The following is a 71,294-nucleotide window of genomic DNA, read 5'->3' as shown; positions in this document are numbered from 1 at the left end:
TCCTCCTGTGATTTTAAAAAACATTTCAAGGAAGGATGTCACAGACATTTTTCATAAAATCCTCTCTTTTAGGATTTGTCCTTTCTGGGAAGCTGGGGCCCCAGAAGAAAAATGCAAACAATAATTATCTGCTGATGTGGAATGTAACAGGAGCATCTGTGATTGGTCTTCTGTGAGTGTTTGGATTTGCTGACCACTCACGGGAGAGTTGGTCCTTGCTTTCTGCTGGACACAGAACTTTGTTATTCATTCTTTTCTTTCTATTCTTAGCTTAGCAAGCCTCTGCAACTTTTCTCTTTATTCCTTTTAGTATAGTTATAATGTATTATATATCATATATCAATAAATCCAGCCTTCTGATCATGAACCAAGATTCTCGTCCACTTCTCTTACCCTGAAGACCTTCATCAGGTCGCTGTAATAGAAGGACAACAAAATATTTTCTTTACACTCCGGGCCCACAAAGGCGATTTACCTCATCAGTTCTCCCCTAAGTCACTCAGAGGAAGCTGCAGCCCAGTTTCAAAGAGTTCCTCCAGAGAGAACCACAACCTCCTTAGAGGAGGGAACCATGCTGTTGCCAAAGGCACTTGGGGTCAGAGAACAGTGCCTAAACTCACTGTGCCAAAAGAATTTCACAGTCTGGTGAGTCTGGTTAAGAAAAGTGTTAGAGAGATTCCTCTGCCCCAATTAAGGTGATAATGAGACCAAACCCAAAATGAATTTTATTGAACAGTAAATGGGATAGAAAAGGGGGGACAGGAAGGGAATGACAGGAAAAAGAGCCCTCCCCTGGGGCAGGGTAAGTGTGACATTGTCCCCGGTGTTTTTGTGGCTTTCCCAGGGTGAGGGTTTTACAGCTGAGCCAGTTTGGGTAAGGGGGGTGGTGTTCACCCCCTGAGCAGGGATTACCCCACTGTTTCAGGTTGCAATGCAAGATGTAACCAAATGCATGTTTTCAATCCCCACCTTCAGCAACTGCTATAAACAGGTGGGGCAGTGTTCTTTATCTCTTCCATGACTCACCCCTGATAACGCCCTCCAGGGGAGATATCTTCTGTGAATGGGCCATTGAGTGTCACTGCAGGACTGATAAAATTCCATCATCCCATTGTGGGATGCTCTGCCCAGGGGGAGGATCCAAGCATTCCTACCTGGATATAAGCTGACACTTTGCTACACCAGGAGCAGCTTGCCTACTGGATTCCCAGAGGACAAGAGCTCCCTAACCACCACTGGACCTCCCCAGGAAGACCAGACCCTTCTATAGGATCACTGCTTTGACAGAATCACCTTCATCACTCCAACAGGACTGCAGCCACCATTTACTGGGACTGCTGCCACCACCCTGACCAACAGGGTGTCAGGTTATATCCTGACTCTGTCAGTTTAAGGCAGTGTTTCTGTATCATTGCCTTGATCTTAGTTTTCTTTTAAATTGTAATTCTGGTTTAGACCCTCCCTAGGTTTGCCTTCAAACCAGTACAAAAGACAATGTGCGCACCCTTTGTTTTCTTCCCAGAACAGGATTTCCCATTCCCAAACCTTGGTTGGATGGAGAAGGAGGCTGTGAGGAAGAGGAAGGAGCCCCGGGACACCCAGATAGGTGAGGAGGAAGTCAGTTCCTATTTCCCCCTCTCTCCTGCTCCATCTCCCAGCCCAGCACAGCCCCCGGCTGCAGGACAACCCTGCTGCCAACGCCATCCTGCCGGGGATGCACTGGAGGAATCTCCTTCCCCTTCCCTCTGGCACGGAGCCAAATCCCATCCTGTCCTTGTCCTTCCTTCCCCAGGGAAGGAACTGAGGATGGAGACCAGGGAGGAAAAATCTGCATGGCAGAACCTCGTGAAAGAGGCTGTTTTGAGTGATTCTAACACACAAGAATCCAACAGGGAAGAAAAACCTCAGACATCCCCCATGAGGAGGGGCTGCAAACCCAGCCCAGGGTGCTCTGAAGAAGAAAGAGCCACCCTGAGCCAGGAAGGTGGACAGAGCTTCAGCCAGAGTTCAGAGCTGGTGGTCCATGAGCAGCTTCATGATGGGGAGAAGCCCCACAAGTGCTTGCAGTGTGGGAAGAGCTTCAGGCAGAGCAACCACCTGATCAGCCACCAGATGATCCACACTGGGGAATGGGCCTATGAGTGTGGGGAATGTGGGAAGGGCTTCAGCTACAGATCCAACCTTGTGACCCACCTATGAATCCACACTGGGGAGAGGCCCTACCAGTGCACCACATGTGGGAAGAGGTTTCAGACCAGCTCACATCTCCTCCGCCACCAGCGGATTCACACAGATGAGAGGCCCTTCCACTGCCCTGAGTGTGGGAAGGGCTTCAAGCACAACTTCACCCTCATCATCCACCGGCGCATCCACACAGGGGAGAGGCCCTATGAGTGTCCCCAGTGTGGGAAGAGCTTCATCACCAGCTCTAACTTGCCAGACACCAATGGAGCCACCAGTAAGGGAAGCCCTGCAAATGCCACAAATGCAGGAACAGCTTTATGTACCACTTCAGCTTCATCCCCCATGGGAGATCCCACATTGGGAAGATCCCTGGTGATCCATGTTCCCCATGATCCATGCCGGGAAGACACCTGTCCCGTTTCCTGCCCCTACCAGTATCATGATGTGGCATTGAAAAACATGAGGGTCTTGCCATGGCTGTGTCATTACATTCACTCGCACCTCAGAGAATTTCCAGGTTCATAAAAGGACACTCTCTCTCTCTCTCCCTGAGAAGAAGGGTGTCCTTTCCAAACAGGGGAAATTGTGGCCAGGAAGACCCAGTTAGCTGTGTTTTAGTTTTCCCAGTAAACTGTTTCATTTATCCCTTCTATTATCAATATTGTTTCAGTTCTGTTTGTCCCTTATCTTGTTCCTGTTCCTAATAAATTGTTCTTATCCCAGACCAGACCTTTGCCTTCTGTGCTTTCCATGGGAGGCGGGAGGGCAGTGAGGGCAGCACGGTTTTGAGGGGAACAGGATATTGCGGAATCCCATTCCTGCACCCCTGTCCATGGAAACCGAGCATCCCAGCTGGTCCCAGCTCTGGTGGCCATGGCAACAGCCTTGGGAGCGGGTCCCTGGCTGGGTCTGTGGGAACCTCTTCCCTCTGGTGCCCAGGGACAGGAGTGGAGGGAACGGCTGCAGCTGAGTCGGGGCAGGCTCAGGTTGGATGTCAGGAAAAGGTTTTTGCCCAGAGGCTGCTGGAGCCCTGCCCAGGCTCCCCAGGGAAGGGTCCCAGCTCCAGGGCTCTCTGAGCTCCAGCAGCGTTTGGACAGCGCTGCCAGGCCCAGGCTGGCATTGTTGGGGTGTCCTGTGCAGGGCCAGCAGTTGGACTGGAGGATCCTGATGGGTCCCTCCCAGCTCAGCCAATTCTGTGGTTCTGGGATCCCATGAGCCTGGGGATGGGGCTGCCAATGGTTGCCCTGGCAACGGGCTGTGGCTGCAGGCCTGAGCTGGTGTCTGTAGAAGTCCATCCGAAAATCCTTCATTTTTTGCCTCACAATTGTCATGAGAACTACCGAAGGGTTAAAACTGCTGAGCCAGTTGGGAAAGAAAGTCTCCTGCTTATCTAGTGTGCTCACAAGTGATGTTTGCAGAACACGCCATGCTGTACTCGAGGGGGGCATGCTGCCCTTTTCTGGACAATTGAACTGGACTTTCTTCCAAACTCCTGATCTGGCTGGACTGAGCTCTGGGGTGGCTCCCCCCTGCTCCATGAGAAGACCCCTCTTGCCTGTCTTCAACCACCGTGACGGACCAACAGAGATGCGAATCCCCTCATCAAGGAACCAAGAACCCCTCTGGCACCCTATTGGCACCCCCATGGCACCCCCATGGCAACCTCCTTCCAGAGACTGGGACTGTACCCCCTCCCAACTCAGGGAGGGGGAAAAACCTAACGTACCTGTGAGCATTCGGCCACGAAAACAATGGACTTCTCCCCTCCTTAGAAACCTGATTTCAGCTACCCTTCCCCCAAGCAAGAACAGTATATATATTGGGGTTCGGTCCGACTGTGCTTTGAGTACTCCCCAAGACATGTACGAGTGAGTTTCGGCGGCGGGACCCTGAAGACCTCACGTTTTGGTAGCTATACCCCATTCCCTGACCTTCTTTCCTTCCTTTTTTCCTTGTCTTACCCTTCTCTTCCCTGGATCCCTTAACCAAACGCATATTTAGCTGTGGTAATAATAAAATTGCACCTTGTTGATTTGTTACTGCAAAACCCCTGTGCCTTTTGTTGGTTATTTTTGCACCCAAAAATCATTCATCACCTGTTCATTTCGGGCGGACCTTCACAGGTGTCCATGGCAACCACCCCTGGCATGGGGTCTCCATGGAGCTGCCAAGGGACTGAGCATAGCAACAGGGGGCTGGTGATTGTTGCCATGGAAACTGACCATAGCAACAGGGGGCTGGTGATGGTTGCCATGGAAACTGAGCATAGCAACAGGGGGCTGGTGATGGTTGCCATGGAAACTGTCAGGTGCGGGAAGACTTGGACACTCAATATGAGATCAGGAAGCTCCGTTTCTTTAGCAAAAGCTTTAAACTTTTATACACACAAGTAATAAGCTTCATGAATATTCTGCAAGCCAAGCAACCCATTGGTTAAGCTATACCACCAACTCTTCCTCATTTCTTCAGACCTACATTCCCTTTTCCCATGTCTCTCTGTCTACTTGTTATCATACTCAGCCAGGCCCAAGGACATGCTATCTTGCAGGTGCAAAAGCTCAAACTAGCTGTGTTCGGTACTTTCCCAGCCCCTGGGCGGCTAACAAGCGAATGTCTGTGTGACCCCTGTCATGTAGCCATTTCTGCACACACAGTCATCTGAGATGTCACCCTGTGATGTGATACAGCCATCTCTGTGATGTCACAGAAGACACTGTGATGTCATAAAGTCACCATTTGATGTCACTGTCTTTTCTGTGATGTCACAGTCTGTTCTGTGAGGTCACAGCCTGCTCTGTGATGTTACACAGCCACCTGATTATTTCACAAACCAATCTCTGATGCCACAGATTCATGCTTTATTATGGCAGAGTCTGCTCTATGGCCTCACATCCTACTCTGTGATGTCACAGCCAGCTCTGTGATGTCGCAACTCCCTCAGTGATATTACAAAACACTCAAGAACTCAGTTTCATCAAAATGCTGAAGTTTATTGCACTTTGAAGAGATCCCGCTCAGGGCCACAACTGAGAAATTGTCCCCAGGTTCCAGGGAATGCAGAACACTGGAGTCAGTGATGACAGCTGGGGACAACCAAGGCAAAGGTGTCTCTGTGCTGAGCACACCAGATGTGTGTCAGGAATGCAAAGGACCAAGGCCTGAGCCCCAACCCCTGGCCAGGCAGATCCTGTCCCTCCCTCCTTGCTCAGGGCTCTTCCCGGGATGGGCACTGGCATGTGGGGATGTGCAATGCCAGGGGCAGGAGCATGGGGCGGCCCCTGCCAGGCTGCTGAGCAGGGACAAGGAGGCAATGAAGCCCCAGCCCTGCAAGGGTCACTTGTCCCCTTGTGGCCTCAGGCCCACGCCCAGCAGCCATGGCCAAAGTGCTGCCCAAGGTGGCTCTGGCAGGGCTGTCTTGCAGCTGCTGCCCATCCCTGTGCCCTGTGCAGCCCAGGCTGTGCTACGGTGTCCCTGCCCTGTGCCTCTGTCCCTGCAGGCTGTCGGCATCCCCCGGCTGCCCCACCTGGCTGGGCCCTTCCTTTGCTGACAGCTCTGCCTCCTGCCTGCCTCTGCCTGCCCACACAAAGCCTTGGGCTGCTCCAGGCTCCTGCTGGGGACGTGCTGCACCACAGCCCTGCCCTGCCAGGGAAATTCCTTTCTCCTAGTGCCAGTCTGGGCCTCCCAAGCTGCACTTGGCATTAATTCTTTCTCTCTCTCGCTGTTTTCCACTATGTCAAAAGAATCCACCATCACTGAAATCGCTCTTTAAACACTCTCCTGGCTCTGCTCCACTGTCCTCAGTCTCCACCCCACTGAGCACAGAGCTCCTTTGTCCCTATACAGTGCTCATGTGCCCAAGGCCTCCAAACCCCTCCTTGGGACACCTCTGGGCCCTCTCCAAGGTGTTTCCAAATAATAACATTCAGCTCACAGTCTAAGAAAAGCACCAGAGGACAGGGCCAGCCTGACCTGTCTGTCCTGGCTCCTTTTGTCTGGGACCAATCCTTGGATATACAGAATTTGGGAGGCCAAATTCAAATTTTGGCCATGGTCCGTGGACAAGAAGGCTGGTTCTTTCCACAGGATAGAAGGAGCAGAGCCCCAGTGTTTCCAGGACAGATGAGAGGGGACCATCAGAGGCCAAGGCCAGCCAGAGCTGGCAGGTTTTATTTTGTGAGATACCCTTGCAAATAGGAATTTTTTAGGGAGAGTACCAATTTTGGCAATAGGCATCTGAAAAGGGGGACAGTTCTTTTCCATAGCAAGGAAAGCATGGAGCCCCAGTGCTCCAGGAGCTGATGAGAGACAGCCCTTGACATCCCAAGATCAGCCACAGCTGTCAGGTGGCCCCTGGGAGGCCAAGCAAGCCAGAGCTGTTCCATGTTCCCTGGGTTCCATGGTGCCCCACAGTGTCCCAATGGTCCCTTGCTTACAGGTGGCCCTGAGGTGTCATAATGCCCCCTTGGTGACATGAGACCCTGAAGGGTCACAATGGTCTCCAAGGTTCCATCAGGCCCCACAGAGCCATAATGGCCTCTGGGTCCATGAAGCCCCGCTGTGTCACCAAGGCCCCTTGGTTCCATGGGCTCCAGTGGTGCCACAATGATCCCCTTGGTTCCATGGGCTCCAGTGGTGCCACAATAATCCCCTTGGTTCCATGGGCTCCAGTGGTGCCACAATGATCTCCTTGGTTCCATGGGCTCCAGTGGTGCCACAATGATCCCCTTGGTTCCATGGGCTCCAGTGATGCCACAATGATCCCCTTGGTTCCATGGGCTCCAGTGGTGCCACAATGATCCCCTTGGTTCCATGGGCTCCAGTGATGCCACAATGATCCCCTTGGTTCCATGGGCTCCAGTGGTGCCACAATGATCCCCTTGGTTCCATGGGCTCCAGTGGTGCCACAATGATCCCCTTGGTTCCATGAGGTCCCCACAGTGTCCCAGGGATCTCCATGGGAAGGAAAGAACCCAGCCCCAGTGTTGCAGGGGCAACCACCAGAGGCCAAGGCCAGCCAGACTTGACAGTACAGGCAGATTTTGCTGGGAGCAACCCTTGGATATTAAGAATTTTAGAGGTGGAATCTCAATTTCAGCCATTTCTGCATGGATAAGAAGGATGGTTCTTTTCCATAGGAAGGAAAGCACCCAGCCCCAGTGTTTAGACAGCAGGGGAGAGGCACCCCCAGGAGCCCAAGGGCAGCCAGACCTCTCTGTCCTGGCAGCTTTCACTTGGGAGCAATCCTTGGATGTACTGAGCTTTGGAGGTGAAATCCCAATTTTGGCCATGGTCAAGATGGGTGGTTTTTTCCAAAGGAAAGTAAAGCACAAAGTCCAAGTGTTTTGGAAGCAGATGAGACGTGGCCACCCTCAGGCCAAGCCAGCCAGACCTGTCTCTCCTGGCACCTTTTGTTTAGGAGCTGTCCTTGGACATTGGGCATTTTGGAGGTGGAATCTCAGTTTTGGCTGTGGGTGCCTGGACAGGAAGAAGAGTTCTTTTCATTAGGAAGGAAAGCACAGAGCCCCAGTGTTTCAGAGGCAGATGAGGGCCAGTCCTCAGGAAGTCAAGGCCAGCCAGACTTGTCAGTCCTGGCAGCTTTTGTCTGGGAGCTATCCTTGGATATAAGGAATTCCAGAGGCAGTTGCCCAATTTTGGCCATGAGTGCCTGGTCGAGATGGATGGTTTTTTCCTATAGGAAAGAAAAGCAGATGGTCCAAGGGTTTCAAAGGCAGATGAGAGGTGGCCCCAGGTAGCCAAGGCAGCCAGATCGGTCTCTCCTGGCAGATTTCATCTGGGAACAATCTGTGCATGTAAGGGAATTTGGAGAAGGAATCCCAGTTTTGGCCATGGGCCCCTGGAGGAGGATCAGGACAGTTCTCTCCCATAGGAAGGAGAGCCCAGAGCCCCAGTGCTTCAGGGGCAGGTGAGGAGCAGCCCTCGACATGCCCTCGACATGCCAAGGGCAGCCAGGCCTGTCCAGCAGCCCCCGGGAGGCCAAACTAGCCACATCTGCTCCCTGTCCCATTGGTTCCATGGGGCCCCACAGTGTCCCAAGTGTCTCCTTGATTCCAGGAGTCCCTGCAGTGTCACAGTGTTCTCTTTTCTTCTGCAGCGTCACAATGGCCTCTTGGCTTCCCTGAGCCCTTCAATGTCCCCATGGCCCCTCAGCTCCCTGTGGCCCCGCTGTGTCACAACGGCTCCTTGGTTCCATGGGCCCCACAGCTTCATCCTTGGCCCTTAGTTCCATAGGGGGCCTGAGTTTCACAATGGTCCCCCTGATTCTGTGAGGCACCAGAGTGTCACAATGGTCTCTTTGCTCCCATGAGGTTCCATAGTGCCACCATGGTGTCCTTGGATCTGCATTGTCACAATGGCTCTTGGTTCCATGAGTTTCTGTTCTGTCAGCAATGGTTTCTTTGCTCCAGAGGGGCCTTGATGTGTCACAAGGGTTCCATGGTTGCGGTTTGTGTCTCATCCACACTGAAACCCCAGCAGTTGGTAGCCATGTGCATTTCTTTCTATAGAGCTTCTGTCCTCCTGTCTTTCTGTCTTCTCCTTCTAATGCTCTTGATATGGAACATTTTTTGGTACCTCAACAACTGAAGTGGTTAAACGTTTCCAGGTGCAATGGGCTGAGTTAAGGAAGTTACTGCTATGGTGTTTTATGTTGAATTAGATGTTTTATTAAATCTTTTTCCAAAGTTTCTTGATTTTCTGTACTTTACCAGTAAAATTTTGTGTCATTTTGACCTCTTGAGAAAATATGGTTGGTGTTTCTCCTGTGCACCAAACTCCAGTAAAGGAACCTTTGGTTATTGTGAGAAACGACTGCTGACTTTGAAAATTTTAAAAGGTTTATTCAACCTTAACAAAAATGACAAGAAAAGGACTAAGTAAGGAAGAACAGGCCTGGGAGCTTCCCTCGTGGCTGCCTACCACGTGCCTGGCTCATCCTCAAGATGGACGCTCCACCTTTTATACCCCGAGGATTGCATCAGCCAACCCTGGCCCCTCCCACAGTCTGTCAGTCAACTCTTCTTTGCTGTTTATTGGTGGAGTCTGCTTTCTTGCAGCTTGATTGGAGGGTCAGGTTGTGTCATGCCACGCCCCCTCCCCGAGAAACAAGTTTTTGTACTCGCCTTCTTTCCACTTGTCCTGGATGGCTCAGGCTGGCTGATGGTAACAATAGGGGGAAAGGGGACTGTGGGGAGAACAGAGGGCATCTAAACAACAGACTGCAATAACGTAATCACACATCAGTAAAGCTTCTCTTAATATTGACACAATATTCATCCATTAATTGCGAGAGCCAATCATCTCATTAGCCATCTGTAAGACAAAGGGACTAAAATCACCGTTAGAAGGCTTGGTTCAACCTAAAATTACCCAAAGATGCCTAAAATCCAACCATACAGGCCTAAAATCATCCAAAGTTATCTAAAATCCACCTTAAAACTGCCCAGTTCCTCCTAAAACCACTCAAACAGGCCCAAACCCCACCCAAATGGGTTTATATCATCCAAAGGGATCTAAAATCCACCCTCAACCCTCCAGATTTGGCATAAAATCAGCCAAAGGGGCATAAGATCCACCCCAAAAGACTTGAAATCACTGTAAGGGATCTGAAACCCACCCTAAACCTGCCCAGATTGGCCTAAAATCACCCAATTGGACCTAAATTCTCCGGGACCAAGACCAAACACAGCAGCAGAACCGGCACCAGCAGCAAGACTGAGACCAACACTGGAACTGGGATTGGTAGCACTACAGGATTGGCACCGGGACTAGGACCAAGACCCAGACCAGAACCAGCACCAGAACTGGAACTGGGACAAAGCCTGACACTGGGACCAGCAACAGGAGCGCTTTGGAACTGGGACTGGCACTGGCAGCACTCCAGGACTGGGCTCAGGAACGAGACTGGAACCTGGCACTTGCACCGGGACTGCTCTGGGACCGGGACCAGGACCGAGACCAGGAGCCCACCAGGACTGAGATGGAGACTGTCACCGGAACCAGCACTGAGACCGGCAGCGCTCTGGGGCCGGGACCGAGACTGAGATTGGCACTGGGAGCACTCCGAGACCAAGACCGGCACCAGTAGCAGCACTGGGTCCAGAACTGCTCTGAAACCGAGACAGAGACGGGGACCGGCACCGCTCTGCAATTGAGATTGACACGAGAACCAGAATCAGCACTGGGAGTGCTCCAGGACTGAGACGGAGACCGAAGCTGGCACCGGGACCAGGATCAGCGCCAGGATGACTCTGAGATTGGCAAAAGGATTGGAAATGGGATTAGAAATGGGATTGGAATTGGGATCCCTCCTGAAACTCTGCATTTGTTCCAAGGAGCTTTGGCTGCACCCCCAGGCAGGGCGGGACCCCCTTGGTTTACATCGATCTGGTGCAGCATCCTAGTCCATATGGTCCAGTTTGTATGATCCCAGTCTCTGCTCCTAATCCCTATGGTCCCAGCCTGTGAAATCCTGGTCCACGTGATCCCAGTTTGTATGGTCCTGCACAGCACACACTCCAAGGACCTGGAATTCCATTTCCCAGCCAGGAAAAGATATTCCTGCCCTTGAAGGCAAAGCTCTTAAGAAGGGGCAAAAAGCCAAGTGGAGCAAGATCCTACAGTGACATTTCACTGCCAGCCTTCAGAACTTCACCCATGGCTGTTGTAGCTCCTGCACTGGGAATTAAATTAGGGCAGGGTCTTTGGTGGCAGCTGTCCTGGCTCAAGGGAGGCACTGAGAGAGAAAAAGAGCAGGCAAAGAGAGGCAGGAGAGAAAGGAGGACACAAACACAATCAGCTTAGAAGGTGGCACTCTGCCAATAGAACTGCAACTGACTGAAAATGAAAGGGACAGAAATCAGTAACTCTGAAAGTTTTATTTGCTATCAAATACATCCCAACCAGCCAGCCCCACATAATCCCCATCCCACCGCTCCAAATTGGGATCCCACTTCTCCCAATCTCCTTCCCACCCCATCTCACCATGCTATCGGTGGAATCAAGTGAGTTTGGCATGGGATTGAGTTTATTTTAAGGTGGGAACAAGCTATTTTGATGTGGGATTGAACCCATATGAATTAAAATTCAGTTGTTTAACACTACTATAAAAGTGTGTAAGCTGGATCAATAAATCGGAGTTTGATTTATTGATCCAGCTTACACACTTTTATTGTAGTGTTAATGAAGTTCATACATATTGCAAAACCCAAGCTCATTATTGGCTACAGATTACACACCAACCCCTCCTTTTGTTGTCAATATCTGTGGTTCCTTGTTGAGACTAACATTTGTTTTTCTCATCCTGTTGTTGACTTGTTATTGACTGTTCTCAAGGCCTCCATGTTTTCCATCATGTTTTTTCTCATCACTTTACTCAAGGACACGGTGTTTATTGTTTAAGGAAAAAGCCTGAGAACTTGCTGCTTATAGCTGCCTTTTACTTTTTAACCAGCTGTATATTTTCATGGCCCCTCTATAAGCCATGTCTGAACAAAATTCTGCAACAGTTGTTTTCAGTGGGATTCAGTTGTTTTGAGGTAACCCTCTTGGCTTTTGGAGCGCAAAGAGATGGAAAACACTGCCCAAAATCCCCCCACAGAACCCACAAATCCTCCAGAATATTGTCCCTAAACAATCAATTCTCCCTTAAAAACCTCTGAAATTGTGGAACTTTAGACATCTTTGATCAATTTATTTCATTTAACCCTGTTTTGGCTGTTTTTAAGGGATGAAGATGAAGCAAAAGAAAATTGAGGCCAAACCAAAAGGAGAGAAGCAGCCAGGTGTGTTCCCAGCATGGATCACAAGGAATGTAAGTGACCAGGGATGTGCCCAAAGTGCCTCCTCCAGTGCGGGATGGAGCAGAAGCAGCGCACGAAGCTCTTCCCGCATTCAGGGCACTTGCAGGGCTTCACTTAGTGGTGCCTCCGTTGGTGTTGGGGCAAGTGAGAGCTCTGTGAGAAGCTCTTCCCACACTGGGGACACCCGTAGGGCCTCTCCCCAGTGTGGATGCGCCGGTGCCTGATGAGGTGGGAGTTGCGCTGGAATCCCTTCCTGCACTCGGGGCAGCGGAAGGGCCTCTCCCCTGTGTGACTCTGATAGTGTCAGAGGAGATGGGAGCTGGTCTGAAACCCCTTCCCACACTTGGAATACTCGTAGGGCCTCTCCCCGGTGTGGGTCTTCTGGTGCGTGATCAGGTGGCAGCTATGGCTGAAGCTCTTCCCACATTCTCCACACTCGTAGGGCCTCGCCCCGGTGTGGGTCCTCTGGTGCTGGATCAGCTCAGAGCTCCACCTGAAGCTCTTCCAGCACTCCACGCACGTGTGGTGCTTCTCCCCATCATGGAGCACCAGCTCCGAGCTCTGGCTCCATCTCCGGCCGCCTTCCCGGCCCAGGCTGGCTCTTTCCCCCTCAGATCCCCGCCAGCTGCGTTTGCAGCCCCTCCTCGTGCGGCATCTCCAGGGCTTTTCCTCCCCGTTGGCTTCCTGCGCCGTGGAGCTGCTCAAAACGGCCTCTTCCACCAGGTTCTGCCATGGGCATTTGTCCTCCCTGCTCTCCATGCTCAGCTCCTGCTCTGGGGGAGGAAGGACAAGGACAGGATGGGATTTGCCTCTGTGCCACAGGCAAGGGCAAGGAGATTCCCCCAGGGCTGAGCTGCAGCCGGGGCCGTGCTGGGCTGGAGATGGAGCAGCAGAGGGGAATGGGGCACTGACTTCCTCCTCAGCTGCCTCAGTGTCCCGGGGCATCTTCCTCTTCCTCACAGCCTGCCAAGGGTTGGCAATGGGAAATCCTGGTTTGGGGAAAACAAGGGATGAGCACGGTGAGTTTGAAGGTCCCTCTGCACCAGTCCATCTCTACAAGTCACTGGACATCTGGGCTCCAGAAAACCTCCCAAGCACCAAGATTCAGCCCTGAAAAAGCCTCCCAGGTCCCTCGCCTCTGGTGTTACAGTGTTCCCCCCTGTCCCAGCTGCTGGGGTCACGCTTGGATTGGGGGTCCCCCTTGTCCTCGGTGCCCGCCCTGCCCAGGCTGCTGGGAGACCCAGCGATCCCAAAAGTTCCCCGTTTTCCATCTCCCCACTTTGGGATGCCGGGGCTGTTTGGGCTCCCGGGCTCCCTTCTCCCCTCATTCTCTGCTCTGGGCTGCAGCGGCTCCAAGGAGTCCCCCCTGCCCCTCTCCAGGCTCTTGAGGCTCCCGCCAATGGCGGCGCTCCCCCCTCTCTGGGCTCCCCACTTTGGGCTCCTGGGGGACACAGGGCTCTGCTCCTCCAGGCTGCCTCTGCTGGCAGCCGCCACCGGCACCCCCCGAGGTCCCCTCGAGGGGCCTTTTCTGCTCAGTCTTGGACTGCTTCATTCTCCAAATATCCCCCTAAAAACCCCACCCAGGGACCCCCCGGGATATCTGGGCCGGGCTCCCCCTCCCTGCTCACCAGCACGATGGGGGGGGGGGGGGCGATGATCCCACAGGTGGGGGCTGCAAGTTCAGGCAGGGCTGCAGCGCATGGTTCCATCTGCTCAGCCTTGATCCGCCTTTGTCCCTCCTCTTCCTCTTCCTCTTCCTCCCGCTCCTCCTGTTCCATCCCCTCTCTTCCTCCTTCTCCCTCACCGCACCTCCTTCTCCTCTTCCATCCCTCCTCCCCCTCCTCTTTCCCCACCTCCTTCTCCTCCTTTGTCCCTCCCTTTCCCTCCCTCCTCCTCCTCCTCCCTGACCCTCCCTCCTTCTCCTCCTTCTTCCCTCCCATTTTACCCCTCCTCCTCCTCCTGCTCCTCCCTAACCCCACCTACTCCTCTTTTTTCCATCCTTTCTTGATCTCCGTTATCCCTCCTCTTCCATGCCATCCCTATTTCTCCAGTCCCGGTCCATGTGATCCCAGTTTGGTGGGATCCCAGTCCATAGAATCTCAGACCAGTTTATCCCAGTGTGTATGGCCCGGATCCATATGGTCCCAGTCTATAGGATCCCATTTCACAGGGTTCCAGTTTATACAGTCCCAATCCCTACTTGGTCCCATTCCAGTTTATCACAGTCCAGTTTATCCTTTTCCGTAGGATCCCAGTGCAGGCTATCCCAGTCCAGTTTATCCCAGTCCATAGGATCCCAGTTCCATATAATCCGAGTCCATAGGATCCCAGTCTGGGCTATCCCATTCCAGTTTGTCCCAGTGCATAGGATTCCAGTCTCTCAGGCATCCGCTGAGTAGGGAACTGGGATAACTGGGGGGCACAGGATAGCGGGGTGGGGGGGAACTGGAAAACGGGGGAAACTGGGATAACAGGAAAAATGGGATAAGGGGAGAACTGGGATAATGTGGGGGACTGGGATAATGGGGGGAACTAGGAGAGTGGGATAATGGGGAACTGGGATAATGGGAATTCCGGGATAACAGAAATTCCAGGATAATGGGAATTCTGGGATCAAGGGGAAATTTGGGATAACGGGAATTCCAGTCTAACAGAAATTCCAGATCAATGGGAAATTTGGGATAACAAGAATTTTGGGATAATGGGGAAATTTGGGATAACGGGAAATTTGGGATAATGAGAATTTTGGGATAACATAAATTCCAGAATTATGGGAATTTTTGGATAATGAGGAAATTCGGGATAGTACATATGATCCCAGTCCCTATTTGATCCCAGTCCATATTTGATCCCAATCCATTTGATCCCAGTCCATATCTGATGCCAGTCTGTATTGCTCGGCATACATTCCAAAAGGCTGGAATTCCAGCTCCCAGACAGGAAAAGATGTTCCCGCCCTTGAAGGCAAATGGAGCAAAATCCTACAGAGACATTTCCCTGCCAGCCTTCAGGACTTCAGCTCCTGGGACTGGGAATTAAAATAATATTTGGGAAATAAAATAATAAATAATATGGGGAGGGTTTTTGGTGGCAGAGGGGTCAATTAAAACAGGGCAGAGGTCAATTAAATCAGGGCAGGGTCAATTGAATGAGGGTAGAATCTTTGGTGGTCACTGGGGCAATAAATCAAAGGAGGGTATTTGGTGGTCCCTGAGGCAATTAAATATACGGAGGGTCTCGGGGGGTGCCTGGGTCAATTAAATCAGGGGAGGATCTATGGTGGTCCCTGGGTCAAGAGAGACACTGAGAGAGAAACAAAGCAGGCAAAGAGAGGCAGGAGAGAAAAGGGGACACAAACACAATGAGCTGAGAAGGCGGCACTCTGCAAACAGAACTGCAACGGACTGAACATGAACGGGAGAGAAATCAGTAAGTCTGAAAATTTTATTTGCTATCAAATGCATCCCACAGACCCAGCTCCACACAATCCTCATCCCACCGCTCTAACTGAGATCCCACTTCTCCCAATCTCCTCCCAGCCCCATCTTACTTAGGTGGCTGAGGAATCAAGTGAGTTTGGTACGGCACTGAGTTTTTTTGAGGTGGGATTGAGCCCTTTTGGGTAAGATCGAGTTGTTTTCACTGGGATTTCAGTGGTTTTCAGGTGACAGATCCATCTCTCTTGACTTTTCAAGTGCAAAGAGATAGAGAAGCTAGAAACATTAGGGCCAAAACAAAAGTAAAAGCTGCCAGGTGTGTTACCAACATGGATCACAAGGAATGGGAGTGACCAGGGCTTTGCCCAGAGTGCCTTCTCCAGTGGGGGATGGAGCTGGAGCAGCGCACGAAGCTCTTCCCGCACTCAGGGCACTTGCAGGGCTTCCCTTACCGGTGCCTCCGTTGGTGTCGGGTCAAGTCAGAGCTGCTGGAGAAGCTCTTCCCACACTGGGGACACCCGTAGGGCCTCTCCCCAGTGTGGATGCGCCGGTGCTTGACGAGGGTGGAGTTGTGCTTGAATCCCTTCCCGCACTCGGGGCAGCGGAAGGGCCTCTCCTCTGTGTGAATGCGATAGTGCTGGAGGAGATGGGAGCTGGTCTGAAACCTCTTCCTGCATTTATCACACTCGTAGGGCTTCTCCCCAGTGTGGATGCGCCTGTGCCTGACAAGGGTGGAGTTCCACCTGAATCCCTTCCCACAGTCGGGGCAGTGGAAGGGCCTCTCCTCTGTGTGACTCTGATAGTGCCGGACGAGATGGGAGCTGGTCTGAAACCCCTTCCCACACTTGGAACACTTGTAGGGCCTCTCCCCAGTGTGGGTCCTCTGGTGCGAGATCAGGTGGGAGCGCTGGCTGAAGCTCTGTCCACACTCCCCACACTCGAAGGGCCGTTCTCCAGTGTGGATCCTCTGGTGTTTGATCAGGCTGGAGCTCCCACAGAAGCTCTTCCCACACTCCCCACACTCATAGGGCTTCTCCCCAGTGTGGATTCTCTGGTGCTTGATCAGGTTGGAGCTCCACCTGAAGCTCTTCCCACACTCCCCACACTCATAGGGCTTCTCCCCAGTGTGGGTCCTCTGGTGCACAATCAGGTCGCAGTTCCACCTGAAGTTCTTTCCACACTCCACGCACGTATGGGGCTTCTTCCCATCATGGAGCCGCTCATGGAGTACCAGCTCCGAGCTCTGGCTCCATCTCCGGCCGCCTTCCCGGCCCAGGCTGGCTCTTTCCCCCTCAGATCCCCGCCAGCTGCGTTTGCAGCCCCTCCTCGTGCGGCATCTCCAGGGCTTTTCCTCCCCGTTGGCTTCCTGCGCCGTGGAGCCGCTCAAAACGGCCTCTTCCACCAGGTTCTGCCGCGGGCATTTGTCCTCCCTGTGCTCCATGCTCAGCTCCTGCTCTGGGGGAGGAAGGACAAGGACAGGATGGGATTTGCCTCCGTGCCACAGGCAAGGGCAAGGAGATCCCCCAGGGCTGAGCTGCAGCCGGGGCCGTGCTGGGCTGGAGATGGAGCAGCACAGATGGGAAAGGGGCACTGACTTCCTCCTCACCTGCCTCAGTGTCCCGGGGCATCTCCCTCTTCCTCGCAGCATCCCAGGGGTTGGCAATGGGAAATCCTGGTTTGGGGAAAACAAGGGATGAGCACATTTGTAGGAGTGTTGAGGGGTAGGACGGTCGGGACGGATGGAGACGAGAGATCTCTGCAGCCAGGGCGTGGAAGTTGCGGTTTATTGCAAAGGGCCTGGGTGCAGGGCCCTGCTTGGAGCTGCCAGCCACAGCTCGGAGCAGGCCCGAGAGAAGAGCGGGGTAGAGAGGATGAGAGGGTGAGAGAGTAAGAGGGGAAGAGCGTAAGAGAGTAAGCTTCCCGTTACAATACAACAAATCTTCTTCTCTGTTGAATATTCTATTTCTCACTAACCAATCTAGTACAAGATACAAATCCTAGAGCATTTACATACAGCCTGTAAGAATCATTACATCATGATACTGTGCTACATTTTAAACCCTAAACACACCGCTTTGGACCCCTTCTGCTGAGCTATTAGGGTCTGCTCTGACCCCTGGGTCTGTCTGCACGCAGAGGGAATTGTTTCAACAAAAGGGGATTACCTTCAGCCAGGCCACACCATTGTTTTCCAGTTGTTCACTAAGGTATCTCAAAGCTTGCTTCCATCTCAATCTTGCTTAGAGTTTCAATATTCTCAAATTCTTTTGCCAATCATATTTATGAGGCTTCCCTGTTTCATCTTGCCCAACACATGTTCAGTTTGAATGTCCCTCTGCCCGAGTCCATCTCTACAAGTCACTGGCCACGTGGGCTCCATAAAAACCTCCCAAACACCAAGATCCAGCCCTGGAAAAGCCTCCCAGGAGTTCCCTGTCCCTGGTCCCTCCCCTCTGGTGTTCGGGGTTCCCCCCTGTCCCAGCTGCTGGGGTCATGTTTGGATTGGGGGTGCCCCTTCTCCTTGGTGCCTGCCCTGCCCAGGCTGCTGGCAGTCCCAGCAATGCCAAAAGCTCCCCCCTCTTGGCTCTCCCCATTTCGGGATGCAGGGCTGTTTGGGCTCCTGGGCTCCCTTCTCCCCTCATTCTCTGCTCTGGGCTGCAGCGGCTCCAAGGAGTCCCCCCTGCCCCTCTCCAGGCTCTTGAGGCTCCCGCCAATGGCGGCGCTCCCCCCTCTCTGGGCTCCCCACTTTGGGCTCCTGGGGGACACAGGGCTCTGCTCCTCCAGGCTGCCTCTGCCGGCAGCCGCCACCGGCAACCCCTGATGTCCCCCCGAGGGGCCTTTTCCGCTCAGCCTTGGACTGCTTCATTCTCCAAACATCCCCCCAAAAACCCCACCCAGGGACTCCTCGGGATGTCTGGGCCGGGCTCCCCCTCCCCGCTAACCGGCACGACGGGCGCGGGGGGGGGGGGGGCGATGATCCCACAGGTGGGGGCTGCCAATTCAGGCAGGGCTGCAGCGCGGTTCCATCTGTTCAGCCTTGATCAGCCTTTGTCCCGCCTCTTCCTCCCGCTCCTCCTCTGTCTTATCCCCACCTCCTTCTCCTCCTCCATCCCTCCTCCCTCTCCTCCTCCCCTGTAACCCCGCCTCCTTCCCTCCTCTTTCTCCTCCCCTTCCATCCCTCCTCGAGCTCCTCTGTGTTATACCCACCTCCTTCTCCTCTTCCATCCTGCCCCTTCCATTCCTTCTCCTCCTCCTCCTCCCCCTTCATCCCTGCCCTTCCCTCCCTCCTCCTCCTCCCCCAGCAGCAGCCACACCCTCGCTGCCCATTCCCGCAGCCCTCGCAGCCCGCGGCAGGAGCGGGGATGGAGCCGGGACAGGTCGGGATGGGCAGCGCGGGGCTCTCGGCTGCTCCCAGCCGCTGCGGGCGGGGGGAGCCCAGCCCGGGCCAAAGGAGAGGCAAACTGGGCAAACTGGGGGCTGCACATCCAAACTGGGCCTTGCTGGGGACCCTGCCTGGCCACTGCCAGCCCTTGGGGCTCCTCTCGGCACATCCGCCAGGGGGGAACGCACACAGGGCTGGGGGATCCCAGCAGTGGCAGCACCGCCAGGGACTGGGGTGGACTGGGCTGCACTGGGGTAACTGGGAATGACTGTGAGCATGCTGAGAGACACTGGGATATACCAGGAGTGTCTGTTAACCATCCTCGGGTGACTGGAACCACATTGGGAATAGGTGGGACCATGCTGGGGAGAACTGGGACACCATGCTGGGGGTACCTGGGAGCGAGTGGGAATGACTGGATGTACACTGGGGACAACTGGGCATGACTGGGACCATGCTGGCAGGGACTGGGATCATCTATGGAGTACCTGGCACTATACTGGGACAACTGGGATCACACTGGGAGGAACAGGGAGTGAGTGGAACCTTGCTGGGGGCTACTGGGATCCTACTGGGATCACAGTAGGAGGAGCTGGCCAATGCTGGGAGTGACTGGCATCATACTGGATCATACTGGCAGCAACTGGGACTGCACTGAGGGTGACTGGGAGTGGCTGTTAGCAACTGGCATCAGGCTGGAAGCTACTCAGGGCAGCTGGGAATGACTGGGAACATGCTGGGAGCAACTGGGATACACTGGGAGAGACTGAAACCACAAAGGTGGTAAATGGCAGCAACTGGAGCCACACTGGATGATCATGGGAGCAGCTGTGCCCATGCTGGGATCCTACTGGGATCCTATGGAAAATGGCTGGGATCATACTGGGAGTGACTGGGAAGGCGCTGGTTCTGACTAGAACCATACTGGAAGTGACTGGGAGCAACTGGGCCCACACTGGGAGTGCCAGGGAGTCACTCTGAGCATGACTGCAATAACGCTGGGAGTATCTGGGACTGACTGGGGTCATACTGGGGGTGACTGGAACCATACTGGGAGTGACTGGGAGTGGCTGTGAGCAACTGGGATCATGCTGAAAGCAACTGGGGGGAACTGGGAGTGACTGGGAGCATGCTGGGGCTGACTGGGATATACTGGGGGAGACTGGGAATCACTGGGATCATACTGGAGCCTCCTGGGGTCATGCTGGCATTGACAGGGAGCAACTGGGATCATAATGGGGGCCACTGGCATAATACTGGGAGTGACTGGGATCATCCAAGAAGCGAGTGGAACCATACTGGGAGTGACTACTGCTCCTGCTGGGGTCACCCTGGAAGCCACTGGGATCACACTTTGGGCAACTGCTAGAAACTGGGATCATCCTGGAGGCAACTGGGAGGAACTGGAAAAGACTGGGATCATTCTGATCTAACTAGAACTGTACCAGGCCAACTGGGATAAGCTGAGACTGTCTGTGACCATACTGGGGGGACTGGAAGCACACAGGGAACAGCTGGGACCATGCTGGGGGCAACTGGGAGTGAGTTGGACCTCGGTGAGCGGGACTGGGACTATTCTAGGGACAACTGGAACCATGCTGCGAGGAACTGGGAACAACTGGAACTACTCTGGCAGCAACTAGGATCATACTGGTTTGACAGTGGGAGCAGTTGGATCCATGCTGGGTGAGACTGGGATCACACTGAGGGTGACTGGAGTCATACAGGGATTGACTGGGAATGGCTGTGAGCAACTGGAATCATGCTGAAAGCAACTGAGGGGAACTGGGAGTGACTGGAAGCATGCTGGGAGGAACTGGGATATACTGGGAGAGACTGGGAATCACTGGGATTATACTGGAAGCTCCTGGGGTCATGCTGGCATTGACAGGGAGAAACTGGGATCACACTGGGGGCCACTGGCATCAGACTGGGAGTGAGTGGAGTTACACTGCAAGTGACTGGGATCATACTGGGAGTAACTGGGATCATACTGGGACTGACTGGGATCATACTGGGAGTGACTGGGATCATACTGGGAGTAGCTACAATCGGACTGGGATTGCAGGGGGTGTGATTGGTCCCTATCTGGGGGGTGCTGGGAGCTGCCAGGCGCATGCTGGGAGCCGACTGCGCAGCCACTGGGAGCAACTGGGAGCAGCTGGGAATGGCAGGATGCAGCTGCAGCAGTGGCAGCTCCCCGGTGGCCCCGTGCCGGTGCCGCTCGTGGTGCCGGTTCTGGCTGTGCCGAGATCCCGCTGGAAGGGGATCCCAGCCAGGGACCCCATGGACACCAACCGGGGGAACCCCGGGCCGGGCTCCGACAGCGCCACGGGCAGGGAACGCTGGGACAAGAGAACTGGGGAGACACCGAGATTTGGGGGCGGGGGGGCACGGGGGAACCAAAGGAGGAACCAAAGGGAGAGCTGGGAGAGCAGGGAACGGGGTTTGGGGGTTCCAGGACTGAGAAAAGGGGAGGCTGCGGTGGGTAGAGGGGGCACGGGCTGGGCTAAGGGGGTTCGTGCATGCAGGAAAGGGAGCTCCAAGGAGCCCAGGTGTTCCCATTCCCAGCAAAAGGTGGGAAAACCCGGGATGGCCGGGAATAAGGGTCCCAGGTGTCCTCGGTGTGAAGGAAAGGAGGGGCTGGGGGCTGGGAAAGGCAGGAACTGGGGTCCAGGGGGTCTCTGCGGGAAGGAAAAGGGGGCTCTAGGGGCTGGGAGAGGCGAGATGGCCGGGAAGGGGGTGCGGGGTGGATCCCCTGCCCGGGAGTGGGGGTGCGGGGGTTGTTGGTGTCAGATGAGGGGGTGCAGGGTGGATCCCATGCCCGGGAGTGGGGGTGCGGGGGTTGTTGGTGCCGGATCAGGGGGTGCAGGGTGGATCCCATGCCCGGGAATGGGGATGCGGGTGATCCCGGTGCCCAGGAATGGGGGTTCAGGAACCTCCGGTGCTCCGGGATGGGAGATCAGAGAGTCCCGGTGCCGGGGGTCCCCTTCAGCTCCCGCCGCCCCCCGGGGCCCCAGGATTGCCCCCAGCCCCAGCGCTGGAGCCATCGCGCTGCTCCTCCTCACTCCCAGTGTGATCCCAGTACGGTCCCAGTAGAACTCAGTCACCCGCGAGCTGCTCCCAGGATGATCCCAGTACAGCCCAGTCACTCCCACTGCTGCCATCCCCCCCAGCCCTCGCTCCGTTCCGACCTATCCCGGCTCCATCCCCGCTCCTTCCGCCGGCTTCGAGGACTCCGGAACCGGGGGAGGATGAGGAGGGAGGGAGGAAGAGGCGGAGCGGCAGCAGGAAGCGGCGGGAGCACAGGACGGCCGGAATCGAGCGGCTCCGGCGCTGCCTGAACTCTGGAACCCAAGAGCATCGCCCCCCATCCCGCAGGTGCCCGGGGAGGTTCCCCCATGTCCCAACTCCTGGGGTCACGCTTGGACTGGGGGTCCCCCGTCTACTCGGTGCCCGCCCTGCCCAGGCTGCTGGCAGTCCCAGCAATGCCAAAAGCTCCCCCCTCTTCGCTCTCCCCATTTCGGGATGCAGGGCTGTTTGGGCTCCCGGGCTCCCTTCTCCCCTCATTCTCTGCTCTGGGCTGCAGCGGCTCCAAGGAGTCCCCCCTGCCCCTCTCCAGGCTCTTGAGGCTCCCGCCAATGGCGGCGTTCCCCCCTCTCTGGGCTCCCCACTTTGGGCTCCTGGGGCACACAGGGCTCTGCTCCTCCAGGCTGCCTCTGCCGGCAGCCGCCACCGGCACCCCCCGATGTCCCCCCGAGGGGCCTTTTCCGCTCAGCCTTGGACTGCTTCATTCTCCAAACATCCCCCCAAAAACCCAACCCAGGCACCCCTCAGGATATCTGGGCCGAACTCCCCCTCCCCGCTCACCTGCGTGATGCGGGGGGGCGATGATCCCACAGGTGGGGGCTGCGAATTCAGGCCTGGCTCGGAGTGACCGCGTGCTTCCCTCAGCTCAGCCTTGATCCGCCTTTGCCCCTCCTCTTCCTCCCGCTCCTCCTCTTCCATCCCCCCTCCCGCTCCTCTGTGTTATCTCCACCTCCTTCTCCTCTTCCATCCTGCCCCTTCCAACCCCTTTCCCCCTCCTCCTCTCTTATCTCGCCTCCTCCTCCCGCTCCATCCCTGCCCTTCCCTCCCTCCTCCTCCTCCCCCAGCAGCAGCCACACCCTCGCTGCCCTGTTCCCGCAGCTCTCGCAGCCCACGGCACAAGCGGGGATGGAGCCGGGACAGGTCGGGATGGGCAGCGCGCGGGGCTCTCGGCTGCTCCCAGCCGCTGTGGGCGGGGGGAGCCCAGCCCGGGCCAAAGGAGAGGCAAACTGGGCAAACTGGGGGCTGCACATCCAAACTGGGCCTTGCTGGGGACCCTGCCTGGCCACTGCCAGCCCTTGGGGCGCCTCTCGGCACATCCACCGCGGGGGAACGCACACAGGGCAGGGGGATCCCAGCAGTGGCAGCACTGCCAGGGACTTGGCTGCGCTGGGATCGTACTGGGAGTGACTGGGGCTGTACTGGCTTTGTACTGACATCATACTGGGATCGTACTGGAGTGTCTGGGATGGTACTGGGTTTGTATGGACATCATACTGGGATCATGCTGCTATACCAGGGCAGATTGTGATCACACTGATGGAGACTGGGATCATGATGGGATCATACTGGGATTGAGTAGGAGCCGGCGGTGAGCAATTGAGACCTTGTTATGGGCAAATGGGATATATTGGGAGTGACTGGGATTATGCTGAGGGTGACTGGGAGCAGCTGTGAGCAACTGGGAACACGCTAGGAGCAACTGGGAGGAGCTGGGAGTGACTGGGTGCATGCTGGGGGGGTTGGAAACTGCTGGGCTTATACTGGGATGAACTGGGATCATAGTGGCAGTTAGTGCCACTACACTGAGGGTGGCTGGGAGTGCTTGGGAGCAAATGGCATCGTACTGGAAGGAACTGGAAAGATGCTGGAGGGAACTGAGGTACACTGGGACATGCTGGGAGTGACTGGAATGAAAGTGAGGGGGAGAGCAACGTGAACCATGTAGAACAAAACTGGTTTATTCTGGCAGGGACTGGGAGCACACTGGGGCCATATTTGCATCATACTGGGAGGGCCTGGACTAATACTGGGAGGATCTGAGAGTGACTGGGAACACACCCTGCACATCATCCCCCATACTGGGCATGACTGGGGGCAAGCTGGGAGCAAATGGCATCATACTGGGACTGACTGGACTGATCTAGGAAGCAACTGGAACCATGCTGGAGGCAGCTGGGACCATACTGGGAGAGACTGGAAGCAACTGGGATTATATTGGAACCACACTGGGAGCGCTGGCATGTGACTGGGATCAAACTGGAGCTTACTGGGATCATACTGGGGCTGAAAGGAAGCGACTGGGATCACACTTTGGGCTACTAGGAGCAGCTGAGAGAAACTGGGACCATGCTGCAAGCAAACTGGAGGAACTGGGAAGGACTGGATGCATGCTGGAAGCAACTGGGATATACTGGGCATGACTGGGGGATCATACTGGGATAACTAACACCTTACTGGGGCCACTGGCAGTGCCTGGAAATGACTACAAACATGCTGGGGACAACTGGGATATACTGGGAGTGTCTGGAACCATACTGGAATGACTGGAACCACAGTGGGAACAACTGGAACCACACTGGGCGCAACTGGGAGTGAGTGAGACCATGCTAGGTGGGACTGGGATCATATGGGGAGTGACTGGGACTATATGAGGGACAACTGGGTACTACTGGCATCACACTGGGAGGAACGGGGAGCAGCTGGAACCATGCTGGGGGCAATTGGGATCCTACTGGGATCACAGTGGAAGCAGCTGGGCCCATGCTGGGGGAGAATGGGATCCTACTGGATCACATTTCAGCAACTGGGACTGCACTGAGGGTGACTGGGAGTGGCTGTGAGCAACTGGGATCAGGCTGGAAGCCACTCCAGCCAACTGGGAGTGACTGGGAACATGCTGGGGCAGCTGGGTTTTACTGGGAGAGACTGAAACCATAGTAGGGGTAAATGGGAGCAACTGGAACCATGCTGAGAGATAATGGGAGCAGCTGTGTCCATGCTGGGGTCATACTGGGATCACACTGGCACTGATGTGACCGGAAGAGTACTGGGAGTACCTGAGAATGACTGGGATCCTACTGGAACCAGACTAGGAGTGACTGGAAAGGTGTTGGCCATGACTGAAACCATACTGGAGATGAATGGGAGCAACTGGGCCCACACTGGGAGTGACAGGGAGTCACTCTGGCCATGACTGGAATAACACTGGGAGGATCTGGGAGTGACTGGGTCATACTGGGGGTGACTGGGAGCAACTGGGATCATAGTGAAAGTGACTGGGATTGTAGCAGGAGTTACTGGGATTATCCTTGGAGCCACTGGGATTGCAATGGGTGTGAATGGATCCTGACTGGGGGTTACTGGGAGCTACTGGGCCCATGTTGGGAGGAAAGTGTGGAAACATTGGGAACAACTGGGACCAGCTGGAAGGAACTGGAACCATGCAGAGCAGACTGAGACTACAACTGGGATCATACTGGGAGCAACTGGGACTACACTTTGGGCAACTGATAGAAACTGGGATCATGCTGGAGGCAACTGGGATTAATTGGGAAAGACTGGGATCATTCTCAGGTAACTAAAGCCTTACTGGGGCAAGTGGGATAAACTGGGAGTGTTTGTAACCACAGTGGGGGGACTGAAACCACACTGGGAACAGCTGAGACCATGCTGGGGACAACTGGGAGTGACTGGGACCATGCTGGGAGGCACTGGGACTATTCTAGGGACAACTGGAATCATGCTGGGATCACAGTGAGAGCAGGTGGGTCCATGCTGGGTTAGACTGGGATCACACTGAGGGTGATTGGAATCATGCTGGGATTGACTGGGAGTGGCTGTGAGCAACTGGAATTGTGCTGAAAGCAACTGGGAGAAAGTGGGAGTGACTGGGAGCATGCAGAGGGGGGGTGACTGGGATATACTGGGAGAGACAGGGAGTCACTGGGATCACACTGGAGGCTACTGGGATCAGGCTGGGAATGACTGGGATTATACTGGGAGTGGCTACAATCGTACTGGGAGCAGAGTGGGTGTGATTGGACCCTGACTGGGGGTTACTGCGAGCTACCAGGCCCATGCTGGGAGCCAACTGGGGACATAATCAGAGGAACTGGGAGCAACTGGGATAAAACGGGGGGCAAGTGAACCATGCTGAGGTAACGGGGAGTGCCTGGCAATGTCTACGAGAATGTTCAGATATGGCAACTGGGATATACTGGGAGTGTCTGAGACCATACAGGTGGTGTGAAATACAAAGTTGTGTTTTGTGACTGGTACAAACAGGTGATGTGTGTAGTTGTGAATGTGAAATGTGTGGACTCCAACAATGGGAAAGCTGTGAATTCTAATAATAACTGAGGAAAATAAAGCATGGAAAAAGGCCTTTGAACCTATCTTTTGTTTGCAATTAACCCTGCTTGATTTTGGTGCATTGGAATTAAGGTGTTAAAGATGTTGCTCTTTGCTTGCATTTAATCCATAAAAAGCTCTGCAATAATAACATTTTGAAGTATAATTTTAGAATATTACTTGTATCTTTGAAACTACAGCTTTGGAATATATATAAAGGAAATATGCCTATCTCATGCCTTATTAAAGCAGAGAAAAACAGCTTGAGAAAGGAAGCTGAACATCACCTCAAGGGTTTATGGTTTCGACCAAAGGGAAGCTAGACATCACTGTTATGAGATTTATAGTCTTTGCAATTAAAAGGTGGACACACATCTGGGGAGCTGGACCCCACCAGATGGGATTCGTCTTTCTTCTTTCGGAAACTGGACCGTCACCATCTGGGGATACTCCTTTGAGATACATCCTGAGAAATTAAAATCACAATAGTGTATAGAATTGTGATGTAATAATTTGGAATAAGAATTGCTGATGAGTAAAAGATTGGAAATAGAAACTGCTGAAAAAAAAAGCTGATGAGTACCCCTATAAATACCTGTAACCATCAATTATCGGTGTGCAGTTGGAGGGAAAACTTCCCCCACTGTACCCAGCGCTGTATTGCTCATACTTTACCATATTAATTAATAAATTGATTGCTGCTTGAATATTGGCCTAGTCAAGCTTCTCATTCATAACACCAGTCCTCCCCAGTGTTTCCAAGGGCAGTTTCATTTCTCTCGCTGGCTGTGGCAGCCAAACCCAGCAGTGGGGTCAGTGCAGTGCCCATGGCTACAGCCCCTTGCAGGGGCCCAGTGCAGCTTGGGCTGATGATCCACCCTCACAGCTGGCCCAGGGCAGCTCTGCAGTGGCTTTGGTGGCCCCTGGGGCTGGCACACACCTGAGCAGTGTGTCTGTTTGCAGTGGGGCAACTCAGCAGTTTCAGATTGCTTCAAAAAACCCCCAAAAGGGAAAACCCCTCTTAGGCTGAGGGCAGCCAGCTCTCCAAGCACAGCAGGTCCCAGGGGAGTGAGGACAGACGGGATGGGGCTGGGCAAAGTGGAGCAAGGTTGTCCACACTGGGTCAGAGCTCCAGGCACAGCTTCTGTGAGCAGGCCAGAGCTGCCGGGGAGAGACCCTGGGTCAGTATCAATCACAGAATGCTGCAATCAACTCTGCTCCAAAGAGAAATAAAATAAAATACTTCCTTTAAAACAGGAATGTGTATTTTTTTCAAGGTGTTTGAAATCTTTCTCCATAATAGGACTTGGAAAATTTTAATGACCCTCTCAGGGCTTTGGTGTTGTTTACATCAGAGTCAGTCCGTGAGAGAGTGTCTTCAAAAAACTTCTCAAGCACTCAAAGTTAAATTTAGACTCCAAAGTTTCTTGAAGTTTTTATGGGTCCCACTGAGGGACATGGCTGGGAAAGTGTCCCCAGGTTCCAGTTAGAGCAGAACACTGGAGGCAGTGATGACAGCTGGGGACAAGCAAGGGAAAGCTGTCTCTGGTGCTGAGCAAAGCTGGATGTATTTGAGGAATGCAAAGGGCCAAGGCCTGAGCCCCAGCCCCTGGCCAGGCAGATCCTGTCCCTCTCTCCTTGCTCAGGGCTCTTCCCGGGATGGGCACTGGCATGTGGGGATGTGCAATGGCAAGGGCAGGAGCATGGGGCGGCCCCTGCCAGGCTGCTGAACAGGGACAAGGAGGCAATGAGGCCCCAGGCCTGCAAGGGTCACTTGTCTCCTGCTCCTGCCTCAGGCCCAGGCCCAGCAGCCATGGCCAAAGTGCTGCCCAAGTTGGCTCTGGCAGGGCTGTCTTGCAGCTGCTGCCCATCCCTGTGCCCTGTGCAGCCCAGGCTCTCCCACGGTGTCCCTGCCCTGCACCTCTGTCCCTGCAGGCTGTCGGCATCCCCCGGCTGCCCCACCTGGCTGGGCCCTTCCTTTGCTGACAGCTCTGCCTCCTGCCTGCCTCTGCCTGCCCACACAAAGCCTGGGGCTGATACCAAAAGGGTTCATTCCATTTTTACCCTGCCTGTGAACTTTCAGCACAGGAACAAGGCATGCAGGGGCTGCTTTCCCAGCAAGGATCAGTGGAAGAGAAGAAGAAGACATCTGGTTCAAGGGTGCAGGGATAGAGAAATCAAGGAGTGAATCTGGGAACTTGGGGTGGGTTTTATGGAAATGGGTAAATTGTAATTCACATTTAGTGATTGTGTATAAGCAACACATTTGTAGAATTACATGTCCATGTAGGGTTGGGAGTTATCCCTCACCAGACCTCAGGCCTGAATAAATGACACCCTCTGAAATAGCAAATTAGTGTTATGGAGTCTTGTTCTGATATTTCAGAGATTTGCTGACCGTGGTTCCTCACAGAACCAAGGAGTCAGCTGTGACACTGTGGAACCCCATGGAACAAAGGGTCCATTGTGACACAGCAGAACCCCATGGAACCAAAATCCATTTTGGCACATTGGGGCCACATTGAACCAATGGTCCATTGTGATACTGCGGATCCAAGGAGACCATTGTGACCCTGAGAAATCTCTTGGAACCAAGGGGCCATTGTGACACAGCAAGGCCTGGTGGAACCATGGGTCCATGTCACATGGTGACACTGCAGAACTTCACGGAACCAAGGTGCCCATGTTCTACTGCAGAGCCTCGTGGAACAAAGGGTCCATGGTGACACTGCAGAACCAAGGAGACTGCTGCTGGCAGTGTGAGAGCTCATGGAACCAGAGATCCATTGTGACACAGCAAGGCCTGATGGAACCAAGAGTCCCTTGTTAAACTGTGTGGCCTCATGGAACCATGAGCCATTGTGACACAGCAGGGCCTCATGGAACCATGGAGGCCATTTTTACACTTGGAGGCCTTGTGGAACCAAAGGGCCATTGTGGCACTTCAGAGCCTTGTGGAGCCAAGGGGACCACGGTGACACTGTGGGGCTGCATAAAGCCAATGGTCTCTTGTGGCATGGCAAGGCCTTACGGGATCATGGAGACCATTCTGACACTACAGGCCTCATGCAAGCAAGGAACCATTGTGACACTGTGGGTTCTTGGCAGGCCAAGGAGCTGTTGGCACACTGTGTGGCACCATGGAACCAAGGAGGCCATTGTGACACTCCAGGGCCCCATGGAACTAAGGATCCATGGAACATTGCAGGACCCCATGGAACCAAACTCCATTGGGACATTGTGGGGCCTCATGGAATTCTGGGGGCCATGATGACACTTGGAGGCCTTGTCGAATCAAAGGGCTCTGCAGGGCCTGATGGAATCAAGGAGACTATTCTGACATTTTGAGTCCCATGGAACCAAGGGTCCATTGTGACACTGTGGCACCGAGGAGACCTCTGTGACACTGCAAGGCCCCATGGAAGCAAGGGACCATTGTGACACTCTGGAGCCCCATGGAAACAAAAGGCCAGTGTGACGCATCTGGGCCTCATGGAACCAAGGATCCAATATGACACCTCACTGTGACACTGCAGGGCCCCATGGAAACAAGGGGACAGGGAACAGGTCTGGTTGGCTTGGCCTGACTGGTGCAACTGCCCTTGGTATGTCGGGGGTCTCTTCTCATGTACCCCTGAAACCCTGGGGCTCTGGGCTTTCCTTCAATTGGAAAAGAACGGCTCTTCTCATTCAAGCATCCATGACCAAAAGGGGATTTCCCCTCCAAATTTCCCGATATCCAGGGATTGTTCCCAGACAAAAGCTGCCATTACCAACAAGTCTGGCTGACCTAGTCTTCCTGAGAGCTGGGTCTCACCTGCCCTCAAACACTGAGGCTCTGTGCTTTTCTTTCCTATGGAAAAGAGCTGTCCCTCCTGCACAGGCACCCATGGCCAAAGCTGGTACTTGTCCTCCAAAATTCCTTCATTCAAGGGTTTTTTCTCCCAGACAAGATCTCCCAGTACAGACAGGTCTGGCTGGCCTTGGCTTGTGGTGGTTGCCTGAATTCTGCCCTGAAACACTGGGGCTCTGCCCTTTCCATCCTAAGGGAAAAGAACCATCCTTCTTCTCCAAGTGCCCATGGCTGAAATTGGGATTCCACCACCAAAAGTCCTATATCCAATTATTGCTCCTACACAAAAGCTTCCATTACAGACAGATCTGGCTGGCCTTGGTCTCTGGTGCCTGCAGTTCATTAGCCCCTGAAGCACTGGGGTTCTGTGCTTTCCTTCCAATGGAAAAGAATCTTCTTATTCCTCCACGGCCAAAATTGCTAGTCCTCCTAAAATATTCACTACATGAAGGGTTTCTCCCAGACAAAACCTGCCAGCTCTGGCTGGCACTGTGGGCTCTGATGGCCACCTGTCATCTGCACCTGAAACACTGGGGCTCTCTGCCTTCCTTCCCATGGAAATAGAACAGTCTCCTCGTCCAGGGGCCATGGCCAAATTTGAGATTTGGCCCCTAAATTTCATGTATCCAAAGATAGCTCCCAATCAAAAGCTGCCAGGAGAGACAAGTTTGGCTGGCTTGGCCTCCCAGGGGCTGCTTCTCATCTACCATCAAACCCTGGGGCTCTCTGCTCTCCTTCAGATGGAAAAGAAATGGCCTTTTCATCAAGGGACCAGTGGGCCAAAACTTGTATTCCACCTCCCAAATTCTGTGTATCCAAGGATTTCTCTCAGGCACAAGCTGCAATTCCAGAAAGGTCTGGCTCGCCTTGGTCCTTGGTGGCCTCTGCTCATCTGCCCCTGAAACACTGGCCCTCTGTTTTCCTTCCAATGGAAGAGAATCGTTGTTCACATCAAAGTGCCCATGGGCAAAACTGAAATTCGGCCTAAAAAATTCTATCTATCCAAGGATTGCTCCAAGGCAAAAGCAGCCAGGACACACAGGTCTGACTGGTCTTGTCCTGAGGTGATTTTCTTAGACTATGAGCAGAATGTTTTCATTTGCCAATACCTTGGAGAGGGCTGAGAGATCTCCCAAGATGGGGTTTGGAGGCCTCAAGCACATGAGCACTGTACAGGGACAGTGGAGCTCTGTGCTCAGTGGGGTGGAGACTGAGGACAGCAGAGGAGAGCCCTGGGAGGGACTGAATGGTGGTTTCAGAGATGGTGGATCCCTTTGACATAGTAGAGAACAGACAGAGAAAGAAAGAATTAATGCAAAGGACAGATAGGGAGGGCCAGACAGGACCCAAAGAGAAAGGAATTTCCCTCCCAGGGCATGGCTGTGGTGCAGCACATCCCCCAGAAGGAGCCTGGGTCAGCCCCAGGCTTTGTGTGGGCAGGCAGAGGCAGGCAGGAGGCAGAGCTGTCAGCAAAGGAAGGGCCCAGCCAGGTGGGGCAGTCGGGGGATGCTGACAGCCTGCAGGGACAGAGGCGCAGGGCAGGGACACCGTGGGACAGCCTGGGCTGCACAGGGCACAGGGATGGGCAGCAGCTGCAAGACAGCCCTGCCAGAGCCAACTTGGGCAGCACTTTGGCCATGGCTGCTGGGCCTGGGCCTGAGGCAGGAGCAGGAGACAAGTGACCCTTGCAGGCCTGGGGCCTCATTGCCTCCTTGTCCCTGCTCAGCAGCCTGGCAGGGGCCGCCCCATGCTCCTGCCCTTGGCATTGCACATCCCCACATGCCAGTGCCCATGCCGGGAAGAGCCCTGAGCAAGGAGGGAGGGACAGGATCTGCCTGGCCAGGGGCTGGGGCTCAGGCCTTGGCCCTTTGCATTCCTCAAATACATCCAGCTTTGCTCAGCACCAGAGACAGCTTTCCCTTGTTTGTCCCCAGCTGTCATCAATGCCTCCAATGTTCTGCTCTAACTGGAACCTGGGGACACTTTCTGAGTTGAGTTCCTCAGTGGGACCTATAAAAACTTCAAGAAACTTTGGAGTTTAAATTTAACTTTGAGTGCTTGAGAAGTTTTTTGAAGACACTCTCTCACGGACTGACTCTGATGTAAACAACACCAAAGCCCCGAGAGGGTCATTAAAGTCCTTGTGCTGTGTCTGTGCTGCTGAACTGGGCTGGGCTCCTGGCCCAGAGGCAGCTCCTTGGAAACCAAGAAGAGCTTCAAAAAGACATTTCTCCTGAGGAGCAGCTCCTCTCCCAGCCCAGCAGGGCTGGGGCACTGCCTGCAGCCACCCCGGGCACAGCGCAGAGGCACAGAGAGCTTCAATCAGTCAGGGCTGGGAAGGTGCTGAGAAGTGCCTGGGGCCCAATCACTGCCAGCCCTTGGCACAGGAGCCTCTGGCTGCAGGACAATGCAGCTGCAGCTCCTGGAGCCATCTCCTGAAGCTGGAACATCCCAATGCCTGCAGACTCTGTGAGTAAAAGACTGAATATTTCTGGTGCAGGGGAGGTTAAATTCTTATGAAGCTCTGACATGCTGAGGGCTTCTGATCAGTCATAGAATATTTCCAAGACAAGGATTTTGATAAAAATGAGGAAATTTCCTAACACTTTGTATTCAGTTTCCTACAATTGGAGAATGCTAGGGAGGAGGGGATAAATATTAAAGATTGATTATGAATTCTGACAAGTTCCTGAGACATCTGAACCATTACTTTTGGTGATCAATAAGTTCACAGGAGATCCCTAATGTGCTTTTAGCCACTCTGCCCAAGCACAGCAGCAGCATCACCTTTGCTGGACCCATCAGGCTCAGTCTGAGCTGTCCTTTCTCCAAGCTGCAAACAGAATCTGCCCCCAGCCAGTGCCCTGCAAACAGGCTGTAGGGGCACAGGGTGTACACGGAGATTTGGGGTCTGTGAGTGCTGGCACAGAGAGATCAGGCACTGGGAAACACCTGCAGGAGGAAAATCTCCAGCAAGCAGAGAGAAGATCAGGCAATGAGAGGAAACAAAACCCAGAAATGCTGTGGCAGGGAGAGTTTAAAGATGCCCACAGGATCCCCTCCAGTGCAGCCCCTCCCTCTGAACAAGCCCCCTCCCTCCTGTGCCCCAGCCAAGCCTCTGCCCTCAGGGCCGGGGCTCCAAGGCGTGCAGCCCCTCCTGTGCAGGCAGAGCTGAGCAGAGCCGTGGGGCAGCTCTGCAGCCCCGGGCCCAGTTCCCTCTGCAGAGCACAGGGCTGGGAGCAGCTGCCCAGCCCTGGGGGCTCTGGAGGGGGCACTGCTGGCTCAGGGTGACGCTGTCCCCAGTGCCCGGCTCTGGGCAATGCTGTCAGTGCAGCCAGGGAAGGAGCTGCGTCTCCCTTCATCCAATACCATCATAAGGACATTTGGGAGTTTCTCTGAGATTTCAGCCCAAGCTGGGAGCCTCAATCGAGGGTGCAAACCTGTCCTAGAACAACTTTGAGTTATAGGATTGATGGGGAAAGGCAGAGGTGTTGTGACACTGAAAGTGCTGATGGGTTGGTGGAATGAGCAATGTGAGTCCTTGGCTACAAAACTGGAGCTGGGCTGTGGTGGATCCATCTGCTCTCAGCAGTACTTGAGGGTTGGTAAGAGAAACTTGGGAGTGTGAACATTCTCCATTTAAGAAATTGAAAGCCCAGAGAAACTCAAAACAGAATGAAGTGACAGATCATCTGCTCCCAGTCTGCACTCACCATCTGGCTGCAGGGAACTCACTTTGTTCTACCAGAGGGCAGCAGAAACGCTGAGTGTATCTGATATTGAAGAGCAGGACAGACAGGGGGGGAGCTCAAAAAGAAAACCTCACAACTCTTAAACACAAAACAGTGTCTGTGTATGTTACAGTGGAGGGTGTATGGGAAATGGCTTTGATTTTGGTTACAGATATCTCCTCTGACTCGTCACTGTCCCTTTCTCCATGAACAGGTGCCCATGTGCTGCCACAGCAAATGTCCAACAGCAGCTCCATCAGCCACTTCATCCTGCTGGCATTGGCAGACACGCGGCAGCTGCAGCTCCTGCACTTCTGCCTCTTGCTGGGCATCTCCCTGGCTGCCCTCCTGGGCAACGGCCTCATCATCAGCGCCGTAGCCTGCGGCCACCACCTGCACACGCCCATGTTCTTCTTCCTGCTCAACCTGGCCCTCAGTGTCCTGGGCTCCATCTGCACCACTGTCCCCAAAGCCATGCACAATTCCCTCTGGGATGGCAGGAACATCTCCTACTCAGGATGTGCTGCTCAGCTCTTTTTCTTTCTGTTCTTCATTTCAACAGAGTTTTATCTGCTGACCGTCATGTGCTACGACCGCTACGTGTCCATCTGCAAATCCCTGCACTATGGGACCCTCCTGGGCAGCAGAGCTTGTGCCCATATGGCAGCAACTCCCTGGGCCAGTGCCTTTCTCAATGCTCTGCTGCACACAGTCAATACATTTTCCCTGCCCCTGTGCCATGGCAATGCCCTGGGCCAGTTCTTCTGTGAAATCCCACAGATCCTCAAGCTCTCCTGCTCCAAATCCCTCCTCAGGGAAGTTGGACTCATTGCTGTCAGTGCCTGTGTAGCACTTGACTGTTTTGTGTTCATTGTTTTCTCCTATGTGCAGATCTTCGGGGTCGTGCTGAGGATCCCCTCTGAGCAGGGACAGCACAAAGCCTTTTCCACCTGCCTCCCTCACCTGGCTGTGGTCTCCCTGTTCATCAGCACTTGCACATTTGCCTACCTGAAGCCCCCCTCCCTCTCCTCCCCATCCCTGGATGTGGCCCTGTCAGTTCTGTACTCAGTGGTGCCTCCAGCCCTGAACCCCCTCATCTACAGCCTGAGGAACCAGGAGTTCAAGGCTGCAGTGTGGAGACTGGTGACTGCATGCTTTCAAAAACATTAAACTGCTGGGCAATATCTGCAAATAACTTGCAATCAAAGTCATCTTTGCTACTTCTTGTTGACTTCATTTTAGAGTTTCTTTACCTTTGTTTTACTTTTTTCCTATCGTCCAAAAAGAAATGTCATTGTTTGTTGCATTGGTCATTTTGTTCCTCTCCACCATCCCTGTGGCCACAGACTGTGGCAATGAGGGGCTGTGCTGTTGGTGCCTTTAAATGAAATGATGATCTCTCCCATCAAGGTTTTCTGCAGAGATGCCCTTTTGTTGCCTTCTCTGGAGCTGCAGCAGCAATGTCTGTGTGCAGAGCTGGGGGCAGATCAGGGCTGGCCCAGCAGCTGTGCCCAGCAGCAGCAGCACTTGGTGTTGCCAGTGCTGCTGCCGTGGCCCTGCCCCGCTGCCCTGGTGGCCCTGGTGTTGCTGTAGGGCATGAGTGCTCTCAGGGCCAGGCACAGCCCTGGGGGTGGCAGTGCTGGGGCTGCAGCAGGGACAGGCCATGGGCACTGCTGGGGTGGTGCTGACGCCTCAGGCCAGGCCCTGGGGGCTCCAGGCTCCTTGCCCAGGCTCTCTCAAGAACACGGCCAGGCCAATGCCCAGCACAGAAAAGCCCCGTGAGCAGCCCCAGGATGGCCGTGGGCAGGCTGGGGGCAAACAGCATGGCTGGGGCTCTGCAAGGGCCCTGGGACAGAAGGGAAGGAGCAGCAGAGCAGGGGCTGATCCATCCCCAGTGCGCTGCACAGCCCAGGGCAGCGTCCCAGAGCGTCCTCATGGAGCTGCCAACAACATCCTCCCCTCTGCAGCCCTGGCCTCTCCCCCAGCTCACACAGGTGCCCCATCCTTGCAGGCACAGACACGGCAGCACTGGCTCAGCAGCCCCTGTTTGCATTGCACACAGCAGGCAGGAGCACCCCCATGCTGTTGTTGTGGGGACATGAACCTGAGGGAGCACAAATGCCATCAGCCCCTGGGGCCAGCAAGGGCTGGGGAACACCAGGGAAACCACTCAGCTTTGTCCTGGCCTCTGCAGTCAGCCAGAAAGTTTGTTCCCATCAGGTGGGAGTTTCCTGTGCCACTGCAGACGCTGTTGCTCAGAGCCAGGGCTGCCTGGCAGCCACCCCCAAACTGCCCTGAGCATTTCCTTGGCTTCACCTTTGATTTCTTTACTCTTCACTGGTACAAATTTCTTCCTGTTGTCGACCCCTGTTCCCTGCCCTGCAAACAGCCCATCCCTGTTTGCCATTTCCTCTCTGGCCCCACTCCCCACTGCAGTTCCTGACTTGGCCCCATGGGAACGTCCCTTTGGGCAGCAGGATCATCCTACAAGTGCTGCAGGAATTGTCTGCAGGCTCCTGCAGTGCCTGGTGCTGCTCCCTTGCCAGAGGCACCCCAGGCCAGGGGGGCACATCTGGGCTGCTGTGTCTGCCTCTGGGGCTCCCTGTTCTGGGCAGTGAGGAGGAGCTGCAGAGGCTCTGCAGGACTGACAGGATGGGCTTTGGGGCTGGCAGGAGAAGCTGAGGGACCTGGGCTGCTGGAGCTTCTGAAGAGGAGGCCCAGGACTCATCCTGCAACTGCTCCAAGGGTGCCTTCAGAGAGTCACAGAATCAGCAAGGGTGGAACAGGCCATGGAGATCATCAAGTCCAACCTGTGCCCTGACACTCCCTTGTCTCCCCTGAGCCTCCTCATCTCCAGGATAAACAACCCCAGCTCTCTCAGCCACTCCTCACAGCACTTGTGCTCCAGACCCCTCACCAGCTTTGTTGCCCTTCTCTGGACACACTCCAGCCCCTCCATGTCCTTCCTAAATTGGGGGCCCCAGAACTGGACACAGCACTCGAGGTGCTGCCCAAGCAGTGCTGAGCACAGGGGAAGAATCCCTGCCCTGCTCCTGCTGGCCACACCATTCCTGATCCAGGCCAGGAGCCACTGGCCTTCTTGCCCACCTGGGCACACTGCTGGCTCATGCCCAGCCTGCTGTCCATCAGGCCCTGCAGGTCCCTTTCTGCCTGGCTGCTCTCCAGCCACTCTGTCCCCAGCCTGTAGCACTGCAGGGGTTGTTGTGGCCAGAGTGCAGGACCCGGCACTTGGACTTGTTAAACCTCACCTTGCTGGATTTGTTCTCAGGATCCACTCTGTGCAGGGCCCTGTGCAGAGCCCTCCTACCCTCCAGCAGATCCACACTCACACTCAGCTTGGTGTCATCTGCAAATTTGCTGATGCTGTACTCAATCCCCTTATGCTGATCATCAGTGCAGATATTGAAATCCACGATGGTTGGCTCTGAACCCTCAGCCATCCTGTGGGTGCCCTGGGATGGCACTCAAGGTGATCTGTTCCATAACCTTGCTGGGCACCCAGGTCAGGCTGACAGGCCTGGAAGTCCCCACCTCCTCCTTCCAGCCCTTCTTGGCGATGGGCTCACATTGGCACCTGCAGTGCTCTGGGACCTCCCTGGTGAGCCAGGACTGATGGTAAATGATGGAGAGCAGCTTGGGGAGCTCATCCACAGCTCCCTCATCCCCCTGGGATGGATCCCATCCAATCCCAAACACCTGTGAGCATCTGAGTGGCTCAGCAGGTCACCAACTGCTTCCTCCTGGATTAGAGGGGGCTGTTCTGCTCCCTGTGCCCATCTGCCAGCTCAGCAGAGCACTTGTCCTGAGGAAAACCTGTCTTATTCTTGAAAATTGGGGTAAAGAAGGTGTTATGTAGCTCAGCCTTTTCCTTATCTTTAGTTAAAATATTCCCCACTGCATCCAATAAAGAGTAGAGGTTCTCCTTCTTCCTCCTTTTGCAAAAAAATTTTTATACAAACTTTTTTTTTACAGAATGGGCCAAGTTAAGTTCTGATTTAGCTTTCACCTCTCTAGTTTTCTTTCTGCATAACCTAACAACATTTTCAAACACATCTTGCATTGCCAGTCCATTTTTCCCCTGAGTTCCCACAAAAGCTCCATGGGCAGCCAGGACAGTAATTTTCCTCACCAACTCATCTCTTGCCACACTGGGACAGACTGCTCCTTTCCCCTTAAGATTACTTTCTTGGAATATGTCCATCTTTCCTCGCCCCCTTTGTTTTTAAGGGCTATTTCCCTTAAAAAAATCAGGACCTGAATTGGTGCTCCCCAAATCAGCATCCTAAACAGGCCAAAATCAGCCCTAATTCCATTGTAGAAGTTTTGTTGCTGCCCCTCCCTTCTTTCCCAGAACATTGAAAACTTGATTATTTAATGGTCACTGTGCCCCAGGCAGCCTCCGAGCCCCACATCTGCCACCAACCCTTCTCTGTTTGTGAACAGCAGGAGACAGAGTGGGAGTGTTACCAAAAATTTGGTGAAACAGAAAACTCATTAACCCCAGTGTAGCATTAAGAAGCAGCATTCTTTATTCAGCTGGATGCACGGGGGAGAGCTCCTCCCAAAGCAGTGCAGGCTGAGTGCAGGAAAGTTTCTGTTTATATTCTGTATTTTGCACACATATTCATTGATTGTCCTGGACTAAACCTATATATGAATATAATTTTCCTGAAATGATTAACATATTTCCCCTCCCCTTTTGCATGTGTTCTTCTGTCCTGGGGTCTCTCTGGTGGTCCCTGGTGATTGTGGACCCCAATGTTCCCGTGGGCCTGGCTGAGCTGGAAGGACACTGAGGCTGGTGAACTTCCAGTTCCCCTTCTCACACAATGGGCATTGTGTGGTTTCCACAGGCCTGGGGTTGTGGAGAACAAGCTCCAGGTGTCAGCTCAGCTGGTGTAGACAATTTATCATCTGATAACATGAGGTCACAGAGTGGGCTATGACATCAGAGAGTGGGTTATGTGGGGTCATTGAGCAACTCTGACATAATAGACTGCCTCTATGACATCACAGAGCCAGCTGTGACAGGGCAGAGGTCTGACATTCCAGAGCAGACTGTGACATTACAGAGTTGGCTGTGATATCATAGACCAGCTGTGTGACATTAGAGAATGGGATGTGACATCACAGAGCAGTCTGTGACATCACAGAGGGGCTGTGTGACATCCCAGCAGGGCTGTGTCAGGTCACTGGGTTGGTCACTCTGCCCCAGCTCCCCCTCACAGTTTCTCCCAACAAGTCCAATGCTGTTCATGCCCAGCAGGATCCCTGTCCCCCGGGATCCCCCCCAGCCCACCTGGAGCCACAGCCGCCACCAAAGGGTGTTCCACAGGATCCACCCCGGAGCCTGACATGGGGACAAGGGGCCAGGGCTGTGTGACCAGGACATCAAGCACGGGGATTATCCAGGTCACTGTGGCCTGGTTTGGGTTGCCCAGGGCAGGAAAGATGTCTGGCAGCTGGAGCAGGGTCTGGGAAGGGCCTCCAAGGTGGGGCTGGAGCCCTTGGGCTGTGAGCAGAAGCTGAGGGAGCTGGGCTGCTCCAGCCTGGAGCAGGGAAGGCTGAGGGGCTCCTCATCCCAGCCTGGCAAGGACAGTGAGGAGGGGATGGAGAACACAGAGCCAGGCTCTTCACCGGGGGGCCTGGTGGGAGACAAAAGCCAATGGATGGAAGGGGAAAGAGGGGAGATCAGCCAGTTGGAGATAACACATTTCAATAAATTAACAGGAAAATAAAACTAAATAGGATCTAAAAAAACCGCTTCTCGCTGTCTTTTTAAATATCATGTATTCACTTTGAATACACTACTGAGATCTACCTAACCACAAAAGACTTGAATATTAAAATTAAATTATTCCCAGAGGCTTGGCTTGTTCAGGTGTTCTGAATGTTATTGAGCCCTGGGACGCTGAATTCCTGCACTGAAGAGCTGAAGGCTGAACAAGCCTCTGGAGCAGGAAAATTCAGCAGCAGCCTCCAAGTTGCTGAGGATGTCAGCAGCCCCCACTGAGGCCATCCCTGCCCAGAGACCGTGGGGGAATGGGCAGACAAGGAGAGCGTCCCTGGGGCTGGGGCAGCACAACTCAGAGGCACCAGGGGCTCCAGCTGGGAAAGGGAGTGTGGAGTGTGGCTGGGAAAGCCCTGCCTGGGCTGTGCCAAGCAGGACAGACAAGCCCTGATTGGGCTGTGCCCAGCAGGACAGACAAGCCCTGACTCCCAAATGCCAAACAACTCTCTCAATGAGACATTTAAAAGGAATTACAATTTTTTGTGTACTCTGAGTTATGAGCAGTGGAGAAATACCAGTACAAGAAATTCTGAGGAGCACAGAAGAACAAAACAGCCTTTACTGGGTACTTTAGAAAATCAGAGAAACTTTGGTAAAAGGTTTCTTATAGCTTTGTAGTGGTTTTGGTTTGTTAATTTAAGATTTTTCAAATCCTGGGATTTCTTAAGTAATGTATGGATGAGTGTGGTGGGTTTTAGTGTCAGTTAATTATTTATGTATAAATTTTGTTATGAGATAGGATTGTGAGAAAGGTACAGTAGGCCTAAAATTTTAAGAGGGTACAAAGAAATTTTTATTTAAAAATAAATTTAAAAAGAAGAAAGTAGTAAGAATTAAACTCTTTAGAACACTTTTTTCTTTACAACCTTTTTTTTACTGACAATGGAAGGAAACTAAACCTAAAATTTCTAGTTAGGGTACTATTTCTAGAATAGTCTTTTTTAGTTTACTTTTGGAGAGAAGTTTTACTTGTTTAGATTATGGAGATTTTTTTTCAAAAGGATAAAATGGATTTTTTGATCCTCCTTATTCTCTCACTGATAACAGTTGTCTAGGGAACTTTGTTATTGTGAAGCTACTTTTATTGCTACAAGCTTTTTTACAGCTTCTTAAGGGTCATGTCGACTTATGGGGTATTGCTTTAAGTATGAGTCATTTAAAGGTAAAAGTTTTTATTATTAAGTTCAAAATTATTTTTATCTCTGGGAATAGAGATCTTTTTTTGAGGATACTGGATTATTTTTTTTTACCCTGTTTACACTTTTTATGAAATTACAGTTATTTTAACATTTGTTTATTTAAGTATGGAGATTTTTGTTTGATATTAATTTGAATTTTTTTCTGTAGTTTTATGTGTTAGAAAGAAAAAGAGTTTTTTCTCTTTAGTTTAGAAGACAATTTTATTTTTAAGAGTAAGGGGTTTTCTTTCTTTTTTTTAATTAGGATTTCATTGCTTCTTTACTTACTTTGATGGTTTTATGTTGTTTCTTATATGCTTGTATTTTGTTTTTCTTTTACTCAAGGGAGGATTGAAGTATTGAAAAGGTTACTGATCCGCCTGTAACTTGTGCGGGAAGTTGTGGTTGGGTTGCATTAGGATTGGTTTTATGGTTGGTTTTGGGGTTTTTTTGTGTTTAAACTTTTAGTTGTAGGGTTATTTTCTATGGGTTGTAAGTTGTAGAAGTTTTTGGTTTTAGTTGTGTTGCGGGGAGGGGGCCTGATGGTAAGATTTTAATAGGTGTGGCTAGGTTTGTTCTGGTTGGGGTTTTATAGCCTCTTTTTTTTTCCTGTTTGGTAGTTGTTGGAGTTTGGTTTGGTTAGAATGGGGGGGAGGGGGGGCAGCCTGGGGAGGGGGGAAGGGGCTCAGCCCACAGCAGGGTTGCTTGGTTTGGTTTGATTTGGTTTGGTTTGGTTTGGTTTGGTTTGGTTCGGTTGAGATGGAGGCCAGGGCCGGGGCCCACTGCTTCTTTGTTGACTGGAAAAGAAAGAGGAGGTTCCTGGGTTTTTTTAATCTTTAACATACGTGTTTCACAGAGGCGTGTTCAGTATCTTAGTGGTTTAACAGATTGTCAGTTACACAAACAGTTTTGCTTTACTTTTTAAAATTCTTCTCATGTCAAACTGACAGATATTCAATCAACAGAAAACACTTCTCAAAGCATTGACTTGGTCCATTCATATTCACAAACTCTAAGCCTGTTCAATTTAATGTTAATCAAAATCTGCAGGAGCACAGAAATAGAAGAAGAAGAAGACACAGAAACAGAGAAAGACAAAAGAGCCAGCCTGGTTCCGTGTTCTTTTGTTTTTATGGTGTCCCATAGTGTCACAATGGTGCCTTGCATCCATGGGACCCCGCAGTGTCATAATGGTGCTTTGATTCCATGGGGTCCAGCAGTGTCACAAGAGACCCTGTTTTCAATTGGATTCCACAGTGTTGCAATGGCCCCAAGGTTCCAGAAGGCCCTGCAGTGTCATAATTGTCCCAATGATTCCATGAGGCCTTGCAGTGCCACGATGATGTCTGTGGTTCCCCAGGCCACACAATGTCATGTGACTCCTCTGTTCCATGAGCCCTGCAATGTCACAATGGACTTTTGGACCGTGGGGGTTTGCAGTGTCACAATGGTTTCCTTTGGCTCCACAATGTCAAAATGGACCCCTGATGACAGGAGGCCCCACAATGTCACCATGGCCCCTATGCAGCCCTCAGTGTCACAATGGCCTCTTGGTATCATGAGGTCCCAGAGTATTCAGAATGGTCCTCTTGATTCTGTGGGAACTCCCAGGGTCACAATGGTCTCAGTGGTTCCATGAGGCCATGAAGTCTCTTAATGGTCTCTCCATGGTTCCATGAGGCCCTGCAATGTCACAATGGACATTTGGCTCCATGGGGTCTCATAGTTTCACAATAGCCCTTTGGTTCCATGACACCCCAAAGAGTCATAATGGTTCCATAAGGCACTGCAGTGTCACAATGGACCTTGGTTTGATGGGGCCTCTCAGTGTCACAACGATCCCTGCATTCCATGGAGCCACACAGTGTCAGGACAGTCCCCTAGATTCCATGAGGCCCAGCAATGTCACAGTGGTCTCCAAGATTCCATGAGGCCCCTCAGTGTCACAATGGTCCCCTTGGTGTCACAGGACCCCAGCGTGTCACAATGGTCCCTTTGGTTCCATGGGCCCTGTACTGCTGCATTCCCCCCTCCCTTTCTAAGGCCACCCTGCCAGCTAAGAAATGCTCCGTGGGCCTCAGCCTTGGCCAACAGCCCCTGGGTTCAGCTCCTCTGCAGCTCAGTACAAACACTGTCTGCCCCAGGCACTGCTGCTGCCCAACCAGCTCCTGGTTCCTTTAGGAGCAGCCCTGGGAGCTGTTTTTGTTCCCTCCGTGGCACAACATCCCTGTTCTCACACTGCCAATGAAAGCTGTTGATGCCAAGTGCGGCCAGGATGAACCATTGCTGGGAATGAAGCCCCTCTCTTAGGGCCCTACAAACAGTGCTCCAAAAGGAGCCCTTGGAGCTCTCCTGGGCCAGCAACTCCCTCTGGGTGGGGCCTCTCCCAGCCGGGAACTCTCCCGTTTGCTGCACTTGGGGATCCTGAACAACCACAGAGCCTGGGCCGATCCCCCCACTCCTCCATGCTCTGCCCTCTGCCCACTGGGGAGATGCCAAAGGATCCACAGGGAGCATTTCCTGCCCTCAGGGGAATTTCTCCCAGGTGCCTTGCACTGACTCTTTGTGTCTGTGTGCACACAGGAGTGCCTGTGTTGGGGAAATGTGGCAGAAATGCTGCTCTCTGAGGGCTTGAGTGCCTTGGATAGCTGAGTCAGTGAGGCCTGTAAGTGAGGTTAAATCACAAGGTCTAAGTGAAGTTAAATGTTTCTTAGAGTTGTTCTTCGTTGAAGTTGTTATTTTTAATATAGGTTATTAGGTTAAATATTGTTGGGTGTTATTCCTCTGTCAAATTAGTAAGTCATGCATAATAAGTTAGGGTAAATACTCTTAAGTGCTGGTCTTTTAAGGTATCAGTTAGGGTTAAGATATAAGTTCAGTCCTGTTAAGTTTGAGCCCTGTTAAGCGTTTAGGCCGTATTCCTTTTATCCTTGCCCTCACTGTCCTTGTGTCACACACACACAGAGGGAGAGTTCTCGGTTCATTTCTGGTTTAATTGCCTGGATTTGGTTTGGTTTTGTTGTTGCTTTTTTCCTTGCTGTGCCTGAAGTGTCCAGTCAGGAGCAGAGGGACTCTTGCCAAGGAACTTTGTGCTGCTGTCCCTTAATATTCAATCTGGTTTTTGCTGCTCCCTTGCTGGGGATTTTTTCAGCGCTCTCAAGGCCTCGTTCGTAACAGGGTGAAGGAGCCCTGGCCCAGGCTCTGGCCCTGGGGGACATGGGGATGCTGCCGTGGGTCCCTGTCCCCCTGTGCCACCCCCAGGGCCCCGGCCCCCCGTCCCCGTGTCAGGCTCTGGGGTCGATCTCGTGGAACATCCTCTGGGGGAGGCTGCGGGGCCAGAGGCGGGGGGACCTGGGGGGACAGGGGACCCTGCTGTGCACGAGCAGGGTTGGACTGCTCTGGGGGGAACTGTGAGGGGGCTGGGGAAGAGTGACCTCCCCAGTGACCTCACACAGCCCCTGTGATGTCACACAGCCAACTCTATGATGTCACACAGCCCCTGTGATATCACAGATCCTAATGCTATTATGTCACCCTGTGATGTCATATAACAGTACTGTGATGTCACAGAAGACTGTGATGCCACAAAGTCACCCTGTCATATCACAATCTTTTCTGTGATGTCACAGCCTGCTCTATGATGTTACACAGCCGCCTGGTGATGTCACAATGCACTCTCTGATGCCACAGAGCCATACTCTAATGGCAGAGTTTGCTCTATGGCCTCACATCCTCTGTGATGTCATAGTCAGCTGTGTGATGTCACAACCCCCTCAGTGATGTCACAAACCCCTCAAGAACTCAGTTATGCTGAAACACTGAAATTTCTTGTTCTTTGAAGAGATCCCTGTCAGGGACACAACGGAGACAGAATAAGAATCCTTAACACTGATTTACTATTTAAGAGCGTATCATTTATTCAGCCCTGAGGTCTAGTGGGGCATAACTCCCAACCTCACATGGTCATGTAATTCTACCAGCATTGCTAAATATGTATTACAATTTACCCATTACCATAAACCCCACTTAGAGTTCCCAAATTCAGTCCTTAAAATTTTCTGTCACTGCATTCTTGAGCCAAATGACTTCTTCTTCTCTTTCAAACATTCTGGCTGAGAAAGCAGCCCCTGAATGCCTTGTTCCCATGCTAAAAGTTCACAGGTACAGTAAAAATTGAATTAACCCTTTTGGTATCAGGCCAAGGCTTTGTGTGGGCAGGCAGGGGCAGGCAGGAGGCAGAGCTGTCAGCAAAGGAAGGGCCCAGCCAGCTGGGGCAGCCGGGGGATGCCGACAGCCTGCAGGGACAGAGGCACAGGGCAGGGACACCGTGGGACAGCCTGGGCTGCACAGGGCACAGGCATGTGCAGCAGCTCCAAGGCAGCCCTGCCAGAGCCACCTTGGGCAGCACTTCGGCCATGGCTGCTGGGCCTGGGCCTAAGGCCACGAGGGGACAAGTGACCCTTGCAGGGCTGGGGCCTCATTGCCTCCTTGTCCCTGCTCAGCAGCCTGGCAGGGGCCGCCCCATGCTCCTGCCCTTGGCATTGCACATCCCCACATGCCAGTGCCCATCCCGGGAAGAGCCCTGAGCAAGGAGGGAGGGACAGGATCTGCCTGGCCAGGGGCTGGGGCTCAGGCCTTGGACCTTTGCATTCCTGAAACACATCCAGGTTTGCTCAGCACAGAGACACCTTTGCCTTGGTTGTCCCCAGCTGTCATCACTGACTCCAGTGTTCTGCATTCCCTGGAACCTGGGGACACAATCTCAGTTGCGTCCCTGATAAAGACCTCTTGAAAGAACAAGAAAATTCATTGTGTCAATGTAACTGAGTTCTTGAGGGTTTTGTGACATCACAGAGCTGGCAGTGATGTCACAAAGTAGGGTGTGTGACCATAGAGGAGACTCTGCCATCATAGAGTGTGGTTCTGTAACATCTGAGAGTGGATTGTGTCACCACCAGGTGGCTATGTAACTTAACAGAGCAGGCTGTGACATCACAGAACAAAGTGTGACAACACATGGTGACTTTCCAACATCACAGAGTCTTCTGTGACATCACAGTACAGCTGCATGACATTCCGGGATTACATCCCAGAGTAGACTGTGTGACATCACAGGGGCTGTGTGACATCATAGAGGCTGTGTGACATCACAGGGGCTGTGTGAGGTCACTGGGGAGGTCACTCTGACCCGGCCCCCCTCACAGCTCCCCCCAGAGCAGTCCAACCCTGCTCGTGCACAGTGGGGTCCCCTGTCCCCCCGGGTCCCCCCGCCCCCGGCCCCGCAGCATCCCCCAGAGGATGTTCCATGAGATCGACCCCAGAGCCTGACACGGGGATGGGGGGCCGGGGCCCTGGGGGTGGCACAGGGGGACAGGGACCCACGGCAGCATCCCCATGTCCCCCAGGGCCAGAGCCTGGGCCAGGGCTCCTTCACCCTGTTACGAACGAGGCCTTGAGAGCGCTGAAAAAATCCCCAGCAAGGGAGCAGCAAAAACCAGATTGAATATTAAGGGACAGCAGCACAAAGTTCCTTGGCAAGAGTCCCTCTGCTCCTGACTGGACACTTCAGGCACAGCAAGGAAACAAAGCAACAACAAAACCAAACCAAATCCAGGCAATCAAACCAGAAATTAAACGAGAACTGTCCCTGTGTGTGTGTGACACAAGGACAGTGAGGGCAAGGATAAAAGGAATATGGCCTAAAAGCTTAACAGAGCTAAAACTTAATAGGACTTAACTGACACTTTAACCTTAACTGATACCCTAAATTTCACAATTTAGACAAAAACAACATTTAACAGTATTTACCCTAACTTATAACCTTTGACTTTGAATTTAACAAAGGAATAACACTTAAAAGTATTTAATTTACCCAAATACTTACATTAAAAGTAACAACTTAGCAAAAGAACAACTCTCAGAAGCATTTAACTTAATGACTGAACATTTCTTACGGTCCTGACTGACTCAGCCATCCAAGGCACGCAAACCCGCTCAGAGAGCAGCATTTCTGCCACATTTCCCCAACACAGGCACTCCTGTGTGCACACAGACACAAAGAGTCAGGGCAAGACACCTGGGAGAAATTCCCCTGAGGGCAGGAAATGCTCCCTGTGGATGCTGTGGCATCTCCCCAGTGGGTGAAGGGCCGAGCCTGGAGGAGTGGGGGGATCGGCCCAGGCTCTGTGGTTGTTCAGGATCCCCAAGTGCAGCAAACGGGAGAGTTCCCAGCTGGGAGAGGCCCCACTCAGAGGGAGTCGCTGGCCCAGGAGAGCTCCAAGGGCCCCTTTTGGAGCGCTGTTTGTAGGGCCCTAAGAGAGGGGCTTCATTCCCAGCAATGGTTCATCCTGGCCGCACTTGGCATCAACAGCTTTTTTTGGCAGTGTGAGAACAGGGATGTTGTGCCACAGAGGGAACAAAAACAGCTCCCAGGGCTGCTCCTAAAGGAACCAGGAGCTGGTTGGGCAGCAGCAGTGCCTGGAGCAGACAGTGTTTGTGATGAGCTGCAGAGGGGCTGAGCCCAGGGGCTGTTGGCCAAGGCCCAGGCCCAAGGAGCATTTCTCAGCTGGCAGGGCGGCCTGAGAAGGGGAGGGGGGAATGCAGCAGCACAGGGCCCATGGAACCAAGGGACAACTGTGACACTGTGGGGCCTTGTGAGACCAAGGGACCACTGTGACACTGTGGGACCTCATGCAATCATGGAGACCACTGTGACATTACTGAGCCTCATGGAACCAAGGGGACTGTCCTGACACTGTGTGGCTCCATGAAATGTAGGGATCATTGTGACACTGAGAGGCGCCATCAAACCAAGGGTGCATTGTGACACTGCCGGGAGTCCTCAAACTGTGGAGACCATTATGACACTTTGGGGAGTCATGGAACCAAGGGGCCATTGTGACACTGCAAGACTCTATGGAGCCAAGGGTCCAAACTGTGACATTGCAGGGCCTCATCGAACCGTGGAGAGACCATTAGGACACTTCACAGCCTCATGGAATGAAGGAGACCATTGTGACACTGAGGGGCACCATGGAATCATGGAGACCATTGTGACATTACAAGGCCCCATGGAATAACCAAAGCATTATGTCACTGTGAGGCCTCATGGAACCAGTGAGACCACTGGGACCCTGGAGGTCCCCACAGAAACCAAGAGGACCATTGTGATACTGTAAGGCCTCGTGAAACCAAGAGGCCTTTGTGACACTGCAGGGTTGCCTGGAACCAAAGGTCCAGTGTGACATTGCAGGCCCTCATGTCATCAATGGTCCATTGTGACACTGTGGAGCCAAAGGAGACCATTGTGGCACGGCAAACCCTCAGGGTCCTAAGGTCCATTGTGACATTGCAGACCTTGTGGAACAGAGGAGTCACGTGACATTGTGGGGCCTGGGGAACCATGGAGACCACTGTGACACTGCAAGGCCTCATGGAATCAGTGGGACCATTGTGAGACTTCAGGGCCTTGTGGAGCCGAGGGGACATTGTGACACTGCTGGACCCCATGGAAACAAGACACCAATATGTCACTGATATTTTTTCATAAAAATCATTTCTTTGGGATTTTTCCTCTTCTGGGAAGCTGAGGTCCCAGAAGAAGAATGGAAACAATTGTTATCTGCTGCTGTGGATTGTAGCAGGTGCACCTATGATTGGCCCATTATCCATGTTTACAATTAAGGGCCAATCAGGACCAAGCTCTCTGGGACAGGTTCACAGAGAGCTCTCTTGTTTATTGCTATTCCTATTCTTTTCTTAGCTTAGCAGCTTCTGAAGTTTTCTCTCTATTCCTTTTAGTATAGTCATAATGTATTATATATAATGAATTAATAAATCCAGCCTTCTGATCATGAAGCCAAGATTCTCATCTATCTCTTCACCCCTGAGGAACCCTTGCAAAGCCATGTAACACCATTATGGCACTGTGGGGCCTTATGGATCCAAGGCACCATTGTGACACTATGGGGCCCCACAAAACCAAGGGAAGATGGAACAGGTCTTGCTGGTTTGGCCTCCCAGGGGCCACCTAACTGGTCCAGCTGACCTTGGAACATTAAGACTCTCTTGTCATCTGCTTCTGAAACACTGGTCCTCTGTGCTTTCCTTCCCAATGGAAAAGAACTGTTCTTTTCCGCCAGGCACCCATGGCCAGAATTGGGATTTCACCTCCAAATTTCCCTATATCCAGAGATTGTTCCAGTAGGAATATTGCCAGGACAAGTCTAGTTGCCAGTGGTTTCATGAGGGTCACTTCCCATCTGTCCCCAAAATACTGGGGAAGGCTCCATGCTTTCCTTCCTGTGGAAAGAACTGTCCTGCTTTTCCAGGTGCCCATGGCCAAGACTGGCCTTCCACCTCCAAAATTCCTTCAGTTCAAAAATGCTCCCAGACAAAATCTGCCCTTATTGACAAGTCTGCCAGGCCTTGGCCTTGTGAGGCTCTCAGCTGCCTTCCAAACACTGGAGCCCTGTGTTTTCCTTCCTGTGGAATAGAACTGTCCTTCTCCTCCAGGCACCCATGGACAGAATTGGGATTTCACCTCCAACATTCCCTGTTGTGAGAGACTGGAGGAGATTGTTGGCTCAAAACATTTTTGCACAGGGGAGGAAGGGGCAGGTCCAGCCTTGCCCTGCCCTGGAACTCCAATGCTGCTGTGCCCTGGAACCCCAATCGCCCCAGAGCCTCTATGCCAGCCCAGCAGTGTCTGCCAGTCCCTGGCACAGCACAGGCAATGCTCCACAGCCACCTCTGCAGCCCCCAACCCAGCTCCTGAGGGACCAAATGAGCCCAAGTCCCACCTGGGGGAAGGGCCCAGGGAAACCAAGCTGACCACAAGGCAAGCACACATCTTGACCCTACCTCCACTTGGAATTTCCATCTGAACACTCCTGGAATCCAGGACTTGGTAGCTGTGTGGGTGCTTCTGTACATGTTTTTTGTTTTTCTCTTTCTGTGTATATTTCTTCCATTTCTCTTCTCTTGCAAATCTTGAGTAACTTAAAACTGCACAGGCTTAGAGTTTGTGAAGGTGAGTGGTCCAATTTAAAGCTTTGATAAGTGGGGTTTTTTATTTCATTGAATGTCATATTAAACCATTTGCCAAGTTTCCATAATTTTCTAATATAACTAGTAAAAGCTGTCTTGTTCTTTCGAGCTCCTGATGATCTCTTGTCAGAATTTCTGCACTGCGTCCAACTCAGAGGAAACAAACAATTGTAATTTCTTTTAAATCTCTCATTGAGAAAGTTTTTTAGTGGATGGGAGTCAGGGCTTGTCTGTCCTGCTGGGCACAGCCCAGGCAGGGCTTTCCCAGCCACATTCCACACTCCATTTCCCAGCTGGAGCCTCTGGTGCCTCTGAGTTGTGCTGCCCCAGCCCCAGGGACGCTCTCCTTGTCTGCCCATTCCCCCATGGTCTCTGGGCAGGGATGGCCTCAGTGGGAGCTGCTGACATCCTCAGCAACTTGGAGGCTGCTGCTGAATTTTCCTGTTCCAGAGGCTTGTTCAGCCTTGAGCTCTTCAGTGCAGGAATTCAGTGTCCCAGGGCTCATTAACATTCAGAACACCTTAACAAGCCAAGCCTCTGGGAATAATTTGATTTCAGTTTTCAAATCATCTGTGGTTAACTTGACCGATTTCAGTAGTGTGTTCAAACGGAATATATTCTATTTACAAAGATAATGAGAAAACTTTTTTTAGGTCCTTCTTCAGTTTTTTCCTGTTCATAAATCAGTCTGTGCAGTCTCCAATTGACATTGAATCCAAGTACCTCCTCATGCAATTTGAATAAAGATGAAAATCAAGACCCTTCATGGCTGACAATCAATCAGACTCTGTCCCCACCCCCACCCCACCATTTCCCCCATCCAAGCCCTGGCACTCAGAGCAGCCTTGTGCAAATCTGAGCTCCCTCCAGCCCAGGCTGCACCTGCAGCTTTCAGCTCCTTGGCTCCAACTCCCACCTGCTTTTCTCGGAGAAGGAGCTGCCTGAGACACAGAGGGATGTTCATTTCTTGTCAGCCAACAAAGCCAAGGGAAGGCACAGCTCCATCAAATGCAAAAGTCATTCCTCTGCTGGATATTGAATCCACTTTCCACAGCAGACAGTCTCAGAGCAATGGAAAACACCTTCTGTGCACAGCACAGATCTCAACAGATCCTCCCGTGCAAACCCTCCATACTCTGATTCTGCCCAGATTTGCTCTTTGCACACAGCAGTCATACACTGAAGTCAGGAGCTCCCTCCATGACCAGAGGGAGGAACATAGGGAAAGGGGATGAAGAGCTCTCCTGTGCAGAGCCAAGGTCCAAGTGCAGCCCCTGCAGTGGGAACCACAACTCATCAGGTTTGTGTCCTTTGTGGTCAGGGACTGGTGGCATCCAGAGGCACAGAAAGGTTTCTTGCCAACAAACACAAGTTGAACATTTGAACAGTTTAAGAACCATCACAGCTCTTCCCTCAGCTCTCTGGGATGTCCCAGAAGCATCTGACATACCCCCAATCCCCAAGGGATTTCTGTACAGGAAGAATTCTAAAAAAAGGACATAAGAAAACACAATACTGTGATAAATATAAACAGAAATGAGATGATGTTTAATTATATATTTATTTCAACTTCAGAAATATTGGGCAAATTCTTGCAGATCAAAGTATGAAATCAGTCCTTTGAGAGGTACTTCAATGACCAGAGAGGACCTAGAGGAGTAAATCTGGGGGCAGCAGGAAGTACATAGATCCACCTGCTTTAAAAGAAGAGATGTCCTTAGACATGGCCATTTAACCAGGAGGGCTGGAAACACCTGATGGAAAAGAAAGATTAAATCATAGAATGAATATTGTGGACACAAGCAGAGGGGAAGATCAGTATTTTTTCTCCTTCTGCCATCAATATGCTTCCAGGAAATCCCTGTTTTTGATGGGAAAACTTTGCTATAACTTCAAAGTACTCAGATTACCCAGATAATAAAGATTTGTTTGTATATTAGAAACTAACAAGTATTTAAACCTGTGCCCCTATCCAGGCAGACATCAGTTGTGTGCCCATGAACAGGCAGTGCCACTTGTGCCCTGAGGTGCCCAGCTGGGATTGGATCTCTCTGAGAGCACCTGAGAGAGAGTAGGGCACCTTGCAAGCTGCAGGTCCCTGACAGCCCCACAGGGCTCCTGGCCCATCAACATCTGCTCTGCTCCAGTCTGAAACAGGGCCCAGCATGGTGCCAGGATCATCAGAGAGCTGAGGTGTGTGCTGGAATTCAATGCCCTCCCCATCCCTCAGCAGCCCTGCATTTCCCTCCTGCAGCCTTGGCCTCCAGCACAGCCATGGAGGCTCTTTGGGCTCTGCACTGTTCCTGCAGCCCCAAGGGCAGCTGAGCTCTGCCTTTGGCACAGTCAGGCCTGGCCAGCGCAGGCCATGCTCAGCAATTGCTTGTGTGTGCCTGGCCTTGCTGTCAGCCCCGGCAGCGGCTGCGTGGCCCCTTTGTGGCCCTGTGCTGGCCCAGCCATGGTGGCCCAGCCCCTGTGCAGGCCCAGCCCAGGCCAGGAGCATTGCGACTGGGAACGGCCCCTGTGCCGTGGTGCCCACAGCAGCCTTGGGGCTCTGTGCCCCATGGCCTCCCTGCTGGGCAGCCTCTGCCAGCTCCTGCAGAGCCCCTGGCACCTGTGAGGCTGCACAGAGAGCCCTGCCCCGGGCTCTGCCAGCCTCTGGGCCAGCAGAGAGGCAGCCAGGGCTGGCCATGGCTGTGAATAGGCCCTGAGCCCCGCAGGAGGATGGAGCTGGGCCACAGCCAAACTCAGCCCAGGCCAAAGCTGGGCTCAGCAGCCAGGGCTGCCAACACACGGGCACAGAGGCTGGCACTGACAAATGTCCTGGGCCCCCTCCCTGCTCTGTCCATGCCACCAAGGGCACAGAGCAGCCTCCTCTCTGGGCCACATGCCTGTTTGCAATGCCTTGCACAGGCGCTGGCCCTTCCCCACAAGGCCTGGCCGGAGTCCTGTCCCTGCACGCTCAGGCAGGCTGAGGTGGACACTGATGGTTTCTGGGCCAGGCTCTCTGAGCCCAGCTCCCTGCAAGCTCTGCCAGCTGCCCTGAGCTCTGGGCAGCACCAAGGGCCTCTCCCCAGCCCAGCCCAGCCGGCTCTGGCCCCACAGCTCTGCTCAGGCCAGGCTGCTCTGGGCACTGCCCCACGGCCTCAGCCCCTGGCAAGGGCACAGCAGCAGCTGCAGCTGCCACAGGACTCAGCCCCAGCCATGGGGGGAAGGTGCTTGGCCAAGGCCAAAGGAGGCTCCCTGGCTTCCCTGCTCCCCTTGGGCTGAGGTGCTGAGAGCTCTGCAGCCCCTGCTGCCATCCCATCTGCCCAGGGCAGCACAAGAGCCCCAGCCTTGGGGCCCTCAAGAGTTGCTCCTGCTCCAGGCCCAGGGCCCATGCCAAAGCTGGGGCAGCCACAAAGCTGTGCCCATTTCTGTTCATTGTTGCTCTGATGGGGATGGATCTGCTGGCACTTGGAGGTTGCTCATGAATTTTACTACTCCAGAGGCCTCTTCTTTCTTGAGCTCTTCAGTTCAGGAATTCACTGGAAAAGGCTGTTAAACATTTCTTCAAATCACCCAAACAAGACAAGCCCTTGGGAATAATATAAGTTTTCAGTTCTTCTGTGATTAATTACACACATTTCAGAAATGTATTCAAAGTGAATATACTGTACTGAAAAAAATGCAGAGAGAACTGTTTTGTCCTATTTTTTTCCTGTTTATAGATTGATATCAGCAATGCAGTGTCCAGTTGATATTGACCCCCAGCAGCTCCTAATGCAGCATGAATACATATGAAAATCAAGACCCTTTATGGCTGACAATCAATCAATCAATCACAATTTCTCCCCACCATTTCCCTTATCCAACCCCTGGCACTCCTATGGATCAGGAATTGTGTGCCCAGCAGGAGCAGGGCAGTGATTCTTCCCCTGTGCTCAGTACTGGTTGGGCAGCACACTGTTAGGTCACAGGAACTGGCTGCCCAGGGCAGTGGGTGAGTCACTGTCCCTGGAAATGTTTATGGAAAGACTGGATGTGGCACTCAGTGCATGGTCTGGGTGACAAGGTGGTGTTGGGTTCCAGGTTGGACCTGATGCTCTCCAAGGTCTTTTCCAGCCTGGTTGATTCTCTGATGATTGTGACACTGCAGGGCCCTGGGGAAGCAAGGGGCCATTGTGACACTGCGGGGCCTGGTGGCACTAAGAGGACCATGGTGACATTGTGTACGACATGGCAGGACAGAGCCAAGAGGCCATTGTGACACTGTGGGACTGAATGGAAGCAAGGGGTCCATTGTAACAGTCTGGGTCCTGGTGGAACCACAGAGGTCACTGTGACACTGCAGGACCTTGTGGAACCAAGGGGCCATTGTGCCATTGCAGAACCAAGGAGACCGTTGGGAGAGCATGGGCACAATGGAATCAAGGGGCCATTGCTCCATTGCAAGGACTCTGGGAACTGAGGGAACAATTGTGACCCTGTGGTGCCCCATGGAACCAAGGGTCCCTGGTGACACTGCAGGATCTTGTGTCACCAGGGCTCCATTGTGACACTGCAGCACCAAGGAATTCATGGTGGCCCTCTGAGGCCTCAGGGAACCAAGAGGCCACTGTGACCCTGCAGGGCCTTGTGGAACCATGCAGGGCATTGTGACAGAGCAGGACCTGGTGTCATGATGGGGCCATTGTGACACTGCAGGGCCCCATGGAACCAAGGGGACAGTGCTGCTCCTCAGTGTCACATATTTTATGTGGACATATTTTATGAAAAATCCTTTTGCTAGGTATTTTTCTCCTGAGAAGCAGAGATGCCTCAGAAATGAAATGTAAGCAATAATTATCTGCTGCTTTGGAATGCAAAGGGGGACCTTGATTGGTCTCATGTGGTGGTTTTTAATGTCCAATCACAGTTTGGCTTTCTCGGACTCTCTGGTCAGTCACAAGATTTTATTATCATTCCATTCTTTTCTATTGCTTGCTAGCCTTCTGATGAAATCCCTTCTTCTATTCTTTTACGATAGCTTTAGTATATAATTTTATTTTAATATATATAATATATATCATAAATTTATAAATCAGCTTTCTGAAACATGGATTCAAGTTTCTTGTCTCTTCCTTTGTTCTGTGACCCCTGTGAAAACCACCACACCTCAGGTACTCCTGGAATAAAGGAAACATGTTTGACAAGGTGGTGGCCCTTGGGACCAAGAGACCATTGTGACACTGTGGAACCAAGGAGAGCATTGCTGCACTGCCAGACCTCATGGAACCAAGGATACACTGTGACACGGAAGGCCTTGGGGGCCAAGGATCCATTGTGACACTGCAGGGCGCAAGGATCCAAGTGACTTTGTGACATCAAGGGGTCCCTTGAAACCAAAGGGACATTGTGACACTGGGTGGCCTCATGGAATCATGGAGAGCATTGGGACACTCGGGGGCCTCATGGAACTCTGGTGACACCAAGTTGTCTGGGAATGTTGATCTGCTGCAGGGTAGGAGGGCTCTGCACAGGGCCCTGGACAGGCTGGATCCAGGGCCCAGATCCAAGAAGGTGACGTTTCACAAGTCCAAGTACCGTGTCCTGCACTTTGGCCACAACAACCCCTGCAGCACTACAAGCTGGGGACAGAGTGGCTGGAGAGCAGTCAGGCACAAAGGGACCTGCAGGGACTGATGGAGAGCTGGCTGGGCATGAGGCAGCAGTGTGCCCAAGTGGCCAAGAAGGCCAATGGCTCCTGGCCTGGCTCAGGAATGGTGTGGCCAGCAGGAGCAGGGCAGGGATTCTTCCCCTGTGCTCAGCACTGTTTGGGCAGAACCTCAAGTGCTGTTTGCAGTTCTGGGTCCCCCATATTTAGGAAGAACATGGAGGGGCTGGAGCATGTCCAGAGAAGGGTAGCAAGGCTGGGGAGGGAGCACAAGTCCTGTGAGGAGCAGCTGAGGTAGCTGGGGTTGTTTATCCTGGAGAAGTGGAGGCTCAGGGCAGACAAGGCGGTGTCAGGGCACAGGGTGGTTTTCATGTTCTCCATGGCCTGTTCCAGCCTTGCTGATTCTGGGATTCTCTGGAACCACCCTTGGAGCAGTCACAGGATGAGCCCTGGGCCTCCTCTTCAGGAGCTCCAGCAGCCCAGGCCCCTCAGCTTCTCCTGCCAGCCCCAAAGCCCATCCTGTCAGTCCTGCAGAGCCTCTGCAGCTCCTCCTCCACTGCCCAGAACAGGGAGCCCCAGAGCCAGACACAGCAGCCCAGATGTGCCTCTCTGGCCTGGGGTGCCTCTGGCAAGGGAGCAGCACCAGGCACTGCAGGAGCCTGCAGACAATTCCTGCAGCACTTGTAGGATGATCCTGCTCCCCAAGGGACGTTCCCATGGGGCCAAGTCAGGAACTGCAATGGGGAGTGGGGCCAGAGAGAAAAGGGGAAAAAGGGATGGGCTGTTTGCAGGGGAGGGAAGAGGGGTGGGCAATAGGAAGAAATTTGCAGCAGGAAGAGGAAAGAAAGCAAAGGTGAAGCCAAGGAAATGCTCAGGGCAGTTTGGGGGTCGCTGCCAGGCAGCCCTGGCTCTGAGCAACAGCGTCTGCAGTGGGACAGGAAACTCCCATCTGATGGGAACAAACTTTCTGGCTGACTGCAGAGGCCAGGACAAAGCTGAGTGGTTTCCCTGGTGTCCCCCAGCCCTTGCTGGCCCCAGGGGCTGATGGCATTTGTGCTCCCTCAGGGTCCTGTCCCCACAGCGTCAGCATGGGGGTGCTCCCGCTGCTGTGTGCAATGCAAAGAGGGGCTGCGGAGCCAGGGCTGCCGTGTCTGTGCCTGCAAGGATGGGGCACCTGTGTGAGCTGGGGGAGAGGCCAGGGCTGCAGAGGGGGGATGTTGTTGGCAGCTCCATGAGGATGCTCTGGGACGCTGCCCTGGGCTGTGCAGCGCACTGGGGATGGATCAGCCCCTGCTCTGCTGCTCCTTCCCATCTGCCCCAGGGCCCTTGCAGAGCCCCAGCCATGCTGTTTGCCCCTAGCCTGCCCACGGCCAGCCTGAGGCTGCTCACGGGGTTTTCTGTGCAGAGCATTGGCCTGGGCGTGTTCTTGAGAGAGCCTGGGCAAGGAGCCTGGAGCCCCCAGGCCCTGGGCTGAGGTGTCAGCGCTGCCCCAGCAGTGCCCATGGCCTGTCCCTGCTGCAGCCCCGGCACTGCCACACCCAGGGCTGTGCCTGGCCCCGAGAGCACTCAGGCCCTGCAGCAACACCAGGGCCACCAGGGCAGCGGGGCAGGGCCATGGCAGCAGCACTGGCAACACCAAGTGCTGCTGCTGCTGGGCACAGCTGCTGGGCCAGCACTGATCTGCCCCCAGCTCTGCACACAGACATTGCTGCTGCACCTCCAGACAAGTCAACAGAAGGGGAATCTGTAGTTAAAACTTTGCTGGGAGAGCCTTTAGTTCATTTACAGCCACTAAAAGCACAGCTCCTCCTTGACAAGTCTGGGGCCACAGGACAATTTAAGAGAAAGAAAATGAGAAATGGAATAAAGAAAAGCCTAGATTTAGAGACAATAATACAAACTAAAACAGAGGGGAAAAAACCCCAAATCAACAGAACTATCCAAGATGACTTTTATTATAGATTATTTGCAGAAACTGGCCAGCCGTTTAATGTTTCTGAAACCATCCAGTTGTCAGTCTCCACACTGTAGCCTTGAGCTCCTGGTTCCTCAGGCTGTAGATGAGGGGGTTCAAAACTGGAGGAACCACCAAGTACAGAACTGAAACCACCAGATCCAGGGATGGGGAGGACATGGAGGGGGGCTTCAAGTAGGCAAAAAAGCCAGTGCTGATGAACAGGGAGACCACAGCCAGGTGAGGGAGGCAGGTGGAAAAGGCTTTGTGCTGTCCCTGCTCAGAGGGGATCCTCAGCACAGCCCTGAAGATCTGCACATAGGAGAAAGCAATGAAAACAAAACAACCAAAAGCTATAGAGATAGAGAAAAGAGAAACCTCAATTTCCCTGAGGTAGGATTTGGAGAAGGAGAGCTTGAGGATCTGAGGCATTTCACAGAAGAACTGGCCCAGGGCACTGCCATGGCACAGGGGCAGGGAAAATGTATTGGCTGTGTGCATGACAGCACTGAGAAAGGCACTGGCCCAGGCAGCTGCTGCCATGTGGGCACAAGCTCTGCTGCCCAGGAGGGTCCCGTAGTGCAGGGGTTTGCAGATGGACACGTAGCGGTCGTAGCACATGATGGTCAGGAGGAAATACTGTGCTGAGAGGAAGAACATTATGAAAAAGAGCTGTGCAGCACATCCTGAGTAGGAGATGGTGCTGGTGTTCCAGAGGGAATTGTGCATGGCTTTGGGGACAGTGGTGCAGATGGAGCCCAGGTCAGCGAGGGCCAGGTTGAGCAGGAAGAAGAACATGGGCGTGTGCAGGTGGTGGCTGCAGGCTACGGTGCTGATGATGAGGCCGTTGCCCAGGAGGGCAGCCAGGGAGGTGCCCCGCAAGAGGCAGAAGTGCAGGAGCTGCAGCTGCCGCGTGTCTGCCAATGCCAGCAGGAGGAAGTGCCTGATGGAGCTGCTGTTGGACATTTTTTCACTCTGGCCATGGTGGACTGTTGAAAGAAGACATTGACAAGCGCTTTGAGTCAATCCTATGAGGTTATTTTAGGAATTCCCTCAAAACTACTTTTCTATCTGTGGGGGAATTTCACTAAGCTTTTTTTATTTTTGATTGGGTTTATGCTTTTGAGTCCCTTCCTCATCTTCAGCATTGCTCTCAGCCTGAACCCCAGGGAAGCCCAAAAGGGAAAACAGGGCTCCCTGTGCCCCAGAACAGTCAGACCTGCTGTTCCCACAAAGGTGCCCTATGCCTATTACATCTCCTCTTATTTCAGGGTGATGAAATTTTAAACATGTTTAAAAACAAAAGTGGAGTTTCTAAAGACTCCAGTTTCAAAGTCAATTTCTCTAAGCCCGTCTCTCTTTCCCAGTGCACCTGAACAGAAAGGGATACCAAGGATGGGTCTGGCTCTCTGCTGCCTGTAACTTTGCCTACTAGGAACTGTTCCTCTCTATCCAAGCCTTGTCCCTGCCAGTGCTGCCAGAGCCCAGCCAAGCCCTGGGGACTCAGCTGTGCCCTGCAGACACCTCCCAGCACAGGGCACTTCCCAGGGGCATCTCCATGGCAGCAGGGCCTTAAGGGCAGGCCAGACAGAGATGCTGCAATCCAAGGTGCTGCTGCTGCTCTCTGTAGGGAGAGGAGGCTAAGGAGGCTTTCTGAGGGAGATCTGGGGCCCATCTGCTGATGCCCAGGCTGACAGTGCAGGAGTCTCAGTGACACAGCCAAAGCTGACAGCCCCTTTCCCTTCCCTTCAGGAGAAAGCTGAGAGCAGCCCTGGCCATGCAGCACCATCTCCAGAGCAGGAGGAATCTGCTCTGATGGGGGTGGCTCCTTCCACCTCCAACTTCTCCCCAGCAGCGTCCATGGGAAGCTGCCAGGCAGGCTGGGAGCTGCCCCTGGCAGGTGGCACATGCCCTGGGCTGGCCAAGAGCCCTGAGGGCTGCAGGAGCTGCTCTGCAGGACAACCCTGGCTGCACATGCAGTGCATGTTCATGTCCCAGTCATGCTGTGCTATGGCTGCTTTGCAAGTCTGCTTTAAGCCAAATAAATAGGAGCGATAATATCAGGAAGGGGAAATTCCGAGCTGGCCCTGTTGTGCCTTCTCCTCCTGCTGCCTTTGCTGATCCAAGTCTTGGCCAGCCCCCTGGCCTGTTGGCTCAAGATGCTGATCCCCTGGAAAACCTTTTTGTTCCAATGGGCTTCCAACACAGCCAGAGCTCTGAGCCAGGTCCTGGCAGGGCCATGTGCAGGAAGGACCTGGGGGCTGCAGCTGTTTGTTCCATCCCTTACCTGCTTGACTACCTGAGCAGATTTAAGGACAGTGCAAATCTGGAGAAGATCTGGGTATTTCTGAGAGCTGAAAAGTTATGGATGTGTCCCAGGCATGTCTGGAATCACTCTGTCTCCAGTGGTTTCCTCCTGTGTTAAACACTTGTCTACAGTCAAGGCCAAACTCCCTCTTCCCGACTGAGCTGTGCCAGGAGTTACTGACCTCCTGTGCCAGGCTCTGGAGCTGCTCTCATCATGCCCAGATTTCCCTCTGGGAATGTTTTCCTGGCTTGAAACCACTGGCCTGAGCCAGCCTGGCTGAAGAGACCTGGGAGGTGGCCACAGATCCATTTGGTGAGCAGCAGACCATTGCCTCTTCCCAGGCTCAGCATCCAGCAGAGGATCTGACACCAGCCCCAGGCACACAAGCACAGAGCAGATCGTGTCCCTGCAGCCCAGCGAGCTGTGACACCTCTGGGAATTTACTGGAAAGCCCTACCACCTCTCTAAGGCTCTCAGGAACAACCATGAGGGAAGGAAATAAAAAACAAGCCCTCAGAAAAACAGAAAATGCTGTGTGAAGTACCTGAAATGCCCCCAACAGTTTAACTAGAGCATGGAGTAAGCTGAGAAAATGTATGAACAAACGAATTAAACAAGTGAGCACACAGCAGACAAGTTGGCATGTAGGTGTCTACTGAGAAAGCTTAAGCACAGCAAAGGGAGAAAAAGCAAACTCAAACCAAGGCATAATATCCCTCACATTTTGGAGCAGAGCTCTCAGACAATGTATCATCCAAACCACTCCAAATTACCATCTGCCAGAATGTCCTTCAAAGAAAAAAGGTCCACAAGTTTGCAAAGCAGCAGTTTAATGTTGTCCTATCAGATGAGAGGCTCTCTCCAAAGAAGATTTTTGCACTTGAGTAAGAAACACTACACAAAAGTGTGACTCTCGTGGCTACTGCTACACTGTCAGGTACCATGAGACAATGAATTTTTGGAGTCCTGGCCATGTCATGGCAGGTACATCTGGAAAGAAGCTCTTTAGCAGCCCCTGTCATTTCATAAGTTACCTGCAAATGTTTCCAGATCCTCTGCATGATCTTCTCTGTATGCAGAAAGAGTCTACATAAAGAACCTGAGCAAACCACTCTGGTATTGTTTCAGAGACAAAGATACACCAGAATATGAAGAGCAGGTTTTGTTTCTCATGTATCTTCCTGTCATCCCTAAATCAGGCTCTGTTTCAGACTAGAAGCTGGATCCTTCCCTGCTATAAACCTGGGTACCTGCTCCTGTCCACGAGGCCCATCACTCCACACACGCTGAGGGCCAACTGCATTGCATATGAGATTGCCAAGTAAATTCAGGTCTGTGCATGCACCATGTGTTAGACTAGGCCATAAATAATTTATGATGCTGGAGAAGGTGACTGTATTTTTAGGTGTAGAAATATGCAGATAAAACAGTCCTGACCTTCAATTTTCACTCTGCACTTCTGATCCTGAATTTGAGTCTATCCAATGAATTTCTAAAGCCTCTGCACCTCTGAATGAGCAACACATCCCCTGCAAAGCCCCAAAACCCATAAATCAAAAAAGGGGCACCAAGAAAACCCATGGAGCCCACAGGATACCTCCTGTAGCCAGCGCTACACAGGATGCCCCAGCATAAGGAAGAGCAGGCTCCTTCCCCTGAACCTCAAACATTCTGCAGGTCAGTCTCCTCTGGATTCTGGCTGCTGACCCTTATTCCTGACCCCACATCTAATCAACACGCCTTTGATGTCAGAGGCACGTGTTCATGGGGCCCAAATCTCTCTCTAAAGACCACGGGAGCTGCTCAAATCAGCACCTTGCCATCCTGAGGCAGCCCAGGATCAAGGATGAGGAAGGACAAAGGTGCTCACTGGGGTGCTTGTAACTGTACCCTCTGTTACATCTTCCCCCAGAGAGAGCTGTCAGTGGGACAGAAGGAGAATTATTCCTTCCTTGGACTTTGTAGAAACAGGGAGCCCAGGGAAACCAAGAAACAATCATAGATTTGACACCACATTACTTCTGGATGTGTCCAATGAGCAAGATAAGGACACACTGAGGAGAAGGGGAAACAGATGTTGCAAGGGCGAGGAAGGGGACAAGACAGTTTTGTGGTGTGTCACAACACAGCTTTTGGTCTCTGCTATCAGAAATAAACCAAGGGAGGTGGAGAGAAGCACAGAGCCCAGGTGAGGGCAGGTCTCACCTGGACAGGGCAGCTCCCAGGACAAAGGCAGCGTGTTCCTTCAGCGAGGCCTCGCTGCTGTTCAGCCCCTCGATCACCAGCCGGAGCCCACCCATGGACAGGAAATCCTTGGCATTGTCCACCTGGGAGAGAGCAGCTTCCATCAGCACAAAGCCCCAGCCCCTGGAGAGCACCTCCCTTCACATCCACAGCATCCCTTCCCTCCTGCTTTGACCAGCAGGGAGTTTTATAAGGGATTAAAAATTCCGAGGGAATGGCTGTGGCTGAGCTTAGCACAGCCCTGCCCATGAGCAGAGATGTCACAGCTGCCCAGGCACAGTGTCCTTGTGTGAGGACATTGTCACACTCAGAAGGCATCACTGGAAACTCAAATACTTTGATTATAGCTATCAAAGCTGCTCTTGACATGTATTTGGCAATTCAGGTGGTGTCAAAAACTCAATATATCTGCTGATGTCAAAAAACTCCAGCTCTTTGCTCTCCCCTGAGCAAGCCTTTACTAGGGATCCAGGGAATTGCATGTTTTGCAAATGAAGTTAATTAATTGATGCTGTAATTGTAGCACCAGGAGTCAGGGATGTTTAGGAGCCTGTCAGCGCCAACAGGGTGCAAAGGGGGCATGGGAGCGAGTAGCATGGGCAGTTCTGGGAGTTCTCCATGAGTTCCATCAACAACTTCCCATGGACAAGGAAGGAAAAAGCCAGTCCCAGCTTGGAGGGGTCATCCAGGAGCTTCCCCAGGGAGCAGCCCCACAATGACTTTTCTAAGCAAACAATAATGGATTAACTGCCAGTAGGGAAAAGTTTGCACATTAGTGGGAATTCATCAGCCTCTGGCTCTAAGTGGATCAGGGGCTAGCCAGGCACAGTCCCAGTGGGCATCTGCTCTTGGAGAGGAGATCAGATAAGGCTCTGAGTGCTCACAGACAAAATTTAGAGAAACAGCACAAACTACTTCAAGTACAAAATTCAGTCCAAAGTCAAATCAATGCATTTTGGTATTCAATGATTTTTTTTTCAGTTTAAAAGAGGATCTGATGAATGCTCAGAACTGCCTGCACAGAAAAATCAGTTTCTGCCTGCACAGAAAAATCAGGTTTAGAAATTCAACATATCTCTCTGAAAGACAGGGACACAACAGCAATCGTTGGCTGATGGAAACAGAATATAAAAATGAGTTATCAGCAGGGCAAGCCGACCCCCTGATGAGGTGGAACAGGACCACAAGCCATGCAGGGCATGTGGGACCCTCTTCTAGTCAATGACTTCATGCTCAGTGTTATATGTATCTCAACCATGTACCTTCATCAAAATTGGCCCTAAGTCACATATTTCAGGTACCCAGGAGAAGAAGCTTTGTGTCCTACAGGTCTGTCGTTACCAACCAAAGCAGGACCTGGGGAGCTCCAGCTCATCTCTGCTCCCCAGTGGGACAATACCCACCTGTCCCTCTGCAAAGCTGCTCTCTGCAGGTCTGCTGGGGCTGATTCAGGATTTGCAGCAGCTTTTGTATCCTTTCAGATGCTGTTCTTTTAACTGTCCCTATAAACCAGGCCTGCCAGAGCTCTCACTTTTCTGCAGACCCATCTTTATCTACAAAGAAATCTATGCAGCAAGGCAATTTCAGCTGCTAGTGGGTCCTTTTATTGCTCAGCCTCTGTAAAAACTGGTTTAGTGCTGGAATCAGACATCAACTTCTGCATGAGAGGGAATATATGGACAGGCAGGAATTTGCATCCAGCAGCTGGAGTGGTAAAACCATCCCCTGCTGTAACCTCAGCAGCACCAGAGTCCTTTGTGCTGCCCAAGCATCAGTGAGACACCACAACAGCAGAATGTAAATTGTGCTGTTGTGCTGTAAAGCTTATTCTGAAGATGTGTTTATCTTTTTTAACCAGAGTCTGTTGTGAGAGCTCCAGTTCTAAAACTAACAAAATCCCCAAACTTAACAACTTGAAGGTATTAACCTCTCTGGGGAACAGTGTATGCTGCAAGGCAGCAGCTTCTACCTCACTTCAGTCCACTGAAATCAGCACAGAAGAAAAACCAAAGATCAAAAGAGCTCTTGAGTAAAGTGCACAGCCAAAGCAGGCGAGGGGAGGGATGGGAGAAGAGCAAATATGACAGCAGTTATTCAGGGAGCAGGTTTGAATTGGAGGAGAAAGAAAATAGGGAGGGAAGGTGAGAGAGAAAATGTTAGAAAAGAAGAGCGAGGGAAAGCAGCATGTCAACTGCACACGATGGAGAGGAAATTAGCAGAGAGAGATGGTGTAGCATGTCAGAGCAGAGGAGAGGGGAAGATAAGCAGAGTAAATAATTGAGAGGAAGAGCCTGCAATGCCTGAGAACGGGCCTTGGCTCCACACACTGCTGTGCAAGCACCGTGAATGCTGTTTATGAGTTACGCTCTTCCCTCTTCACATTTGCATTTGGGTTTTATGCGTTACAGATAACCCAGCAAGCCAAACCTTCCTACTCCTTCTCCAAGACGGGCTCCCAAACATGCCAAGCTGAATCGTGGCTGAGGAGAAGCAAACCAGAGCTGGCAACCAAAAGCTGAGCAAAGTCAGAGCCCTTGGGCTGACTCTTCAAAGGCAGGAGAGAGCATCTCCCCAGGCTGGGCACCAGCCGTGGCTCCCACGGCACACTCCGAGGCACGAGCTGCCCCGCACCCACTGCTCCAGGGTGACCATGGCACAGAGCAGGGAGCAGCCTTTGCTTGCACGCCCTCCAGGGCATGGCATTTTCCACTCCACAGGGCATCCTGTGTCCCGGAGACAGCAGCAGGATGGCCGGGAGCTGAACAGTTCTGAAAAGCCATGGCACGGCATGGTACTGCTCAGATGGAGGCTGGGGAAGGTGGGACTTGCAAAGTGGCCCTACACAAGTCCTTGGCCACCCACATCTGCAAGGATCCCCTGCTACCACAACAGGGCTGTGACTCGCTGCAGAGGAGTCCTGGCAGTTCAGCCCTTCCAGAGTTATGCAGCACCAGCGTCCTTTGGCTGCTGTTCAGTAATTACATTAAGCCACTGCTGCTAAAGTCAGTCCCAAGCAGAGATAATGCTCTGGACGCATTCAACTGACTGGAAGAAGAAAGAGGAGGAAAAGCCATGCTGGCTTAGAGACAAGTCATATTTCTTATCAGCTTCCTGCCTGACGAGAAGGTGCTGCCCAGCCATCTGCCCCGACAGCGCGGGCACAGAGCAGCGCTGTGATCGGCGCACAAAGGAGCCCCTGTGCTCCTGCCAGCCTCCTGCCATTCCCCCTCTCTGACCCCTTTGATGCTGCATGTGTTTCCCTTTGATGCTCCAGTCCCTGCTCCTCTGCCATTCTGAAATTGTTTGCCCCATCCTGTGCTGCAGGGATTTTCTGCTGGAATAGTCCAGATTGCTATGCTGGAATTCAAGGCATGCCAGGGCATTTGGGGGTTGCTTTTTAGCACAATGGCCTGATGCTCTGGCACCCTTAATCAGGCAAGATTAGCCCTGAGTACAAATATGAAGCTCTTTGGGTGCCCATTGTTCACAGTTATTCTCTGAGTCACACAGATGCCATCAGTGACACAAAAGCAGGGAGAACAAACAGCAAGAAAGCCTCTGCATGCCCACAATGACAATTCAGAGTGGAAATTCAAGACAAAGAGCCCTGGAAATAACACTTGTATCAGCTGGCACATGGACTCTCTCTCTCACAGCAGCAACACTTCAGCTGCCTGCCTCCAAATACCACATTTGGTTCAACAAGTTCTGTTCCAGTGAAAGGGCTTGCACTGGCACCTCCCAAGAGTTGTCCTATTCACCCTCTGAAATGACAAAGTGCCATTGGAAACTCTCGCAGTGCACTCCAGACTCTCCCCAGTCACTGGGGAGGGAGAAGCCAAGTCCCTTCCCACACGGCAGAGCAGAGGCTGCATGCCCAGACACCCTCCCAGGGGTGGCACCAAGGCAGGCACCAAGCCCAGGGGAGCAGAGCTCTGTGCCTGCAGCTGCATCCAAGGGGAGGTAGGAATGTGTGAGCTGAAAGCAGAGCAAGAGAGATCAGAGAGAGGGGGGAAAAGTGTGAGCACAAACCCCAGGAAGCGAGATGCCAGGAAATATGTTCACCCTCACACAGAGCTAATTAGCACAGCGAGGCTCTGCTTGCCACTGCTTACTCACACCAATGCAAAACAGGGGGTTTTGGGTGGCTGTCACCTTTCCTGGTACAAAGACGTTCTCTGTGAACTGATATAAAGGCACCTACCATCAACCACGGCAGCTTTCCATGGAAGCAGAGAGAAAATAATTATTTTCTGAGCAACCACCACTCTACTTACCCAAAAATGGCAGCTAAAACACCATTTTGAAACATTAAGGAGATAAAAAAGGAAAAAGAGAGGATAAGAAAACCAGCCTGAGAACAGACAACAAATCAGGCAACCACCAGGATACTGCTGGCTCCTGGCCCAAGCGATGATTAATTCCAACCTGGATATAAAATAAGCCTGCACTAGTCCTCTGCTGTCTGTTATTGTCCCAGGATTATGGTAATTAAGCAATTTGTATTACCTGATACTGATAAGAAAAAATAAAGCCCCGTTTATGACACCGTATCCCCTGGATTTTACACGGTAGTTACTGAGGCATTCTTGCTACCTGGTGAACATAATATTCGAGATCATAAAGCGCCGCGACTTACTCATCCAGCGTGGAGGCAGAGCTGTTGAATTTGCTGATTAATTTAACCATAATTTCATAATCTGTTTCTATCTTCATGTTCAGCTTTTCAAACTCCTCCTTCAGCTGCTCTATGGGCCGGAACTTCTTCCTCACCTCTTCCTCTCGGGCCTTGGAAACAAAAGGAGGAAAAACCAGATGTGAGATAACAAGATAGGAGATGAAGAGAGACAAGACAGACACAGAAAGGAATGCCAGCCCCAACATTCACAAAGGGAACCGAGCTGTCTGTGCCAATGGATTTATTGCTCTACATCAGAGGTGCAGGGGCAGGGTCCTTCTGAGAAGCCCAGGAACCCAGTTAGCTGTGATATACCCACAATATGAGAGAACAGTAGAGCTCTGTGCACCACTTCTACATCTCTACAGCATTTGTGCACTATTTCTACATCCCATTTCCATCCAATTCAACATCAAGCCCACAGGCAGCAGTACTGCTGTTCTCTGCTTGCCTGCAAGTGGATCTTCTCAAAACCTGGCTGCAAAAAGCCCTGAGGCACCTCCCTGATCTTACAGCTGAACCTCTCTGGAACTGGACATGAGGCTGGAGAGCTCCAGAGGTCCCATCCAGCCCAAAGTGCCCAGTGACTCCAATGAGTTCTCAGACACAGACAAAGATGCTTTTGCCTTTCCAAGCGTTGAGCAAATTCCTGGAAGGGTCTATCTCCTAGGGAGAGGTCTGTCAGAAAGGGAGGCAGAAGGAGCAGTGATAAGCTGGGGGCAGCTGACGTGCTGTGCCATGGGGCTTGGCCAGCACACAGCCTGTCCTGAGCTCATCTCCCTCGCAGTAACAGCACCCCAAGGGCTGCCCTGAACAGAGAGCTGACACAAAACATGTGGTGAGGAGGAAAGGCTCTGTCAGAGATCTCAGAGAGCCCCAGAGGTGCAGGAACATCAGCACTGGTGGCACTGGGGACAGAGCCTGCTGCTGCAGGGGACAGAAGCAGCAGAGAGGCCATGCTGGAGCTGGGCTGCTCCAAGGACAGGAGAAAGGCAGAAAGCCCCTTTTGGAAGGCATTTGTCACAAATGCCAAGATGTGTTTTTATGCGGAGTGAGCCTCAGCTGGAGGGTTTGCACTGTCCTGCTCCCCGTGAGGGATCAGAGAGGGCTGGAGGAAGAACAAGTGAGCAATGGAGGTGAAAGCTGTGTCAATGGAATGATAAATTACCAGAGGTACCACACCAAACCCATCCCTCCCCGAGCTGCCTCTGCCGGAGCACAGAGGGGCTCAGTGTAACTCCATTTCCTCTGACACTGAGCCTTCAGGGATGGATTTGCTCTCTGCAGGAGTGACCGCAAATGGAATACTTTAGGTTCATTAGATGTAGCTGCTTTTAGCCTAGTTGCTGGGACAAAAGCTATTCTAACAGGGGGTTTTAAAAGATGGCTTATTTTCCCCTAATAGAGTATCACTAATTTTTGCATTTCAATGATCCTCATTTCCAGCAGCCCTTTTCAGCAGCCCTGCAATCAATCAGCAATGCTACTATGGAAATAATCTCCAGCAAATGTAATCATGCCGTGCTGCCACATAAGGGAAGAAAAAGCCTTTCTGTGACACCAGAACTTTAGAGCCTTGACTCCTCTTTCAGTTTTTGTTTGAGTGAGCCAAGACCAAGGCAGCAGGAGGAGCGAGGGTTAAAGAAATACTGCTGAGGGGGAGAAGGGAAAGAGGCTCTGATGTACCTGATGAGTCACACTTCTTCCCACCTATTTACTTTGGGTTGTGGGTTGTTTTGTAACTAAATGGACAACTTGGAGCTTGTGTAAGGAAACGTCAGCCCCTGCTTCCCCATGGCCACTTGGGTTTTGCTATCCAGAGCACAAGGTTGGAAACCCAAAGCAAGGAGAGTAAAGGGAAATACCCTCTGTAAATACCATCAGCTGCAATCCAGTTCCCTTTGGGGTCTGCAGACATTTTTGTGAATTGAGCTGCAGTGAAACAGATAAATTACATTGTTCAGAGCAGCTGTGGCTGCCCCTGGATCCCTGGAAATGTCGAAGGCCAGCTTGAATGGGGCTTGGAGCAACCTGAGATAGTGGAAGGTGTCCCTGCCCATGGCAGGGGTGGGACTGGATCAGCTTTAAGGTCGTATCCAACCCAAACCACTCACAGAATCTTCGAGTCATACAGAAAAGTCAGGGAACAATATCACTAACAGGGTAATAAAGGTATTTTAGGTCCATATTCACTACAAAATTAGTTTGCATAGTGTTTTCCAAGCAATCATTTTAACCATTGTGTTTCAGCAGAGTGTAACAGGGTGTTTTCAGATCCCTGCAATGTGCATTGCTTTAGAAATGGGAAACTCACCTTCCTTTCTGCCTTCTCACTTTCCTTCATTTTAGCCAAGGCCTTTTTAAGCTCCTCAGATGTGAATGAATTTGCATCGAGATCAACCTTGCCCAGCCTTGCAGAAGAAACAAAACAAACAAGAACATGTAATGAGTGATAAACGGCCTCAATTCTATTTTCACTGTGACATTCTAGCAATGGCTAAGGGCAGGAGGAAAGGAATGAAAAAACCTACCATACTCAAGAAAAGATTAGTCTGAGTGCTGGATTCTGTGTCAGGCTCACAGACACCACCCCCTGACAATATAGGGCTCTGCTGACCCAAATTCTCAGATCCCACCACAATAAAAACAGCTGATGAATTGATACCTCAGAATTTCGTGTTGCCATTGAGGAACCACACCAGCGCCACTATATAACTGCAGAGGGCCTACAAGCTTCAACTTGCAGATTTCAGCTTATGAACATTGTACAGAGAGTCACAGGAGACATCAGCACCTTTCCAGTGAGGGAAGGGACTACAGAGAAGTGGGAGAGGACTCTTGGTCAGGAACTTTAGTGACGGGACAAGGAGGAATGGGATCAAACTGCAAGAGTTGGAAGAGATTTGATGATGGGAAGAAGTTCTTTACTCTCAGAGTGCTTGTCCCCGACACAGGGACCAGTGCAGAGAGGCTGTGGATGCCCCATCTGCAGCAACATCCAAGGTCAGTTTAGAAGTTCCTTGTAAATATGTTTACTACGTTGGAAGTTTTTTGTAAATACATTTTGAAGATTGTTAGCCCATCAGAACCCATGTCAATATGTTCTGTATGTTTTTGTGGTTGTTGTTATAACAATTGTTATAATGACACATGTTCTGTAAATCCTAGGTTTGCCGATCTTCGGCAAATAAATACTGTTTCTTCTTAAAACCTCACTTCTCTGGGCCATTCCTTTGGGCACAGGCAGCCTTTGCACACTTGTAGGTTCCACTTGTTCCGCCTTCCCGGGGCTGGAGGTCCCTGGGGGTGTTGGAAAAGAAATGAAATTTAGTAAAATGTGTAATTATAGTTTAGTTATGAGTTGTGTGTGAATTGGTTTGTTAAAAGCAGTTTTGCAGTTTTGTAGCCATTGATAGTGTGTGTGTGGGGTTTGTGCGTAACCTAGCAGGTAGTCATAGGAATTTAATAAATAATTAAACTAGTGCAGGAAAGTAAGAATGCTAACCTGTCTGGAGGCAGCATACAATGCTCTTAGAATAAGATAAGCAGAAGATTTATGATCTTGCTTGTGAACTAAGGAATGTATTACAAGGGGACCGTGACTAGGCAAGGGGAACTATTTCTTGGAGACTTTGTTATGAATCGCATGTATAAGAGGGAAGCACCCATATCTGAAATCGGGGGCTCGGGGCTTTTTTGGGATGTGAGTCCCCCCAGCTCCCCGGGCCCTTAATAAAGCACCCACAAAACTTATTCGAGTTTTGTGTCTTTTATCAATCAGGCAACAGGGGTGCTGGCACGGCGACCCCAGGGCTTGGGGTCCCTGTGCACAGGGGCTCCCACTGACACCACTCCTGGCACTGGGCACTGCTGCTCTTCCTAGCCTGGGGCACAGCGCTGTCCCCAAGAGCTCAGCTCTCACCAGCTCTTACACAGGGGGCTCTCACAACGCTGGCCCCTGCAGCCAGGCCACCAAAGCAGGCAGCAAACCTTCAGCCACCCTTCCTGCTGCAGCCACAGGGACTCCTGGGCCCAGAGACGCCAGCAGGCCACAGCCATGCAAAATCCACCTGCACGCTCTCAAGGCCACCACAGCCTTGGCAACTGGGCCACCTGCATCTGGGCTGCTGCAGGGACTGATCTTTAGGCTTTGAAACCTCCAAAGGCTTTGGACTCTGCTTCCCAGCCTGCTCTGCACTGCCCTGAGCCCGCATTGTTCCAGAACCAAAAGCCAAGGAAGGGCATCCTCACCCTGCCCGCATTCCTGCTGCTGCCAGCGGCCACTGGCCCCTGGGCCCCACTCAGGTGACAGCTGCAGGGACAGAGCAGCCTTTGCTGGGCAGGGGGAATGGAGCTTTGGGCCAAGGGGATGCTGCTGCTGCTGCTGCTGCTGCTGCTGCTGCTGCTGCTGGGGGCCATAGGCCCAAGAGGGCCCCGAGCTCAACCCCTTCCTGGGCTGCTGCCCCCAAAGCCCCACACTCCCCAAGCATCCCCATGACATCTGCCAGGGGGAAATCCCACGGGCTTCAGGAAAGAAATTCCCCCTAGTGACTAAACCAAGGGGTCCAAGGGGAAAGTCAGCACCAGCTGATGTT

The 71,294-nt window shown here is 52.4% G+C and overlaps 1 protein-coding gene across 1 annotated transcript; it reads right to left on the bottom strand.

Annotated features, from left to right (window-relative positions):
- Nucleotides 1–20,250: 20,250 nt before the first annotated feature.
- On the bottom strand, nt 20,251–58,054 carry LOC128943472 (olfactory receptor 14J1-like; the record flags this gene model as incomplete). Its single annotated transcript, XM_054286408.1, has 3 exons — nt 20,251–20,314; nt 21,120–21,180; nt 57,571–58,054. Coding segments are annotated over 3 exons (609 nt in total), but the record flags the coding sequence as incomplete, so codon positions are not given.
- Nucleotides 58,055–71,294: the final 13,240 nt, after the last annotated feature.

Source organism: Melozone crissalis, unplaced genomic scaffold (assembly GCF_028551555.1).
Source record: "Melozone crissalis strain CALT ecotype California unplaced genomic scaffold, PUWL_Pcris_2 ptg000046l_1, whole genome shotgun sequence".
NCBI classification, from domain to species: domain Eukaryota; kingdom Metazoa; phylum Chordata; class Aves; order Passeriformes; family Passerellidae; genus Melozone; species Melozone crissalis.
Note: the sequence above shows the minus strand (reverse complement) of the source record. Positions and strands in the feature narration are given on the sequence as shown.